This window comes from Arachis hypogaea, chromosome 8 (assembly GCF_003086295.3).
Source record: "Arachis hypogaea cultivar Tifrunner chromosome 8, arahy.Tifrunner.gnm2.J5K5, whole genome shotgun sequence".
Lineage (NCBI taxonomy): Eukaryota > Viridiplantae > Streptophyta > Magnoliopsida > Fabales > Fabaceae > Arachis > Arachis hypogaea.
Window position 1 is genome coordinate 41,844,984 of NC_092043.1, and position 72,089 is coordinate 41,917,072.

At 33.5% G+C, this 72,089-nt stretch overlaps 6 protein-coding genes and 1 non-coding gene across 9 annotated transcripts; 6 read left to right on the forward strand and 1 right to left on the reverse strand.

Annotated features, from left to right (window-relative positions):
- The first annotated feature begins 914 nt into the window (after positions 1-914).
- LOC112707542 (F-box/WD-40 repeat-containing protein At3g52030) lies at positions 915-8,165 on the forward strand. Its single transcript, XM_025759304.3, has 9 exons — positions 915-1,283; positions 1,421-1,600; positions 2,977-3,031; positions 3,966-4,064; positions 4,578-4,681; positions 5,650-5,739; positions 5,919-6,058; positions 6,988-7,072; positions 7,616-8,165. Exons 1-9 carry the CDS (start codon positions 1,093-1,095, stop codon positions 7,965-7,967), a joined length of 1,296 nt encoding a protein of 431 aa, XP_025615089.1. The 5' UTR covers positions 915-1,092; the 3' UTR covers positions 7,968-8,165.
- A 6,872-nt stretch (positions 8,166-15,037) lies between these two features.
- Positions 15,038-17,723, forward strand: LOC112707543 (N-terminal acetyltransferase A complex catalytic subunit NAA10). The gene is made up of 2 exons (XM_025759305.2): positions 15,038-15,578; positions 17,132-17,723. Exons 1-2 carry the CDS (start codon positions 15,279-15,281, stop codon positions 17,453-17,455), a joined length of 624 nt encoding a protein of 207 aa, XP_025615090.1. The 5' UTR covers positions 15,038-15,278; the 3' UTR covers positions 17,456-17,723.
- A 1,529-nt stretch (positions 17,724-19,252) lies between these two features.
- Positions 19,253-19,368, forward strand: LOC112708529 (U5 spliceosomal RNA). Its single transcript, XR_003156383.1, has one exon. It is a non-coding gene; the product is annotated as a U5 spliceosomal RNA (small nuclear RNA).
- Positions 19,369-26,246: 6,878 nt separating this feature from the next.
- LOC112705380 (putative disease resistance RPP13-like protein 1) lies at positions 26,247-31,644 on the forward strand. 2 transcript variants are annotated; one of them, XM_072201322.1, is made up of 2 exons: positions 26,247-30,183; positions 30,328-31,644. In XM_072201322.1, exon 1 carries the CDS (start codon positions 26,390-26,392, stop codon positions 30,137-30,139), a length of 3,750 nt encoding a protein of 1,249 aa, XP_072057423.1. In that variant the 5' UTR covers positions 26,247-26,389; the 3' UTR covers positions 30,140-30,183; positions 30,328-31,644. The 2 variants fall into 2 exon arrangements, with proteins under 2 accessions (XP_072057423.1, XP_072057424.1); XM_072201323.1 differs by lacking the exon at positions 30,328-31,644 and having other exon boundaries at positions 26,300-26,722; positions 26,797-30,234.
- Positions 31,645-34,120: 2,476 nt separating this feature from the next.
- Positions 34,121-48,116, reverse strand: LOC112707544 (beta-glucosidase 42). Its single transcript, XM_025759306.3, has 13 exons — positions 47,803-48,116; positions 46,564-46,630; positions 46,415-46,473; positions 45,783-45,858; positions 43,081-43,155; positions 42,916-43,003; positions 39,472-39,697; positions 39,062-39,177; positions 38,212-38,426; positions 38,089-38,123; positions 37,874-37,973; positions 37,207-37,315; positions 34,121-34,704 (listed from the first exon to the last, which is right to left on the reverse strand). Exons 1-13 carry the CDS (start codon positions 47,929-47,931, stop codon positions 34,509-34,511), a joined length of 1,491 nt encoding a protein of 496 aa, XP_025615091.1. The 5' UTR covers positions 47,932-48,116; the 3' UTR covers positions 34,121-34,508.
- A 7,747-nt stretch (positions 48,117-55,863) lies between these two features.
- Positions 55,864-60,883, forward strand: LOC112707545 (protein PNS1). Of its 2 annotated transcripts, none has more exons than XM_025759307.2 (5): positions 55,864-56,046; positions 56,134-56,493; positions 56,579-57,496; positions 58,839-59,072; positions 60,513-60,883. In XM_025759307.2, the coding sequence occupies exons 1-5, from the start codon at positions 56,029-56,031 to the stop codon at positions 60,687-60,689; spliced, it is 1,707 nt and encodes a 568-aa protein (XP_025615092.1). In that variant the 5' UTR covers positions 55,864-56,028; the 3' UTR covers positions 60,690-60,883. The 2 variants fall into 2 exon arrangements, with proteins under 2 accessions (XP_025615092.1, XP_025615093.1); XM_025759308.2 differs by having other exon boundaries at positions 56,582-57,496.
- Positions 60,884-69,147: 8,264 nt separating this feature from the next.
- LOC112705381 (uncharacterized) lies at positions 69,148-69,675 on the forward strand. The gene has a single exon (XM_025756216.1). The coding sequence runs from the start codon at positions 69,148-69,150 to the stop codon at positions 69,673-69,675; it is 528 nt and encodes a 175-aa protein (XP_025612001.1).
- Positions 69,676-72,089: the final 2,414 nt, after the last annotated feature.

The window sequence follows — 72,089 nt, forward strand, 5'->3', positions numbered from 1 at the left end:
AACTTTCTTTTTACATTCTCTTATCTACCTTTCTTTTTTCTATTTCTCTCTATTCTTTCCACTCTATATATAATTTATAATTTATATTTTATATTAGTAATTTGACAAATCAAAATATGTCACCAATACTTTTCATTATAATTAAAATAATTTTTTTTAGCTTTTAAAATTAACAAACTTCCTTTCTCATTCTTCTTTTTTTTATCTTTTTCTCTCTTTTTTTTTTAAATTTTTTTCTACCTTTTTGTTCTACAAAAAACAAAATTAATAATATAATATAATTTAAATAAAAAATATTATTATATACATATTTTTTTATTTAGTTTTAAATTTTTATTACTTATCTTTTTAATCTATAATTTTTACTTCTTTTCCTTCAAATATTTATTACATATAATTTAAAAAAATACTAATGTTGTGATTAAACGTTAGAATCAAGATTTAATTGTTAAAAAAAAATAAATTTGAGATAATTTTATAACTATCAATATAAATTTTTTATGTTAATTTTAGTTATATTTTTATATAGAGAAAAAATATTATTTTTAAATAACAAGTATAAAAATTAATTATTTCTATTTGTACAACAGACTTAATATCTAATCAAATATAAAAGTATATACATTAATTCTTTCAAAAATATTAAAATTAATTATTAATAAAAAATTAAATTCTTTCATATAAAAATAATAACTAAAAATTTATTATTTATTTATTTTATCTATACAAATTCTAATCTTTTTAGTTGACGAGATTTTTTTTTTGTAAAAATAATTTAATATTATAAATTTTTTATATCATAATTTATAATATCAAAATGGATGTAATTTTAAAAGTTTTATACTCCTGTAATATTATTACCGATAAAAATATTAATTAGCAAATAAATACAACCACGTCATTTAAGCACATGTAGAACAAAATAGCCTTCGTCACCATAGTATTGGCCAAATGACCATCCACCGGGGGCCAGTAAGTACTATCCAAGTATCCAGTATCCACACAAACATTGTAAAAATAAGCTTAGCTGTCTTCAGCACTACAGTTTTTCCATCCAAGGACTTGCAAGTTGCATTTATGTGACAACCAGCAATGAGTAAACGGCAACAGTTTTCACCGCCGGCGGCCAATGACCCCGCTTCCACAGCCACCGCCGACGAAAGAAAGAAAAGCCGGAGAACTCAAACTACAGCACTGTCCCTTGACCACGACATCCTGTGTATGATCTTCGCTTTCCTCGACATGTTCGACCTCGTTCGATGCACTCTCGTTTGCAAAACATGGTTATTCTCTTCCTCCCTCTTCTAATCTTTTCCTAATTTTTAAGCCCTAGTATATTGAATTTGAACAATAACGGGCAGATTCGTCACGTGCCTCACTGAAATTTTGCGTGTGTTTTTGTCGATTGGTTTTTATGAAGGAATACCGTCATTGAATCTTTGTCGCTGCGAGAGTTTCATCGCAGGAAGCTGATGGGTTCTTCTGAATTCCCGAAAAAGCCCCTGAGGGTAATTTTTGCAGAAATGGCTATGGAACAGCATAGGTTGGCGCTTCAAGATGGTTCCTTTCATGTTGATCAGTGGAAGGTTCATTCAACCACGTAATTTCAACTTTTTGATAGCATGTACTTAATTTCTTGGTGATGTGCATATCTGCATATATGTCGTTTCTGTTGTTACTATTGAAGGTAAATGGCAAATAGATTTTTTGACCATTTTTAGTGGACACACACAAGCCTCTACAAAACTTAATTTTTCAAGGTTCCTACCAGTGAAACGTGAGACACATAGGACATAGTTGTCCTTTTTTTTCTTGTTTTTACATCTTAATCAGTTCAGTTGCATAGTTGTTCTGATTCTTGGTAGACTAATGATACAAACACTTCTCAATTCTCACATACTCCCCGGTGATATGATGCAAAACTTTTGTCTATACTTCTTGGCTCATAGTTGTTTATAAGAGTAATTTTTTTCATGAGGGTGGATTCTCTCAATTGGAAGATCCTCTTGACCATGTTAAGGGTAGAATTTTACCACTGATTTGATACTTTTTTGGATGCATTTTAGAACCCACCATATCACACTTGACATGGATAACTGGATTTTGCAATTGGGAGTATATATTTTCAAATTTTCATAGTCAATACTAGTGCAATGTAAAAGTTGTAGACTGTGAGTACAATTGTGAGAACATGACACTATGAAAGGTCTTATTATTTGGTATTGAGATAAATCATATTTGGAGGATGAGGAGTTGATGGCTATTTCCACACATTCCTGGCTTTCTTTTGTTGTGGTTATTTTAGCTGTATCTAACGGTGTTTATTTAATATTTTTCTCATCGTCATTGATAACAGCTTACTTATGACAAGCTTAGAGCTGATAAGTTTAAACCTGAGGGGCAATGTTAAAAAAGCCAATAACTATATATATTGATACTGTGGTGTATCTATACCTAAGCACTCAAGCGATCAAACTATGCTGACTTACATTCAGCCTTCACTTCTCATTCTTTTCCATTTTCCTACGAAGTCAAGACTTATCTTTAACAACTTTGACTAGTACATTATCCCTAATATGCCTCTTAGGATGTTTGTATACATGCTCGCCAAGCAAATGATCCTTATGAATTTCAGATTCTTGCTTACAAAGAAAAAAAAAAAAAAAAACTAATGTTGTACTCATATGGAAATACTATTCTAGCTTCTGGCATTTTTCCCATACTCCAATGACGATTACTACAGCCATTCATGTTTGTCATACCATAGTGGGTTATACAAAAAATCTTTTAGTGATGTCACTCCAATTCAAAGAGTATTGATGGATTCTCAATGTGAAATTCTGTATTACATGCCATGTCTTTTAGCTTTGTTTTGTCTTTTTTCCCCTCCCCTTTTGGTCTGTGTCTGTGTGATATACATACAATACATCATTGGTTGGATGGATATTGATGTTCCCTGCTTGGATTTTAAATCAGGGCTGCTCAGTGCCGAATGAAAATGGGCACAGTTGCTACTGGTGTGGGTGATAAGGTAAATAAATACACTATTTGCATATCTCATTATTTTTACTGTTTATTAAATTCTTAATGGATTATTAACTTTCATTTTTCTATTTATTTAACTTTGCTTATGGAAACAAAAATTCATATATTGGATGTACTAAATACAAAGTAGGTTTATGACTTGGAAATTGTGTTTTTTAAAGCATGAATAGTGGTACCTCCTTATACAGCTTCACCTCTATACCAGATAATATGTGAAGATCTTGTGTTGTCGAAGAGCTGGTAGGGAAAATGGAAATTAAGAGGAAGGTTTCTATATAATGCTCACCTCTATCCATATATATTTAGATGAAACTATGAAGATAATGTGAAAAAATTGAAATGATGCATGCAGGTATAACTAGAGCTACTAGTACTGGTACTTGTCCCTATAACTTTGTTATTCTTAGTAATGAAAAAAAAAAGGTGAATGGAGATTCAACATAGATTATAGTTCATTAAATAAGTTAGCAGTGGCTAAAAATTCCTGTCACTAGCTTTTGTTTTGCTACTTTCTAGATGAATCAAGCTGCTAGTGTATTATCTAATTTGGATCTTTAATGGGGTCATTACTAGATGAAGGAATGCGACATATTGACCATGGAACTCAATCCCTTGCCTCCCTATTGCTCTCCTAGTGTATACCCTTTTAATTATGATCCTGCTACAACAATATTTTGATATCCAGACAATGTTCTCTATTGTGTTCTTAGGAGATGTTACACACATGGTACTTTTCTTTCTTGTACTTGTTTATGTTACTTCCTCCAATTAAGGTTATTTTGCTATTTCATTTTAGTTGAGTTTTACTTGTAGCTGACCCCACCGAGTAGTAAACGGGTTATTGTTGTTGTGATTGTTATTTTTTGGTTTTTATTTTTTTTGTTTAGCTCTTATACTAACTATTCTTGTCATACTGTTAGGTTATTCGTCTTTGGTCAGTAAACAGCTATAGATGCATAGAAGAGTACTCAGTACCAGCTATGCTTCCTCTGGTTGACTTTGATTTTGACGAGAGCAAGGTGAAATGGCTTGATGAATATTATATGTATTTTACTGTTTGTCTTGGAAGACATGATTCCACCTGTTTAAAATATAATATAAGCTTTTGTTGGGAGTGGAAAATCTTAGTTACTCTCAAATTTTATCTCAAATGTTTAATTTGTTAATTCTTAATCCTTTTGCATTCCTTAAAGAAAGCAAGATTATTATCTATGTTATCTTTTATTTGATATGAAGACTTGATAGTTGCCAAAAGAATGTAGACTTAACGTCAGCCTTGTCATGGTAGTTGATCACAAGGTCATTATTTTATCATGTTCATGTATCTTTTGCTTCAAATTTTCTGTTGAATTTAATTATGATGTTAAACATCTCTGGGCCAGTTTCTATTTGCCATCATAAAAAAATGATCGCATCAGTTCGTGATTATAGTTTCTTGCTTGCTTGTGTCTGTATGCTCTCTGATTTTATGTGTTTTTATTTTTTTGTCATGCATGCTCTGTGATTTCTGAAACCTCTTTAATTATCTGTAGATTGTTGGTCTAATTGGTAGTCGTTTATGCATTTGGAGACGGAATGGGAAAAGAAGCATATTTTCTTCCCCTGAAGGTGCAGTTGTAAAAGGGTCATGCATGCGGTAAACTAAAATGAATGATCTGGCTATTAATTTTATTTTCTAAACTATTTCACAAGACAGTCAGGTTCTTCTATGCATAGGGTGAAGCAATGGCATGATATACAACTTGGTCATCTATTATTAATGGTGCTACATTGCAGCAACGATATCATGGAGTTTGAATGTTTCTGCATTTTTATTTATTTAAATTTTTGCATGGTTTGTTTTTTTATGTTGTAATTTTGTATGATCATGGGACTTGAACCAATGCTCAACGGCTAGAAATGACATGTTATGCAAATTTTGTTCTCTGTGTAGAGTGTAGACTATAGAAACTGCAGATTTCTGGTGCTTACACTTCCTTCTGTATTTAACACTATGCATGTACTTGCATCTCCATTTCTGACAAGTTACTGCAACTCAATCTTGCAGTAACCCACCATTATGTCAATTCTAGTGGCTCTTTCCTGGAAAACTATATTCTACTTGTTACAATGTTTTCTCAAAGAACACTGCAGTTTCTCAAACATAGGTGGGCTACTAAAAGTTATCAACCACATCTGGCTTTCTAATTCTCAGATGTCAACATACCCTTCCACTACGAACCCACACTATCTGCTACCTTCCATGCTGCCACATTCAGAAACCTACTTCCATCTCATCTTTCAAGAATTTGTGTCTAGGAGTGCATCCTCTAGCAATCCCTTTGTTTCTTTGTGACTTCTCTCCTTGAAAAGGTTTCTTCACCAGTGAATTTAGTCCCGCTTTTACCCTCCAACCAAACATAACCAAGAAATAAAAACGGAATATGTTTCTGAAACAGAAAAGAAAAATAAAATCATTAGTTAAAACCTAGTAAAGGGCAACAAAGATAGAGATAAACTTTTACATATAAATGATTTGCAGCTAGAGATCCTTGGCTGAATTTTCTAGAATAGCTGCTTACGCCAACTGTAAAAGTTTTTGTACAAATTGTTCTGTACTTGCAGCTATTTTGATCCAGAAGCTATGGTTGGATATGATGATGGGGCCATTCGTGTTTTTGACATGTACAGTAGGAGCTGTTCTCAAATAATAAGGTATTTTGTAAGAGAGAGTGTCCCCTGTGCCTCTTTTTATGTCCTAAAATAGTCAGCTGCATTGAAAAGAATACAAATTGCACATTACGTGAATAGGGGAAAATTATAGGTTGATTTATGTGTTGTTCAGTAACTTAATATGTCATCTAACATTCATCATTGCAACTCTCTCTCTGCAGGATGCATTCGGCACCTGTAACTTGTTTATGTGTGAGTGAAGATCAACTTATATTGAGTGGCTCCACTTCGGGGAGTATTACAATTTCAGATCCTTATTCTGTCCAGCAAGTGACAACACTTAGATCAAGTGATGGCAGAGGTAAGTTCATCCCTTTTAATTGGCTATTTTTGTCAGCATGATCTCTTTCAGTATACCCAACCATTTCTTAGCACAAACACCTTTTGTGGTACCTCTTGCTGATAATTCTCTTCTGCTACTTGCTCATTTGTTCATTGTCTCTATCCTGAAGGCTCAAGTTTCCTATTTTAACATTAATCAATTCTTGTATTTTTAATGATCTAATTAGGCTGCGTACATTACACCCTTTGGGTGCGGCTCTTTCCCAGACCCTGCATTAACGCAGGAATTCAACTTCAACTGATTCCTCATTTTAAACACAAAGTTTGTCTAAGTTTTGTCAAAAACATACAAGACTACGAAAAATATGAAAGAAGTCTGGAAAAATGTTAAGAGTATAAATTCATCTGAAAGAATATTATAATAAAAAGCTTAAATAAAGCCTACTAATATAAAGAGTTAATGACATAAAGTACTACATAGTTATGTAAAAGCATTGGGGTTGGTTCATATTCCTTAATCAAGTAAATTGTAACATATTTTGTTATTTCCTAAATGTAATAGTGCTTAAACTAAAGAAGGCGCTTCTCGGTTTAGCGCCTCCTAGTAAGTAGTCAACACAATAAATAAATAAATAAAAGGTGCCACCGTTTTGAACAGTTCCATCTGGCTATGTAGTTTGGAAAAGGGTTGGAAAAGGGTGATATTTTGGTAATAAGTTTTAGAAACAGTAGTATGTTGGGAAAACAATTAAGAAAGAATAATCCCTTCTGACTCTAATTGGGGTTTAAGAAAATGCTAGGGGAGTAAGGTAGAAGTACTATACACGCTATAAGAACGAACGATAGGATTTTAGTAGAATACTGTATTCTGTTTTGAACCAAATATTTCAAAGGCATTATTATTCTTTCTGTGCTGCAACTGAATCTAATTTATGGTTTTCCTGTCAGGTATAAGGACCTTGTGTTTAAATCCCTCCTCTCAGCTACTGTTTGCAGGATCAGCTGTTGGATATACTTATTGTTGGGACCTTAGGTAAGCAAACAATGCCGTAATACAGGCTAATTATTGTTCATTAATTAAGCAAGGACACTGGACACCTAATTATGTGAAGCTAGTATATGTACATAGAAATCCAAAACTAAATGGTGTTAATAAAGTTTGCTTGGACATTCCTCTTGCCTAGTTGTATCATTCTGAAAAATTTAGGACCTTTTAGGCTGTGTTTGGATTCTGTCATTTAGAAAGAAATACATACAGATAGAAATAGAGACACACACACACGCACATACATACATGCACATACACATGCACGCATGCGCGCGTACACACGTAGAAATTGTATCTCTATCCTCTCCACAAGTAAGCAAGTATCTGGCTGCACACAGTGTATTTTTATCTGAGATACTAAAATATCCACACATTGTTAAGGTTTGGGCCTTGTTATTTCATCTTAACATAATTTTACTTCATGCATATACCCTTTGTGATCTGTTTTTATAATTTAACCAGTAACCACAGACTATTTGCTGCATTTTATTTATCATGTCCTGAACCTCTTTTGTTCTCATCACGCAGGACAAGGAAACAGTTGTGGGGCAAACGAGTGAGTCCGAATGTAATATACTCTGTGCAACATATGCGTGGTGACAGATCAACACTAGCTGTTGGCGGAATAGACGGTATCTTAAGATTTGTGAATCAAAATGATGGTACCATTGTTTCAAGTTGTATCATGGAGGATAAATTGATATCAAGTCCTTCAGGATCCTTTCAGAGAAGGAAAGGAAGAAGGTTGCCAGATAACTACCTAAATATTGATATCATTCCTACGAGTGCTAGACCTTCTATCACATGCCTAGCTGTCGGAATGAAGAAAGTTGTTACCACACACAATTCTAGTGATATTAGATTGTGGAAATTTACCTGAAAAGCTGTATTTCATATTTTGCATAGTCAAAATTTTATGTTATTGGTTTGTGATTTAGGATGAGAAGTTTACCATCTCTTCACATGCAGTACACCATAAAATTAAGTTGGTTAGTATTAGAGTCGTTATAGTGTAAAAACGGAGAACTTTTAATAATAAGAAAAAAAAGTAGGTATAGAAAATGATTGTGTATGAAAATTATAATGTTCATAAAAGAAAAAAAAATCAATGCCGTTTGTATATGATTAAATTGTCTAATCCTTTGTCACAAAAAAAAAAATTGTCTAATCCTTTTCAGTAACTTATTAGATGATTTATACTAACCAGTAATTACCGTTGAGGTTTGCTCTAATTATTCTCAGTCCCGTATAACTGATCAATTTTTTTTTTCAAAGGTAGGTTATATTTCATTAATCAATGAAAAATAAAATACAAGAGTGTCCAAAATAAAACAGCAAAGTAAAAAAGTGGGAATCTCCCAAAAAGTATACTGATGGTATATATCCAATGATGTATAGTCAAAATGAGAATAAACTAAAAAAAAGAAAGGATAGAGTACTAAATTAGTTTATTAATTCTGTTTTGGTCCTTAAAATTTAAAGTGTACTATTTGAATTTAAAAAAGTTTCATTTAGTTTTAATGTAATTCCACCGTGAGGTCAAAGTTAAATAATTAACGAAATGTCCTACATGGCAGCAGTACAAGAATAAGGTCGACAATCTGGAGAATAAGTACAAGCTCCAGAAGTACAAAATCAACGTGGATGTATCAATATATTTATTTATTATTTTTCTTACAATTTAAATGAAATATTTTCTATAGAACTAAGAGAATGATAAATAAATGTATTAATACATCTACGGTTGATTTTGTGTCTTTGGAGCTTGTACTTATTATCTAGATTATCGACCTTATTTTTATTCTGCTGCTATGTAGGACATTTCGTTAATTATTTAAGTTTGACCTTAACGGTGGGACTACATTGAAGCTAAATGAAACTTTTTTGGATTCAAATAGGACACTTTAAATCCTAAAGACTAAAACAGGATTACGCCCAAATGTAGGGGACCAATTTAGTACTTTACCTAAAAAGAAAATAATAAGGTGAATTGTGTGAAATTAAGAATTGTCCTCATGGGAACGGCGAGCTAAAATGGGGGTTTTCTGGATTTCAGGAGGTAACTTGACGGAGTTTGCAAGAATGGAAGATGACATTGAAGTACAGCCTTTAAACACTAACTGGTTGCGTGTTTTTCAGCAGTGCCAGCAAATGATGGTAAGCAATTAGGAGTTTCGGTCAGCATTCTTCAATAAGCTAAGCATCTTCGTTGCTGCAATTCACCATGTCTAGAAATCATCAAAACTCTGCGAGGGAAGACAGTCTCTAAGAGAACTTTGAGACCATACTTTTTTACTTGTACAACAGTAGAGCAAACAGTGAATGATCGTTTCTGTTGCTTCCTGACAACAGGGGCATATTGGCTATATAGATGGGCAGCAGCGGTGGATCTGAGCAAGGATCAGAAGGCAGCCATGTAGAGCTTTCTAAATAAATATCTTAATTTTGTGAGGCAAGTTCAGCTTCCATAGTTCAATCCATGGCTTCTTCTGTTGCATATGATTAGGGCAAAGTTCAAGAGGTGAATGGTGAAATAAGTAGCCAATTTTGTAACCTGAAGCAGTATCATAATATTTGGAATCATTCAAACCCCATCGCAATTTGTCATGACTCCCATGAATTTTAACTGCAAGAATACTGTTAGAATCGTCTTAGGAAAATAATTTCTGAATGAGGCTCTGATTCCAATTCCTGTTTTCGGTAATTAAATTTGCCATTCGTGGAACAAGATTGGAAATAACTTGTCTGTTTGGCATTGCCGAGATCATTAGAGGATACAGAGGAAGTAGCATGGATCCTCAAAGGTTCAGATGTTCTCTCCACTACTCACCGCCCAGTTAAGGCCTTTTTCAACTATCTTTCGGCCTTTCAATATGCTCATCCATCCCCAAGGAGGTACGATTCTGCAATTATAGCATTACCATTTCTAAATTACTTTCCTCTTAGGATTTTGGATAATAGAAAAGTTGGCTGCGTTACCAATCGCCAATAATGTTTGCCTAAGAATATCAAATTCTGAATTCTAAGGTCTTTAAATCTAAGACCTCCTTCTCTTCTTAAGCGAGTCATAGTGTCCCAGTTAATCCAAGCCATCCGTCTTTCAAATCCTTTTTGCTCCCACCAGAACTGAGATTATAGAGCGTGGATTTCCGAAATTAAACCATTAGGTAATTTAAAACAAGACAATGTATAAATAGGAATAGCTTCCCTTACAGCCTTAAGCAATACTTGTCTACCCCCCGAAGATAAGAGACTGCATTTCCATCCTTGGATTCTCTTTCGCACCTTCTCTTTGATCATACTGAACGAAGCCTTTCTAAATCTAGAGATCGTAGAAGGCAAGCCCATATATTTGTCTTGAGCCTCAATGTGATTGATATTTAGAGAGTTAGCCAATTGTGTACGAGTAGTAGAAGGAGTGTTGTGACAAAAAAATATAGCAGATTTATTAAGATTCACCCTCTAACCACTGATGCTTTCATAAGTAAATAAATGTAGAATATTTGAACATGTCTCAGGGTTAGTCGTACAGAATAAGATGGACTCATCAGCAAAAAGGAGGTGATTGACCTTGGGGCATTGCCTGTGAACCTGAATACATTGAATTAGTGTGCTTTGTTCTGCCTTGTGTAGCAAGAAGGATAGACCTTCTGTACAGAAAAGAAAAAGGTAGGGAGATAGAAGGTCTCCTTGTCGGATACCTCTATTTGGTTTAAAGAAACCATAGGGTTGCCTTCCATAATGACAGAATAAGAAGCAGTTGTCACTAATTCCGAAATCTACATAATCCACCGGGAGTCAAAACCAAACTTCTCCAAAATAAACAAAAAAGGTGTCTCTATCATATGCCTTACTCATGTCTAATTTTAGGGAATGGATCCTCTCAATTTTTTTTAACAATTGAGGAAGTAAAGTGTGATCTATTACCATTAATTTTATAAGTGGGACCAAGAAAAAATATAAGAGAGAGAGAGAGTAATGAAGGGTTAGAGATCACATTTTACTCCCTCAATTTTTTTTAACAATTGAGAGAATCCATTCCCCTAATTTTAGTGCCATTTCAGTTGTGAGCACTCGTTTTTTTTTTTTTCAAGTAATGCATGCACTCATGGATAATTAAGATATTGTCAGAAATTAATCTGCCTTTAATAAAAGCGCTCTACGTAGGCTAATTAGTTTGTTCATCATACCCTGAAGTCTATGTATAATGATTTTAGAGATAATCTTATAAAAGACCGAGGATAGGCTTATTGGTCTAACCTGAGTTATATCTTTAGCATATGGAATCTTGGAGATAAGACAAATCTAAGTGTGATTAAAACCTTTCAAAATTCTGCCTCCTAAGAAGAAGCTCCTAACTGCTTTTAAAATATGCTTTTGCCACGGAAGATGTCTTTCAAAATTCTGCCTCCTAAGAAGAAACTCCTAACATTCAAGGTCCTCATGACAAGAGGAGGAGATGTCTTTTTTAAAATATGCTTTTGCCACGGAAGCAATTCCAGCATTAGAAGTCGCCACTCCACCATTACCGTTATTTAGTTTCCAAATTCAGTTCCTCCTGGTACGATTTTTGAATTTCTGATGGAAGAAAGTCGTGTCATATCACCATATTTGAGCCATTTGATTCTAGATTTTTCCTTCTAATAAAATTTCTCATTTTGCAGTGCTTTCTTAAGTTTTTCTTTCAATTCTAAAATGGTTTCACCTCTATGGATTTCTGGTAAACGAAGTGACTCTAATTCGGATTGTAATGAATCAATCTCCAACCTCGAACTAGATCTATTTTCTTGCTTCCACTTGACAATCTTATGCCGATATCGCATTATTTTTTGAGCAAGAATATACATGGCTGATCTTTCAATCTGTTCATGTCAAACCTCTCTAACAATCTGTCTTATTTCCTCATTGGAACACCATCTTTCTTAAAATTTGAACCATCATTTAGACCTCTCAATTCTCGGGTTAGAGTCCAAGAGAATAGGGGAATGATCTAACCCTGATTCTGAGAGTCTAAGAATCGATGCACTAGGATAAAGTTGCTGCCAGTCAACTCCTACTAGGAACCGATTCAATTTCTCCTGTATTAACTCATCACCACTTCTTCTATTTGACCAAGTGAATAGTCATGGAACTGTTGAATGATTGATGTTAATTCAGTAAGCTGCAACATTCTATGTTTGTCATTTGAACTTAGGTAAATACCTAAAACATCGCAGGGATCACTAGAACCAGTTGCTAAAACTGATACTATAATGAAGAATCTAGCATGCTGTAAAATCTGGACAGTGTAGCCATATTTCCATGCCATTACCAAACCCTCAGATAAGCCATCCGGATCCACAATAAATCATTCTTTGAAACCACAGGATCTTAGTTTCACTTCAACTTGTCGAGATTGATTTTTTGTTTCGCAGATAAAACCAATCTCAGGAGAGTAGGATTTACAAATTCCTTTAAGATTGTAGATTGTCAAGAGTCTCCCCAAATCCCGATAATTCCATGAAAGTAGCTTCATATTTCTCTAGGTGCCACTTGAAGGCTAGCATCCTTTACCGTCATATCGTCAGATACAATATCATTGAGACAAATTTTTTTAGAGATATGATTGAGATCTTTACCTCTACTCCTCCATTTGAAACCTATCATTGACTTTTTGGCAAGTTGTTTTGGGCTTGGTTTTTTACTCTCTTTTCTAGACTTAGTCATGGCACTATTATTTTGTTGGACACTATTCAGGGGATAGGATAACTCCAACAAAGCATTAGAAGAAGAATTAGTAACAGTAGTGTTATCATCGTCACCTGATTCATCCTCCTTTTCAGTTCTAGAACCCGAATTGACAGCATTGTTATCTTTGTTATGGTTTTTCTGGTAGTCTTGTATACTTAATTTCGACATCCATGGGAGGATCGTGGTGGAACATGTAATGGAGCTTTCCGCCGAGGTGGGAGGTAGTGGTCGTGGTGGTTCTGTACACTCAACCTATGTACATGACGACTGACCTCTCGTACCACCGCTCATTCATGTCGCCATTCCATTGGAGGAGGCGGAGGAGGGCGGGAAAGAGTCAGACGAAGATTACGTGGCGGATAGTGCGAACAGTGATTCTTCCGAAGGCGGCGATGAGGATGAGTTTGTGCCGAGACGCCTGCCCAGACTGTGGCGCGCCATGTTCTGCCTCCACCTCACCCAATTTCGGCGCTACACACGGTGCCATGTCACTATCACAGTCTGGATCTGAACGCCATGCTTGAAAGGATTCCTTTTTCTGACACCGGTGAAGAGGATTACAACTTAGACGGTGGGAGTGGAGTTTCGGGTTAGTCACAGGTTCAAATGTTGAGAAGTAGTGCTGCAAGATGTGAAGAACTACAGTGTTCGCAGGAGTGCTGAGTATCGGGTGATCGAATCGGATCGGTTAAAGTACCATGTGCAGTGTCGTCCAGGCTAGCACAATCGAGCCCCAAGAAAACGCCCTACACTCCCCGAAGTCTCGGAGAAGAGGGAGCCAACGCAAGTGCACTAGGTTGTTGGACTTGTCTGTCATCAGATATCCTTCGATCAGTAACATAATATAGCACCTGACGTACTGTCGGAGGGCCTCTGGGTCGTCCGTGTGGGGGGGGGGAGGGATCTTGCGGACACAATCCTGCATCCACACAAGCTTGAGCGTGAATGAATCCTTCCTCTGCGCAGCCTGCTGTGGTGCCATCGGAGGCCTGGCACCAAGCAGCTGCTCCACCAACGCCCACGTCTAAGTATGGTACACCTACCGAAGTCACGGAGGCATCCCCCAACGGGGTTCCCATGTGCACGTAAGCCTAGGTAGTACGCCACATCCTGCAGGGTGATGGTGACCTTACCCCACGGAAAATGAAACGTGTGTGCTTTCGGACGCCATTACTCCACGAGTGCCGAAATCAGGGAATTGTTAAAAGTGAAATCCTTGAGGGGCACCGTGTCGCCGAATCCAGCCTCAACCATATACGGGACGATGGCGTCGGGTGGAGGAAGGGTATGGCTCACTCGCCAGGGTAGTAGAAACCGAGGCCTTTAAAGAATATACAAAAAATTCATCCTTATAAAGAAATAATCTTACATTTTTGGTTTATTTATTTCTTATACTTTTTTTTTTAGTTTTGCAATTAGAACAATTTAATATAATATACAAAACATTAAAGTAAAATAAATATTTCTTTGTTACTTACATCTATTTCTACTTAAGAACATATTTCTATGTGTCTAACTTACACATGTTTCTAAATTACATAGTGCATACTAAACAAACTTTGCACAAGCAAATAAAATTATAAATTCCTCCTAAAGACCTACTACTAAACCTGCCAACTACGTTCTAGTTATTCAGGACTACCCTAACCATGGCCACATACTTAGATTGAAAAAATAGAACAACACTAACCTCAAAGTCCGCTGCCCTGGTGTAATGCGACATGTCGTTCAACTTGTTGATATTTCCGTCGTTCCCTACCTAGCGCGTTATCGCAATATCAGTCGAAAATAGGATGAGAAAAAGGTTAAAAGAGAGGATAAAGTGGTTGACAAGGTCAAACTGGGGCCAGAATGACGTTGTGAATGACATATACTTATAAGCATCGATGGACCTTATCTCGTTTACAGTGTAAACAACGTTTGTAAACGAAATATACACATGGCAGTCTGACGTGTCTTATCTCATTTACATGAAAAGTCATATTGTTTACACTGCAAATGAAATATGAGAGAGAAATTTAAATCAATAAATAATTTTTAAATTATTTATTTTGACAATTATTACATTTATTTTATTTATTAAAATAAAAAATCCAAAAGACTTCCTATTCAATTTTTTAGCTAAAATTATTAATTTTTTATCTATTAATTTAGATAATTCAAAATTTTTTTTTCTCTTAGTTCTTCTAATTCACTTGATGACTCGCCTTTTATCATAAGCGATGATTTTAAAATGTGACTAAACTAATATGTCGGTAGAAGAAAATGAAGTACTTAACTAAAAGAATATTTTAAAGACGAATATAATTCAAATGTGAAATTGGAAGAAATAATTCCACCATTTATTCATTGTAAATTAGGTCAATAAGGCAGGTTCGGCCCCAAGTAGAGCTCTCACTCTCACAAGTTCTACTGTTGTCGGAAGTTGAATCCCAAGTCCCTAACCCTTGCTTGAGGCTCGATGGTATGCATAAGGAAGGCAACGGTGGATGACCTGCTGGCTATGCAGGCATGCAACCTCTTCTGCCTGCCAGAGAACTACCAGATGAAATACTACCTCTATCACATCCTCTCCTGGCCCCAGCTTCTCTACGTCGCCGAGGACTACAACGGCCGCATCGTCGGCTACGTCCTCGCCAAGATGGAAGAGGAGACTTCCGAGTGCCACGGCCACATCACCTCTCTCGCCGTCCTCCGCACCCACCGCAAGCTTGGTCTTGCCACCAAGCTCATGACGGCTGCTCAGAACGCCATGGAACAGGCGAGTTTCTTATTATCAATTGCTTATGATTTTGTCCCCTTCGATTTCGTTCTCCTTTGCGATTTTGTGGTGATTCCATTGCAAAATCACAGGAAAGAAATTCTCTGTACTTTTGTAGGATTGATCTCACTTTGAATTGATTGCTGCTATTAGGTCTTTATTTTGTTGAGTCCGTCTTTTGTCGAGTGTCTTTTGTTGAGTCGTTATTTTGTGTTATTATTTATCTTCTAACAAGCTCTACTTTACTTTGTTGAGAGAAAAGTTATATATCATATATGTTCGGAGAATTGATAAAATTTCACTTATTATGGTATAATTGAGTTTAACTCATAATCAATTATAAATTTTAGTTAACGGGAAAATGTACATAATTGATTTTGATCCACCATAATTGATTACGGGTGCATCAAACTGGGGGAATAATCTAAACATGCTCTAATTAATGTTGGAGACACTTTGGTATGTTGTTTCTGCTCTGAAATTGCTGGAATTGAGTTACTCATGGTCACCTTGATTTCATTCTTCTTGGGGTTTTGTGCTGATTCCTTTGCAAAATTCTAAAATAAAGCGATTTGTAATTAACTAATGTGGAAAACAAAAATGAGTGACACTTTGGTATATGATTAATCACTTTGCTACTGAATATTGTAGTTTCTGACTTTCTTTCTGAAGTTGCTGGAATTGAGTTATGCCATGGTTTCTGTAAGAGAAGCATTTTATATTTCTATTACTATCTGTGTCCTCATTTTAATTGCAAATTGTTACTTTGATTTCATTATATGTGGGGTTTGTTGTTTTTCCTTTGCAAAATCATAAAAGAAGTTTTGTAATTATTCATTGTTGAATTTGGTATCTAATTAGCGATTTTGCTACTCAAATTGTTGTTTCCATTAAAAGATTTTCGGAGGTTGAAGATTTGAATTACAGGTTTCTTATAGGAGTTAGTTCTTGCAATTGAATGGTTGCGTACAAAAAGAAAAATGTTTTTAAGGGTTTAATCTTGATGTTATTGGCAATCTCACGAGTGGAGTTATTTTCTTTCTCAGCTTGTCTGTCAATCTGTTTGGTTTTCGGTGAGCAAGTTCTGGGTTTCATTTGCAATTCAAAAAATGCTTGCCAGGGCTTGGTTTCTCTGTAGTTACAAGTTTGGTTATTATGAAATTAGAGATATTGTAAGGGTATATATCTAACCAATAAGGGTTAGGTGTGGTGGTAAGCAAGTTGGTCTTTAGGGTGATGACCAAAGGTCGAACTATGAAAAACGCCTTCATAGTTACAACAACACATAGTTGATTGTTTCATACCGTCTTCATGAATACTGTCAAAGAAAAAAAATATTTGCTTTGTAAATGTTGGTTTAGTAAATGTTTTTCCAATTTTCTCTCTCCCTTTCTTTATGACTTCAGTTAGCAAGCCATTTAAGTTCAAACATTTTTATTAGATGCTAATTTTTGTAATCACTAGTCAGTGTAGTTATCATAAAGTTGTATATATGTGCTTTATAGAAGGGGCTTAGTATATGAATTGCGAATTGTGGGTACTAAATGTGACAGGTGTTTGGTGCTGAGTATGTCTCCCTACATGTCAGAAAGAGCAATCGTGCTGCATTTAATTTGTATACAGAGACATTAGGTTACAAGATTCATGATGTGGAAGCGAAGTATTATGCAGATGGGGAGGATGCTTATGACATGAGGAAGCAGCTCAAGGGGAAGCAGACACATCAGCATCAGCATCATCATAGTGGGGGTCATCATCACCACCACCACCACCACCACCACCATCACCATCACCATCATCATGAGCATGGTGGTGGCTGTTGTTCTAGTGAAGCAAAGGCAGAGAAGACAGAGAACAGAAATGCAAAGGCCACCTGATTGTGAGAGCAATTTTCCTTCATTTTGTTTCTTTGGATTTTGTTGTTGTTATGGAAGAAACTGGGTCAGTGGCCAGTTTTGAATGGTCCAAATGGGTTGTCATTGTCTTCTGTACTTGTAGATTTATTGGTGTTTGTTGACGATTTTGTCTTAGTATGAACTTTTACTACTTTTACTTTATGATGCTTGAATAGACATGCTGCATTTCAACTTATCTGCAGATTTATCACTTGGAAATAATTTGGAAACTATTGATGGTTCTGAAGAAGTTATGTCCATTGTTGATATGCCTCTCTCTCTCTCTCTCTCTCTCTCTCTCTCTCTCTCTCTCTCTCTCTCTCTCATAGTCCACTCTTGTGAACGAAGTTAGTAAATGAAGATGATTAATAGTTATGTAACTCAGAAAGGATAGCTTGGTGTTTGTGGAGAGTTCCTTTTTGTTACGGTTGAAAAATATGACCATTTCCCAACTTATAATTTTAGTAGTAGGTTGCTTGTTGATCAATAACTTCTCTACGGAGATTGCCAATATTTGCTCTACACTGGATTTTGACCTGGCTAAAACATCCATGGATGTCATGGGCTGTGGATGGTAGAAAGGGAAAGCGAGTGTGTGGTTTAATTTAACCACCTAAAGTATTTCAAAGCAGATACTTTTCTGCGTTAATATTTCTCTTGCCTTTTGTTTTTGGTTATGAATATCTTAACTTGTGTCCTCTCGACAATTGGATGCTTGCTCAATCATCATTTTCACATTTTTTTCCTTTTTTTCTATTTGATATTAGACACCCATTTTTATCCTTTTCTTCATTTGTCGGATGCAACTAGGTGTCTAGTTGAGTAGGAGAGGATTTGACATTCAGCTATAGGTGTAAGAGAGGTTAATTATAGGTCCTTTGATTGAGTCTTTGTTTGCTTTTTGTTTTATTTATTTAATTTTTAATAAGTTTCACGTCTATTAACAATTACTTTTAAAAAAATAATTAAATATTAGTATTTTTGTATGACCAAAATTTTTTCAATTGCTCACTTATGTATAACTAGATCTTTTACCGATTTTTTTTTTATATGTTTAAACTATCTAAGGCGAGACTTTACTAATTTTTTTAACAATAAACGTTATTCTAGTCTCCCATATTTTCTTTCATTATTCGCTATACATATATGGTTACTCATCTGTCAAAAGTCAAAACATCCTCATTTTGGTCATATAAGTCTATGTTTATGTTATTTTTGACGTCTAATACTCCGTTCTACACAACATAACTGATTTAATAGTACTATGATAAAATTTATCTTTAAATTTTAAAAATAATTTTGTCATAGACAAAATTTGAACCACTAGCTATTTTGACAAACGTGCAGCTAGTAAGAATAAGGAATTAAATTTGAATATCAAAATTGCAAAATTTACACAGTATCTTCCAAAATTTTTAATAAGATGTGAGAAATAAAGAAAAAGGAAGTGCATCATATTGACCTCGTTCATAATGGATTGTCTTTCAAATACTAATTGTTGAATATTTTGTCAACTCTTTTATTGGGTTGTCGCGGCAGGCACAATTTTTCATTGAAAGCTTTTTTAACTGAATTTTGAAAATCACATTATACCTTTCTAAGAACATGGAATTATGAGGCTGATAAATGAATTGTAGTAAGGCAACAGTTTTGACACTTTGCAGCAAAACCCAATGTATGTGCTTGTCTTTTAGCAGGTTCCACATCGATGAAGTCACTTATGCTTCTCACATGAGAGTCATTAGAAATAGCAGCGTGGACAACAACACCAAACCACGCAGCCACGCATTATGTACAAAGCGAACTATTCTTTCGCCTTTTACTAAAGAATACCGTGTACGCCAATTTTTGAAGGGTTTTCTCCTATTTTAGGAGTTGCCCACAACAATAGTTATAAATTTTGGTAATTTTATTAATAAATTTTAAATATTTTGTAATATTTAGGATATAAATTTTGTTAATTTTATTAATAAAGTAGTTTCTAATGCTTTTATAATTTTGAAAATGGAACAAGAATCTCTTGATAGAGTAGTATTATTTTACTAATATTGTTTTACACTTTTACTAGAATGAGATCATGTTTGGTAAATTAATTATAGTATATAAAAAATATTATAAGAAATATTAAAAAGGGCAAATATTTAAGCTTTAAATTTATCAAAATTTAACTTTTACATATTGCATACTTAAATACAATTTTTTACTAAATTATATAGATATTGCATACTTAAATACAATTTTTTACTAAATTATATAAATCGTTAGGGGTCTTACAGATTCTAAATGTACATAAACCGTTACATTTTTTTAACGGTTTATGTTGATATGCAAAATGGCTAGGAACCGCGACAAGGGTTTTGTGATTTCTGTGTATATGTGAAATGTGCATAAACTATGACGTGATTTCTGTGTATATGTGAAATGTGCATAAGCTATGACAGGAGTCCAACGGTTTATTAGTATAAATACGTGAGAGGAGAGTCGTGGAATATTCAATTGGAGCCATTTTCATCTTTTTAGAGAGAGAAAGAGATGTTCTAGAGAGAGGAAGATAGGAAAGTGTGGTGAGGAAGACAAAGTTCTTCACGTTTAGCGAATTCGGCTATTCTAATTTTGCTGGGGCCGGGACCATAGCGGATGAACGCAGTCTTTACCCGCTCAACGACGTTGCGCACGTTGTCGGCAGCATCAACAAAGAAGTAAGTTTATTTTTTTTTAGTTATTGAATTTCATATAACATAAAATGTAGTTTTCGGGTGCACTAGTTAGAACACATAATTTAGGATTGGCCAGTTTAGGATTTCAAAATTAAAACGTAAAATTTAAACGTATGATCAAATGTTTAAGTAGAATGATGATCCTCTTGTATTTAAGATATAGGGTTCAAATTTCAAGGCATGTAGGCTTGTTGTTTTAGTATCGTATTTAAAAATTAAGATTTAAAATTTTAGCCTTTAAATATGTAAGTTTAAATTCTAATATTATAGTTTTAGTTGTTTAGAGTTTAAAATTTAAAGATTAAATTTTGTAAATAGAACCTAATGGTTGTATTTTACATTCTTAAATTTTAAAATTAGGGTTAAGTACTTTTTTCGTCCTTAAGGTTTGAGGCTAAAATCAAAATCGTTTTCAACCTTTTTTTTGTTATTAAAATCATCCTCAACATTACAAAACGTTATAAAATCATTCTTTTGTCCATAAACAACATTTTTTGAACAATTTTACCCTTAAACAAAAATAATAAAAAAATCTCCATACCCTCATCATTAACTTCACATCATCATCATTGCTTCGCATCTCCTCCCTCTCCCTTTCGTCACCACCATCACCACTGCTACCATAACCATGACCACTGCCATCATAACCAACACACCTTCTTTATCGCTATTACCCGTTCATCATTCTAAATTATTATCACCCGCTCATTACTCCCGACACTTTTCTTTCAGTAACAACAACAGTCCCAAAATAAATCAACAGCAACATCCACAAAATAAATCAACAAAAAATTCAGATTAAATAATAATTTAATAATCATCAATAACAATTTCAGATCCAAAATCAGCAACAACAGAAATAAAAAAAATTAAAAAAAAGAGATGATTTTTATGTTCTTAAAAAATTAAAAAAAATAAAAAGAATGGAAGAACGAAGATAGAAACAGAGAACTCAAAAGAGGGGTGGTGTTGCTGCCATCCATTGCTGTCGCAGTTGAGAAAAATAGGAGGAACGACGTGTGGAAAGCTACTGCTACTAGTGCTGTCGCAGCTGTGGTTGAAGAAAGAAACGACGGTGATGGAGAACGACGTGATGGCGGCAGCCAGAGCTGAAACCACTGGAGTAAGAAATCCAAATCGGTGGCCAAAGCTGAAACGACGCCGTTGAGGTCGATGCCGACATGGTTGTCATTTGGTGGGTGGCTGAGGAAGGTGAGGCCAACGCCAATGGAGGAAGGGTTGAGATTAGTGATGGAGAGGAAGAATAAGGTGGAGAAGGAGGTAAGGACGGAGATAGTAGGACAGCAGAAGGGGAGATAAGAAGAATTGGGGTTGGGATTGGGGTTTGGGAGTTTCGAAGATAAGGGTATAAGGAAGGGGATGGAGAGAGAAGAAAGGGAAAAGATACGAGAGTGGGGGTGCAGGTTGGGGGGTATGAGGAAGGGGATGGGGAGAGAAGAAAGGGAAAAGATACGGGAGTGGGGTGTAGGTGGGGGGGGGAGGTGTTTTATTTTTTAATATTATTTTTATTATTTATGAAGGTTGTGGTAGGCTTAGAGAATGAGGGGTTGAATCTATGCCTTCCTTTTAAGTTGTAGTTATGACCCTTTAAACAAACTTTTAGTTCTGATTCTGTTTGTACTCAGCAGCAAAAATTTATGAGACAATTTATTTTGTCTCATGAATATCAGAAAATAAAACACAGTAGAGAAGAGAAAAGTTAACACCAGCATATATCCTGGTTTAGTTGCCTTGTGCTATGCAACCTACGTCCAGTCTCCTCCACAACAATGGAAGAATTTTTACTATAGTTAAAAGTATTACATACACCAATTCTACAGGATTGACCCAATTCTTTCACACTCAAGTTCTAACCTAACTTGACATTGGCTATGCTAATACCTAACTATTCACTCTTAGTGCTAACCCAACTAAGAAAGGGATACCTTACAGGTACAAGATACAAGACATAGACATACCTAAAGAAATCTGAAAATAATTCTAGGCTTTTCTCTCAAGTGTATCACTCATCCTTTTTCAACTCATGACTTTTACTTGAGCTCTCTCACTATGCCTTTACTCAAAAGAGATTACAAAAAGATAAACATAGAAAAGTACATTACAATCTGTAAAACATGAAGGAGATTGACTTCATCAACAGCCTCTTTGCTATATGCAAAACCAGATTTGCAAACCTCAAATTCAGTTCTTCAATATTGGCCGAATGCTTCTTTGAAAGAAAGCATTATCCAAGTAGAAGAACTTTTTTACAGAATACAACTCACTAAACTCTGGTTTTCTCTCCTTGGTTCTGAATGAAGAAAAATATTCTTTTATCTCCTTGCATGTTGCTTGGTTGCTCTTCCTAGGTCAACTTCTTGAATCTTGAGCTTCACCAACCCAACCGTTCACTTATTCCTATTAATCATCAAAATAGGGACTTTGCTTTTGACTTCTCTATCTTGACCGAAAGTCACATTATCAGCAGAGAGTGATTTCTTCAATGGTAAACCCAGATCTTGACCATTGAAACACAACTTGGTCTCCAAGACATATTCTCAGTCGTTGATGTACAGCAGTAAAGAATAGAAATTCTCTTTTCCATATCACGCAAAATGGAGTGGCAGAGTGTTGAAGAAGAAGAGAAGAAAGTGTGATGCATGAATAAGGAAATGGTTTACCTTTAATCTTTTCTTAAGCTTGATTTGGTTTGAACTTGCTGATTTGACATCTGCCTTTCAAGCTTAATCTCTCTCTTTCTTGCTTCTTTGGTGATTAGCTTAGGGAAGAAGCTCTCTCTCTCTTTCTCACTTTTCTGAGTTTCTGACCAACACACAGAATTGAACGTTGCTTGTGATGTGAGATCAAATTGGAGGAATTTTTTGGTAACGGGCTTGTATCGGATTTGTTTCATGCAACCCGTTTGTCTCATCTGACTTCTTTTCTTTGTTTTTCTTTGGGCTTCTATTTTTTTGTTATCAGCCCACCATCCTTGCTATTTTATTTTCATTCTATTTGGGCTATTAAATTGAATTTTGGCCTGCAACATTTAATAAATAATTAGTAATATGCAATTATCAATAATCAACACTAATTATTTATTTTGCCCAAAAATAATATTTGTCATCACTAATTAATTTAGTTAATTTCTTAACTCAATAATTTATATTAATTATTAAGGGTAACTTGATTTTATAACATTTTGTAACATTGAGGATGATTTTAATAACAAAAAAAGGTTAGAGACGATTTTGATTTTGGCCTCAGACCTTAGGGACGAAAAAAGTATTTAACCCTTAAAATTATAAGTTTTGTAGTTTAGTTTTTTAAATTTAAGATTTAGTTTTTAAAATTATAAGTTTAGTATTTGATTATTTTAAATTAAAGAGTTGAGTCTTATATTTAAGTTTTATTATTTTAAATTTATTATCGTAGGACTTATGGATTTAAAAGTTGGACATTTATCACTTGTTGTGTGATACATTTAGAAGCGTTTCAAACTGATATGTAGAAGTTTAGTAATTTTGTTTTGCCAACATAGTAAAATTAGTTTGAAAAATATGTAATTCTGAAGTATATCTAAAATGTTAGTTAAGATTGGATAGATAGGATACTTGTAATGTTTGTTTCTATTTATAATCTATGGGTTAAACTTGTTAATGATGAAACTTTATTTGGTTTGGTTATTTCTCTCACATACTATAGTCAAGTAGGTGTATTTATAATGTCTGAAGGCAACAGAACATGTCTCTACATGACAGGATCATACCCTATTTGTACCACCTGGCAAGGCTCAGCACAAGGTGGTTCTAGTTGGATGAGCCCCTAGTCAGTGCATTCATTGAGAGGTGGCGTCTTGAGATGCACACTTTTTATATGCCATTCCGGGAGTACACCATCACGCTGCAGGATGTTGCATAGCAGCTGAAGTTGCCCGTGAATGGTACGGTTGTACTCGGATGCCTTACAGATTTCGAAAAGCTGATGGATGATGACAGACCTGCTTAGGAGTGGTTTCAGGAACTATTTGGCGAGATTCCCTCGCCGAATAAGGTAAAGTAGTTTACAGTTCACTTCACCTGATTCCATGACAGATTCAGGGTGCTGCCAGAGGATGCTACTAAGGACGCTGTACGCATATATGCACGGGTTTACATTATGATGCTGCTATCTATTCAGTTATTGGGTGACAAGAGTGAAAATCGGGTTCATATATGGTGGTTGCCCTTTGTGGCAAGGCTTGACGAGATGGGCAGTTATAGTTAGGGTTCGGCATCGTTGGCATGGCTATATCGATGCATGTGTTGGGTTGCCAACGGAAATGTGACGAACTTGGCAGTCCCCTTCCAGCTACTACAGTCTTGGATTTTCTGGCGATTCTCTAGTCTCAGGCCGCGGAGATTCAACGACTTTTCTTTTCCGTTGGCTTCCAGTTATCGATATATGGACACTTAGACTTTCAGTTTTAGTTTTGCGGTTCTAGTTATTAACTAAGTTTTTCCTAGTTTATATATTCATATAACGTTGTCTTCGTTCAGGTGAGCCACATATTTACCGACATCCGACCACAAGGAGGAAAAAGTTATCCAGTGTCGCCTTGCATTAGACCGCTTAGGTGATCGAGATGTAAGTTGTTTGTGTTTTTTTTTCAAGTTTCGCTTTTTGTTTGCCTACATGTTTAGTATTTAATGTATTAATGGAGCATTCTGTAAACATTTGCAGATTGTTTGGGAGCCGTATGTTGTGCTCGACGTGCTTGCCGTTGTTCATCCAAAGATTCTAGTCGAGGAGCACACTCGGTTATGGCGCGCATGTACTAGCATGATTTACTTCGCTGTCATTGAGTGGCACTAGGTGGATAGGGTGTTGTCACAGTTCGGTGGCGTTCAGCACGTGCCTGAACCGGCCTCGAACATAGACTAGCTTCATGGCAAGGATGTTATAATCACTATTATTATAAATTCTGTTCAAAATGTGAAACAGGTATCATCATTTATATGAAACTATACAACAAACATACGAAGACTATAACAACTAACGAATGTCCAATTTTAGCATCAATAAGTATGAGGTTCTAAAATTTAAAGTTTAAGATTTACATCTTAAATTTCAACTACGGATTAATAAACCTTATATTATTTACTTAAAGTTTAAATCTTAAATTTCAAATTGTAAACTTCAAACCTTCAAAAATTTAAGTTTAAAATTTCAAAAACTAACAACAAGCCATAAATCCTATCCGATCTTAATTTTTTAATACCTAATTTCAAATTCTCTACCTTTATTTTAAAATTTTAAAATTTTAATTTTAATTTTTACACTCTAAACTAAACTAAGGTTATGTTTCCTAATTAATGTACCCTGAAAACTACATAAATATCCAAACGAAAGAAAAAAATTTACCTTTTCATTGATGTCACCGACAACGTGAGCAACGCCGTTGAGTCGGTACAAGTGCCCTTTATCCATTATGACTTCACTTGAAGAGATTGCTCCGAGAAACTCAAACTAAACTCAACTTTTTCTCTCTACCTTCTCACTATTTTCTCTCTCTATCTCACTTTCAAAATCTTCAAATGAATAATCCGCTACAACCTCAAGCGAATTTTATTGTTACACCAACTTTGAAGAAACCGCTACAGGGTGCCACGGTTTCTTCAGAACCAATTAACCCATAAACCACAATTTTTATGCACTTGCACCATTTCAATGTAAATCGCGATAGGGTATCGTAGTTTACATATAGTTGAGAAAGTTGCATTTGTGTCTGATGCTTTGAAAAATTATAATCTGGTAACGTTTTTTTTCCAAAAGTTTTAAATAAGTAAATTGCCTTGCAATTAACCTGTATACTAAAATTAACTATTAAAATTAATTATTAGTATAAAATATACGTTGGAATATAAAATACACATTAAAAATGAGTTACACAACATATTATATACATATTACATATAGTAGTTTTGATAAATAATTTTAATCAAGTGTAAATTAAGAATTTTGTATTTTATGAAAAAAAAATTTCGTTAATTAATTATTTGCCTTGCAATGGATTGACAACATTATCGGGGTATCTACTCTATCTATGGTAGAGACTCAGCTGTTAAACGTTGACTTTGTATGCTACTGAAGCTGAACTGCAGAGGATCTCTCCTCAATTGCAAGATCTCTCTCTCCCTCTCTCAGTTTTAGAAAGAATATGGCTGAAGCTTTAGTAGCAGGATCATTTCTATCTGCTTCCGTGCAGACTTTATTGGAGACAATAACCTCAGTGCAGTTCCAAGACTTCTTCAGGAAGACATGGAATCTGAATGAATCAATATTGGATGAGTTGGAAACTACGTTGTTGACTCTTCAGGCAGTCCTCAATGATGCAGAACAGAAGCAGATTACTAACCCTTCAGTCAAAGAATGGCTTCAGAGGCTAAAAGATGCAGTGCATGAAGCAGAGGACTTGTTAGATGAAGTCAACACTGTGGCATTAAGGCACAATTTGGAGGATCAGCATCCACATCAATCTGTTGCCGGCAAGGTAAGGAGATTTCTTTGTTCTGGTTTTCGGTTTCACATGGATATGAACTCAAACTTAGAGGCCTTGTGCCGAAGGCTTCGACTATTTGCTGCACAGAAAAATGGTCTTGGCTTGCAACTTGTTAGCATGAGGGTGTTGGTTAGAGCACCAACAAGTTCTGTGGCAAATGAGTTGGGTGTAGTTGGTAGAGATGGTGATAAGGAAAAATTGATGAGTTTTCTGTTAACAAATGATGCAAACGGCAACAATAACAGAACAGGGGTGATTACAATTTTTGGCATGGCTGGTGTTGGCAAAACCACCCTTGCACAGCTTTTGTACAATGATCCTAGAGTTGAAGAGAATTTTGATCTGAAAGCATGGACATCTGTTTCTCAAGTATTTGATGCTACTGTGGTAACAAAAGCCCTTCTGGAGTCCCTGGCTTGTAGGCATTTTGAAGGCGATAATCTAGATTTCCTCCAAATTGAATTGAGGCAAATGGTTAAGGGGAAAAAGTTCTTGTTTGTGTTGGATGATCTTTGGAACAATAAATATGTGGAGTGGGATCACTTGCGAGCGCCTTTTAGTGAGGGAAAACAAGGGAGTAGGATCATCATCACAACTCGCCAAAGAGATGTTGCTAAAATGACACACACATTCCCAATTTACCATTTAGAACCATTGTCCCATGAAGATTGTTGGTCACTGCTGTCCAAGCATTCATTCGAAAACACTGATCCTAGAAGACAACCCAGGTTGGAAGTGATTGGCAGAAAGATTGCAGACAAGTGTGGTGGCTTACCTATAGCTGCAAAGACATTAGGAGGCATTTTGAGGTCCAAAGTGGATGAGAATGAATGGACCAATATTTTAAATAGTAACATTTGGGAGCTACTAAACGATGATATCCTACCTGCTCTTTGGTTAAGCTATATCTATCTCCCTGCCTGTTTAAAAAGGTGTTTTGCTTATTGTTCAATTTTCCTAAAAGGGTATCCTTTGAATAAGAAACACGTAGTACTACTTTGGATGGCAGAGGGTTTGCTCCAACAAGGCCAGGAGAAATCAATGGAAGAAATGGGTAATCAATATTTTGATGAGCTATTGTCAAGATCAATAATCCAACAAGAGGGAGAGTGTTATGTAATGCATGACCTAATCAATGACTTGGCCACAGTTGTGTCAGGAAAGAGTTGTAACAGGTTTGAGGGCTCTGAAATAACAGAAAGCGTCCGGCACTTTTCCTATTCCAGAGGTAAGTATGACTCTTCGACCAAGTTTGAAAGTTGTTATAGAGCAAAATGCTTGCGGACATTCCTCCCAATGCCGTTGACTGATGATCCAACTTTATGGTGGTACTGGAAGCATTACCTGACCAAAAGGATCACACATGATTTCCTGCTCAGACAAAGGCGCCTGCGAGTGCTATCGTTGGCGAACTATGATAACATCAATGAATTGCCTAATTCAATAGGTAATTTGTTACACTTGAGGTTCTTGGACCTCTCTTTTACCCCAATCAAAAGGCTGTCTAGTGCAATATTTAAGCTTTATAATCTTCAAACATTGAGATTGTTATACTGTCAGAACCTCAGTGAATTGCCTGCAGACATAGGAAACTTGGTTAAGTTGCGTCATCTCGATATCACTGGCACCAAGTTGAAGATGTCAAGACAGATAACAACCTTACAACACCTCCAAACCCTGAGTACTTTTGTTGTTGACAAACAATGTGATGGACTAAAGCTTAAAGATATGCGATGCTTCCCGAAACTGCAGGGAAAACTATCAATCATGGAACTGTGCAATGTGGATCAAACAATAGATGCACTTGAAGCAAACTTGAAGAACAAAGAGTTCATCGAGGAGTTGGTGTTAGATTGGAGCAAGCAAGCTGATCAAGGTTTAGGAACTGAAACTGAGGTCCTTGAGCATCTGCAGCCATCAAGAAACATAAAGAAGTTCATCATAGAATCCTACAATGGAACCAAATTCCCAAGTTGGTTTGCAAATTCTTCATTTTCGAATATTGTGTTCTTGTCTATTAGTGGCTGCAACTATTGCTTATTTCTCCCACCACTTGGACAACTGCCTTCTCTCAAGGAACTTTATGTTACAAGGATGAAAACGATAAAGATTATTGGTCCTGAGTTTTATGGTACTTCTAGTTCTTCCTCTCCTTTTCAACCATTTCCATCCCTTGAGATCTTATCATTTGAGGAAATGCTAGACTGGGAGGAATGGCATGTGTTCAGTATAGAAGGCTTAGAGTTCCCTTTTCCATCTCTTAAGCATCTACGTTTGTACAATTGTCCTAAGCTGAAGGGTCATTTACCGCGCCATCTTCCTTCTAGTTTGACTGATGTTAACATATCATACTGTGATCAATTGGAAGCATCTACTCTACATTGGATTGCATCAACTAAAAGCTTGACTATCATTGATGGGGGTCAACATCTTTTGCCAATCCTTGAGACAGATTCGCAGTGCTCGCTGTCCTACATGAAGATCGAAAGGAGTGATAGGCTGACATCTCTTCCCAGAATGGTTCTTAGCAGCCATTGTCTCAGTGACTTGTATCTTACCAAAGTTCCATCTTTTACCTCTTTCCCAACCGAAAGCATGCCGTCTTTGCGAACACTAATGCTATCAGAATGCAAGAATTTGGAATTCCTACCTGATGAAGCCTGTAGGAATTACAGTTCACTTGAGAATTTGATGATTTGGGATAGTTGTCACTCTCTCAGTTGCTTTCCATTTGGATCTCTCCCTGTACTCAAATATCTTCATATTTGGGGCTGCCCCAATCTCATATCAATTTCTTTGTCAAGTGTTGACAGTTATGCACAAAATTTGTCAAATCTTCAAATATTGAGAATAAGCAACTGTCCTAATCTGGAATCATTTCCTCAAGGTGGATTGTCCACTCCCAACCTAATGGAATTCAAGGTCATTAATTGTGGAAAGCTAAACTCACTACCGGAACGGATGAACATTCTCTATGCTCTTCAAGATTTAGATATCTCTAATGTTCCACAACTTGTGTCATTTCCTCAAGGTGGTTTGCCGCCGAAGCTACGATCCGTGTTCATAGGCTTTTGCAAAAGTCTATCACCTGTGGCTATAGCTGAGTATGGTTTCCAGTGGCTCAGTTCTCTTTTGAAGCTTGGAATTGGAGGTGATGATCTTGTTCAATCATTCCTGGAAGAAAATTCAAATGCATTTCAGCATCTCACCATTCTTCAAGAGCTTCACATCCTAAGGTGTTCAAAGATTGAGTCCTTGCCTGAAGACAGGTTACCTTCCTCTCTTTTATTATTGAGGATTCAGGATTGTCCTCTTCTAGAAGCAAGGTACAATAATAGGAGAAAAACACATTTCTCTAAGATTTCTCACATACCTACCATAAGAATAAATGAAGATGTTATAATATAAGATGTCAAATGGAAAGGAAGAAAAGATTACTGAAAAGTAGAAAGGTAAGGGCTTCAATTCACTTCAATAATATGACAAGTGTTCATTATTCTTTATCTGTTAATGCCTCTGTTACTTTGTTCCATGTTCAAAGAGACTAAGTATTAGAATTGTATGTTCTTGTTGTTTGGAAAATCGCTTACTCACAGAATCAGGCAATGGTCTCGTATAAAGGAGTTTCAACTAAGTTGCATCTAATGGTACAACAATTTTAGATCAATGGGTACCGGATTGAAGGACACGATTCGGTAAGCCGGCCTCTTTTGAGCACCAAAATGTCAAAAAGTTTATTTGACTTATTGGTGCGCATTTTCAATAGGAAGCCATTAAATATAGTTTGATATATAATTGATTATTTAATACTTTTTGGCTTTTTGCAGTTTTTGTGTGAGTGGGTTACTTTAAAAATATTTTTTTTATGGTTATTGTTGTTATATCAGAAATATACTATATCAAAAAATTAAGAATATGTAAGATTAAATTAATTAGAGTTAAACATTTTCTATTATATTAAGTGCCACCTTCAACTCCTTCAACAGCAAAGCCAAATCGTCTATTCCTTAATGCTTCCTTAACACTCTCCAACATCTCATTCGCGGCAAGAACTATTCTCACAAACCTTTAACAGCCTCACTCATCTCCTAATCTCTGCCACGCACCTCGGCATCAACCATCTAGTCGGAGATGAGCTTGAGGACTCCGGCGTGGTTGTCGGAGAAAAGCTAGGACCGGAAAACGACGCTATTGGCGAGTATACACGCGCCACTGCAGTAGGAGTTCTTGCCAGATGTGGAGGAGGGAGCGTGTCGGAGAAGACGGTGCCAAAACCGCCATGGGAGGGCGCCAGAGAAGACGGTGTCGAAGCCGCCATGGCCAAATGGAGAGGAGAAGTAGTTGGTGGCGAGACAAAAAAGTGAGTAGGAGAGGTGGTGGAGAGGTTTGTTGTCGTCGCTGGCAGTGAAGATAATAGAAGAGGTGGTGTGCTTACGACGGCGGAGGAAGAGAACGAGGAAGAAGAGAGAAGTGGCGGTGACAATGATAAGAGGGAGAAGAATACTGTGGTAGTGGTGGTGAGGGAGGGAGATTTGGTATTAGTTTTTGGAAGTTAAACATGAAAAGTAAGGGTGGAAGAAGTCGAAAGACATGGATGACCGACGAGGAGGTTGTAAGTTAATGATGGAAGGGACACCGTGATTAAAGTGAATAAAATAAAAAGATTAAAGATAAAAAATATATGAAAACATCCCCCTCTTAAAAAACGAATCTGAGAAGCAAATGGAACGGTCCACGGTGAAGACTCTGGGGTGGCCACCGATGTAATGGAGCTCGACGTCGGTAGCACATGAGAGGATCTTGCCGCTGTAGTTGCAGAGGAGCTTAATCGTACGGCCGGGACTCGTTTCCATAGCTTGCTACTCAGTTAGTTGGGAAACAGAAGAAGCTTAGAAGATTCTAAAAACAGAAAACTGAAGGAAAGGTTTGAGTTGTTGTTAGCGGTGGAGATAATAGAAGGGACAGCTTGCTATGGCGGAGGAAGGAGAGGAAGAGAACCAGGAGGATGAGGGAGCAGCGGTAATAATAATTAATGGTCCAACTAATTTTAACAATTAAACTAAATATATTCATTTAAAAAATTAGTAAATAATTCCTCTATTTTTTAAGTAATAGCAAAAAAGACTCCACTAAAATGAATATTTTTATTTTGGCCTTTCCTGCCTGATCGGTGCGCCAAACAGATTTTTGGCGTTTCGGTGCACTATGATAAGCTGTATACCGAATTCGTTGCCCAGATTGAAATTAAATATGACAAAAGTTTATTTATGAACCAGTTTTTGATTTGGTTAATTTGTGTAAATTTTTTTTCCTTGGCTTAATTAAGTGATTTGCTCATTATATAGTATATAAATTTAAAAGTTCTATATTATTTAGAGATTAATCAAATAATATATAAATTACGACTAATATTACGTGTATATTAAAACCAGTCACAAAAAAATCAGTTATTAAAATCAGCTATTAGTATAAAATACTTGAAATATAAATACACATTAAAAATAAATTAAACCACACATATTTTTATATAAATAAATTGGTAGCTAATTTTAGTGTATAAATAGTATTTTTGTATAAATTAATATTAAATTTAAAAATTTGTTTGTATAAAATATTTATTTGACGATTAATTATAATTATATTTAGAATTTTGTGAAGTTAGAAATTTTCTCAAATGTTAATTTACGTGTGTTTTCTATGTAATATAATCAAATTCTAAGCAAATATGAATATCTCTCATCAACAAATCACACTAATAGAGAAACAAACTATTTATTTATTTATTTATCTAGAGAAGAGTGTGCTATGGTGTAATTTTGAGGGTTTTTTAAGTTGAGGAAGACTGATTGAGAATGAAAACACACAAATAATAGAAAAAATGTTATCGAACATATTTAAGTAGAGTAAATAGTATATATTTTTGAATATTTGTAACTGAAAATCGTTATTATTACAGTTTTTGTTACCTAGATTATTTTTTTTATTTGTATTTTTTTTATATAGTAGGAGTACATAAGGAGTACATAGTATATAAGGGGTTATAACTCAAATGAGTACATAAGGAGTACATAGTATATAAGGGGTTATAAACCCCTTATATACTATGTACTCCTACTATATAAAAAAAATACAAATAAAAAAAAATAATCTAGGTAACAGTTTTAAGATATATGTTAATTACATTTAGCAATTATTTTTTAGTTTAATTGAGTAATAATATGTATTAAATTTAATTGGTTATAGGGATTAAAGTTTTGTTGGGTCTATTTAGTGTCATACCAAAATTAATTTAAATTTTATAACTGTTAATGATAAATGACATATCATTTTTATGTACAACTTTAATTATTTTTTATCCATTTTTTATACCGTAAAATTGTGAAATTGTCATCTATATAAAATTATTGACATGGTACACCTACAAGAAGCAATATGGCATAGCTCATCTATTTATTTACTTTCAGCATATAAAAGTTTATATAAAACCTATTATAAAATAAGCTTATGTTTTGTGATTATGCCACGTTATTAATTTTGCATAGATGATAATTTTACAATTTTATAATATAACAAATAAATAAATTTTTATATAATGCTATATTTTAATCTTCCTAATCAATTAAATTTAATACCTATCATTGCTCAATTATATTAAAAAATAATAGTTAAATGCAATTAATGTCTACATTAAGACTATAATAATAATTTTCAATCAAATATTTTAAGTATATATTAATTGGTCTACTTAAAAAAATATTTTTAACGACTCTCTCTTGCTATTATTATTCTATTTCATAATCTTTCAAATGAATTGTCTAATAAGCAGTAAGCACATTCAGCTTTAAGTATACATTCTAATATACCATGACTAATAAATTTATTTATAATTTTATGCTATATTTTTTATATTTTTAATCTTAACTAATCTTTCCTAACTCTTTAATTATTTTTCTAGAATTGATATGTTAAAATATATCAACAAAATTATATTATATAAAGATATAAAAAAATGCACAAATCAAAAAAGAAAAATGCCAAGTTCACAAGATTTTGTTATTGTATATTTTCCTTTTATTTGAATAATTATATTGAATTATGTATAAATTGCAAATATTTTTTACAAACAAATTTTCAAATTTAATATCATTAATTTATATATTATCTAATTAATTCTCAAATAATATAACACCTTTAAATGTATACTATATAGTATAATTAATTTAGCTCTCCATATAATATGCAAGTCTTAGTCTAATTCTATAATAAGTTAGTGTCAATTTTTATATGATATAAATAGATACTAAACTCAGGAAATGAGACTTCATTTTCGATCATGTGTGAATTCTTTTATTTGATAAAATTTTTTGTATGCACTATTCCTCCGCGAAGTTTTTCAATAAGCTTAGATGTATTTCTTCTTTGTTCCAACACGGTTGACAAAATAACTTTAAATTGCGACAAGAATTACACTCTGGAAATTTGAAACCAGCCATTAACTTCTACAATTAGACCAAGATACAAACCAAAAGCGGAAATAGACTTCTCCCACAGTAAAGGAAGCCGCGAAAACATGAAGGGTAGAAAAATGCAAACAACTATACTTCAAACCAGGATAAGTATTTAACGAACAGTTTTTCTGTTTTAGGCAACTCCGGTACACAAATAATTTGATGCATCCAGAACTTAGTAGAGAAATGTTACTGTAAAGCTTCCACATAAGGATAAGATGGAAGCTTTCTTTTCTTATAATTATTCATTCGTTCATGATGGAAATCAACTACTCTTCCTTTCCCTTTTTGTCGTTGTCAGCTTTCAGAAACCGTGAAAACCAATATGCAGAAGACTTTGGATGCCTAGTGAGGCCATTCTTATAATCGACATAGACCAATCCAAAGCGTTTGGTATACCCTTGAGCCCATTCAAAGTTGTCTAGCAATGACCATGCAAAGTATCCTCTAACATCTACTCCATCCCTGTGCATTCAAATGATGATAGGCAGTAAAATAATGTCAGTTTAACTAGTCATTCTTCAAGTGATTCTTCCTTAGTTCATAAGGGGATAAGTATGCATTTTGCTGCCAAAGTTTACAGTTAATTTCAATTTTACACTATTTTTTTCAAAAAAGAAAATATTCTAGTTTTAATTTCTAAATGTTTCAATTTTATTCTTTGGCAATCAATAGTTGGTCAAAATTTTATTTCTAGTTATATATTTTTCCCCTATTTTCCTCATAATCCAAAACCTCGTTCCCTCTGCTTTTTCTCTCCTGCTCTGCTGCCTACCATAACCACCTAGGGGTGGCAAACAGGGGAAGCCTTCCCCACCAAAAGCCTGCCATCTGGTGGGCTGGCCTACCCCGCTCCGCCTAGTGAAATGGTCCTGAATTCCTCCCTTGCAAAGTTTCTTTTTTTTTATATATAAACTATTAAATATTAATCAATATATATAATTTCACAATCATTTCAATAAATTTATAATTTATAAAAACATAAAAAAATTATAATTTTTAAATCCACAAATATTAAAGTCTTTATAATTATAAATATTAATAAACATAATCATAAACTAAATTTTTTGAAACAAAATAATAAAACCAATATTGTCCAAAGCAAAACAAACATTGTCTAAAACATATAATTAGACATCTTTAAGTTTATAATCAATCAAACATAAAACATAATCCTATAACTTAGAACATCTTCAATTATTATCTTCATCCTCTTGTAAATTAATACCATCACAAAAATTTGTAAAAAAAGGGCCTTAACACAAAAAATGCCTAGGCCCGCAGAGGAAGTCCGCCCCGTCCCGCCAAAGCCCACAGATTAGGCGGTGTGAGTTAGGCGGGATTTTAAGTTTGGTTATTTTAAATTTGCAGCCCAGCCCGCCTTTTTTGGCGGGTTACGCGGGCTGATACGGTGGGTTTCGGCCCGTTTGCCACAAACCCTCCTTTATCCTCTGTCTTGCCAACAGGTGACAATGCCCCAAAGGACTTGACGACACTGCAGAGGGAGGTGCTCAAGAGGTTCAGATCAGTCACAAGGAGGAGGAAGAGGAAGCTCAAATGGAAGATTGATGAGTTCAACAAGGCCATGACACAAGGCAGAGGACCATTAGGGAGGGGACATGTTGAGGCCACTGTGAGGGTTTACCTATCCCCTTTCACAATATCACTATGGTTATAATGGTAATTGAGAGAGAGAGGGTTGCATGTCTTTGATCATTTGCTTCCATAGAAAGGGGATGAGTAGGGTGGTGCTGAGGTTCAAGGGTGTGGACAGGGTGGAACCTAGGCAAGGACCAAAGTGTCCACCATGACTTTGTGTGAGATAAGGTTTATTGCCCTAGTCACATTAACCTGCCAATTGTCACTAATCATGGGATCAAAGTGTCTATCAGCCTCAATCACATTGTTACAGGATTGATTTGCTGGTTTACTCTAGAATTAGAGCAAACACTATACGAGACAATTGGGTATCTAAAGTTGCAAACATGCTTCATTTTAATATCTCAAATATCAAAATCAATTATTTAGTCCTAAAGTTACATTTCATAGGTCATATCTTTGTCCAATCAATCGTCAACTGTCATTGTTGTGCTAATGTGTTATGTTAAGTGACTCGACAACATGCCATGTGGCATGGTTTATCATCATCTATTCATACCACATGGCAAAACAGTAATGGCTGACTAATTGTTCATCTACAGAACATAAGTACAAGGAATAAATTTTGATATTTCGGTCACTAAAATGAAGCACATTTACAATTTCAGGAATTGAATTGATGCGTTATCCAAAACTTTACAGATACCAGAAACAACTATTTCTAGAATTTGATGTTTCACACGAATAAGGAATAATGATACCAACTAGGGGCTAAAGGCATAAATATGCAAAACTAATGTCAAATCATACATGCTATCATATCCCTAGAGAAAAGTTAGGAAGAACAAAATCAGAAATCAAAGGAAATGACATTCCAAGATCAAGTAAAATAAGAACATATGCTATCAACCATCATATATATTAAAGAGATTTGTTAGGAACCCACATTATTAGAGTGCAGTATGAAGGGAAACTAACAAGATAGAGTGACGGTTGGGAAAGAATGCATATTTGTAAACCTACTATGGAGTTAGCAAGAGGAGTGACCACATTCATTAAGTGGGAAACAAAAAGTATGCCTAGATGTCAAGTTTCTCAACACTTAGCAAGGCTACTAGTACATTTCTCTCTGTTTCATTAACACACGCAAGAAGAGATCTTTGCCATGCAAGTATTCATCAATTCCTAGATAAATGGTAGCATCAAACTACCAGATAGCTTGGTAATTGATGAAAAGAACAGGATTAACTCATACAGATGGTATATGCACATAAAAAAATAGTGAGTAAACTTGCTTTATAGCGTCAGCAACTGCGGCAATGTACTCATACAGATGGTATATGCACATAGAAAGGTGGTCATACTTACTTTATAGCCGCAGCAACTGCGGCAATGTATTCTTTGAAATAGCGAACTCTTAGTTTGTCATCTAGCATCTCATGCAGTGGCAATTTATCATCATCTTCATCATCCATACCTGCCATGGAAATCCAGCTTAAGAAATGAAGAACCATTATATATATACACATACAAATACATCTATTGCAGCTTAAATGCGGAAAACAGTGAAAAGTATTGCAGCTGAAGGTGGAAACTGGCCTATATACACAATAGACCACTACCTTCAGTGATGTTGTATAAAGCTAATTCAAACTAGCGGACTATCAAGTATCAACTATCCAATTACCTTTGATTAATTTTTCATTCATTCCTAAAAGTGAAACTAGAATTATATTTGGTTATATTTTGAGTACAGCATTTTCCATAGCCTTTGAGCTAAACTTGTTAAACTAGAACCCATAATCCCATATGATTAAACTCATGATAATCTAAACTGTCAATATCCTATGGCCGTTAATGCTTTTCCGGCATTGTAAGTGCCATTATACAGCCAAATAATCCACAAAGGGATATATGGCGTATACAACTTAACGCCTTTCGCGTAATTTTTCCCCTCATTTTTATCTTGAGTGTTGTTTCTTCTATTCGTTTTGTAGCCAATTTTATGAAGGAAAAAAAAAAAGAAGTTGCATACCATTCTCCGTTATATAAATTGGTGTAGCATATTTTTGTGATACATAATTGAGAACCTTGCGAAGACCCCAAGGAACAACATAAAGCCACTCTGATGCTGCCTGTGTATACACACAACATAAAACTCCATCCGGTTATGTGTATAAATATTCATGAAGCACACACAGAAATGTGCAACCATACACACAAATCAACACACACACAGATGATACACACCTTCTCACCAATGACCTTGCCACCTTCCCATTCCACTGTTGACAACAAACAGAGCTCAATCAGCTAGGATCGTTAATTATGATAGATAAAAATGATACAAGGTTCTGAACTTCTAATTACTACCGATTCTCTCCATCTCCTGTGCCCCGTAGTAACGACTTTCTTCATTGGAGTCTGTTGCATAAGTGATAAACCTTGTTGTATAGTGATTTAAACCAATAAAGTCCATAGAATTCAGAAGCAACTTCTTGTCTTCTTCTGAGAATTTCGGAAGCTGGTCTCCAAGTCGTTCACGCATAGCTTTAGGATACTCACCATAATATAGTGGATCCAGGTACCTGGGTTGAAAATATATATTAGCATGATTATGCAGCACACATCAAGATCATAACTTAGACGTGCAGAACCTATACAAACCTCCAACTCTAATTTGCCTAAGTTAGTTCATTTATAAATTTTATTTCACTTTCAAGTTCCCATAAAAGTCATTTCTAAAGATCAAATGACACTAATGTCAATTTAAGCAAAGTTACACCGCTCATAACTTTTTATACATGTATATTTTTATCGATCAAATCAATGAATCATAATAACATATAATGAAGATCATCTATACCAAGTTTCACTGAAATCAGATATCAATCAATATGAAATTGAAAAATCCTTTGTTTATGTATAGTTGAACAAATATGTTAATTTTCAACTATATAACAAGTACAGATAATGATTTTTGGATTGACATAAAATTTTGTAGAGATTATCTATCATATAAGCTTCTAATCCGATGGTTGGTTTTTTAAAAAATTACACAAACAAAAAGTTATTCAACAGTATAACATTTACTAAATTGACTTTGGTGTCATTTACTTAGAGAATTAAAGAACCATATCTTTGTGTAGATTGTGAGTCTAAAGAAAGAATCTTTTAAGCTCCTATCCAAATAATAATATGGAATGGACGCAAGGGGAGTCACCAGCCAATCTGAAAATCCAGGCGCCTTGCAGCAGCAGATTTGTCTTCAATCTTATCAGAATTAGCCTCTGCCCATTCACAGTCTACAACCAGGCCAATTTGTCCACCTTGTATATCCTAGAAAGACAACTGACCACCTTTAGTAAATTGTTAAATAAAATTCAGAGATGATTAAAAAATAAGAACGATTAAAATTTAAAAATGATATTTTGCAATACGGATTAATTAATGCCTCTCCACCAGAAACCAAGTTTAAGGAAATAGCAAATCTAATGATAATATTGAAAACTTGCTTTTCTTTTTTCTACTAGGGGAGGGGTGGGGGGAGCATATGCTTAGACCATATGAACAAAACGAAAGCAACCCAATTTAAAGATTAAAATTTGGCATAAAAGTAACTATGCTTTACACCTTGTACTTGCTTCGGTATATGGAGACTGCTGCCGCATGAGCCAAGATTTGATGATGTGCTGCCAAATATGGCTCAACTAGTGAATTCTCACTTCTCCCAGGTGCAAAGATTCCCATATCATACCCATTCACCGAAGTTTGAAGGGGCTCATTAATAGTAATCCAGTTCTTCACTCTATCACCAAAATTTGCAAAGCAAGTATCTGCATAGAGTGCAAAATATTCTCTGGCATATGCCAGAAAGGGAAACATAAGATTTAAAAATATAGAATATTGATAAAGAAATCTCAAGAGGATGTTTAAAATATTTCTCAATAAGGGTACCAAGGACTAATTTGTGAAACTGGTACTAAGGCCAAATAAAGAGATTTAAAAAGGTGAGCCAACACGAAAAATTGGCAGCTGGTGCTTCCTAAAGAAGCTGGTGTCAATAGATGACGATGACGACAATAACATCAAAGTCTTTTCCCACTAGGTGGAATGGGTTAACGATGTTTATTGCGTTTTACCATGTATCATTCATATATGCAGTGAGATCTTTCAAACATAGTTTTCTCTTGACCACCTTATTCATTATCCTTTTGGATCTTCCTCTACCTCTCACTACCTGTCTATATTCTATCTAAGCCACCCTTTTAACCAAATGCTTTGTCAGTCTTCTCCCCACATGTCCAAACCACCTAAGACGCGACTCCACCATATTTTCAACAATAAATGCTACTCCAATTTACTCTCTAGTATCATCTTTCCTTATTTTGTTCATACATATATGACCACTCATTCATATAAACATCCTCATCTTGACCACACTAAACTTGTGCTCATACTCACCCTTTACCACCCATCACTCCATTCCATATGACACAGCGGGTCTAATGGCAATGTGATAAGATTTACCTTTACGTTCTCCGAAACCTGTGTTTTTTGTCTCAATCTCTGTTCTATTACCTTGTTCCATAACTTTATGGTATGACTCGTGAGCTTGATTCCTTTATAGTTTTTACAATTTTGCATGTCCCCTTATTCTTAAAGATAGGGACCAAGATGTTCTTTCTCATTGGTTTAGCATCTTCTTAGACCTTAAAATCTCAAAGGAGTACCCTACGTTGTGTGGTCAAGCACTCTCTAGGGACAATTTTTCTCTCCTTTAAAAGAAATCGATTTGAGAGCTTGTTGCCTCACTAAGATGTTCATCTTGCTTCTTAAAGCAAATGTTTGCTATAAGAAAATTGAAAGTTGAACAGAAGTCTAAGATAGTTTATCCTCTAGGTTATTAACCCCAAATCATCATAACTATCCACTTCCTTTCCGACATGTTTGTTTAATTTAAATCTCTGCCCAAGAAAATCTTATATCCTAATGGTATGCCCTAGATTAAACTTTCTAGATCCTCCCAAAATTGTCTTATAATGTTCTTCCATACCTACTTGGGGTGCATAGACGCCAATCACATAAAAGGCCTCTCTTTCCATCCCAAGTTTTATTGAGATGAATCTATCACCCACCCTTTTAACATTTATCACATCCTTCACCTTATTTGTATACCAAAGCTTAAATCAGGAAGTATCCAACTAATTTGCCTTCACCCTCACCCAATTCGTTTCTTATAGAGACATAATGTAAGGCAGCATTTTGTATGCGTTTTCATTTTTTGTTTTTATTTTCAGTGTTTTCTGTTTTCAAAATTGTGAAGGAAAAAAAAAACTGGAACTAAAAACAAAAAAATAAGATTTTATTGTTTTCATCTTTCCAACTTTCTCTTCACAAACTCACGAAAATAGAAAACACTGAAAATGAAAATTAAAACTGACAACACAAACCAAACACTTTGTGCCTTATGATGGTATCTACCAACTCCATAGATTTTCCTGTAAGTAAGTGTGCTATATTCCATATCCCAAACCGCAACTTGTTGCATCTTTAACCTTATCTCATTTACCTTTACCTTTGTGATCTAGCTTATTTACTCTTGTTTGTTCATGAAAACGTGGGCACTACACCTGAGCACCAGTGCAATAGCCCCTGCTTATTTGACATTATACTCGAGTCATACAATGCGTTACTTCTAGCAACAACCTAACTTTAGCGCAATATTGTATTTGGTTCATGTCATAAAGATTCGACAAAGTTTTTGTTGGCTGTCGTGAGCCTAACACGTCCCTCCTCCTTTATCCGAACTTGGGACCAACCATGTAACATAGACAGCATTTTTATCACTAGCCAAGGCCACCAAATAAAGCTACAAAAAATCTCGAGACATAATTGAAGCAAGCATTTAGAAAAATAGATAACAACAATACCACTACCAAAGCCTTATCCCACTAGGTAGAGCTAACAACATTGATCAAACAACACCATTGCTCCCTATACGTATCATGTCTATAGTGAGATCATTCACACAGAGACCTTGTTTGATCACTTTGTGCACAATCTCTTTAGGTCTTTCTCTACCTCTAACCACTGGTTTATCTTCTATCTAATCCACCCTTCTCTTTGGATGTTTTACCAGCTTTCTCCAGATATGTCCAAACCACCTTAGATGAGATTATACCATTTTTTCAATCGTCATTCCTTATTTTATCTATCTGCATATGACCATTTATCCATCTAAGCGTCCTCATTTCAGTCACCTAAACTTATGTTCATATTCACCTTTTGTTGCCCAACATTTTGTCCCATACAACATAACTAGTTTAATGACACTGATAAAATTTACTCTTAAATTTCAAAGGTACATTTTCACACATATAAAACCCGAAACACTACATTTATAAACACATGATATATAAAATTTTAAAATGGAGGATAAATAGAATCTGTTTAGACAATGACATCTAGTTTAACATCTCCTCAGAGTATTTTCTTTTGCATCAGCCCAGGAGCCTAAATTTGATGGCTATTTGGCAATAGTAATTTTAATGTTTCTATACAGCAAGAACACTGTCTGCAAAAAAGGACTTCAGGTATACCACAAAGTATTTCTATACCATCTAGTTTAATATTTGATAATTTAACAAAATATTTAAAATATCATACTTTCTCGATGGAAATTCTAGAAACATGCAGAACAAATAAGGGTCTGCAGCATCCATTTAACTAAGACTTCGTGTGGTTGTTCTTGCATATATTAGTATCATGGACAAACTAAATTTCCAGTTCTTGCACAAATAAGATCAGATATGTTTCATAAACATAATTCTCTCACAATATGCTCATTATGGGCATCTGACATCCATTGTTTATGTTCTTACTTCTCAAATAGCCACCAAACAAATATGATTACCATAATTAACCTCTTCAGCTCAACATTTTTAATTCAATAGCTTACGGTACTACCTCAACCTTTATTACTCTCAAGCATGTCCAATAAGTGCTTCCTCAGGCTATTGGGAAAGAAACAAAATGTAAAAATGAGAAAACAAATCAACATCGTATAATACTTACATTATTTTTTTATTTAACCATCCTCCCATTGACTCATCAAGATGCAGTGGAAGATCCCAATGGTACAAAGTTACAAATGGCTTAATACCTGTTGGAAAGAGTAACTTAATATAATATTATTGAGGTAAGACTCAAAAAGCTAAGGTTGCTCTATATACGCCATACCTTTTTCAAGAAGAGCATTAATAACGTTGTTATAAAAAGTTATCCCTTCATCATTGACTTTGGTTCCTAAGCCATCTACAGCCAAAAAGTAAAATGTGATCATTTAATTAAATCATACGATGTATATGCAATATAAACATGGATTTCAACTTATGTAAACCAATTCCCATAGTCATCCATATGACACTCAGATTGCAACTTATGACACTCAATATGGGTGATATATTACCTTGATACTCTTCATTAATCATAAACATAAAAAATACAAAAAATAAAATAAAATATGCATTCTTAGTGGCTTTACCTATAGCTAGTGTCTTAATAGGCATGAAACATGACTATCAATCCAACTTTTTTATTTATTGTGTGTAATAATAACAAATGTGAAATTAGTTAAGATGATAGGTATGTTATACTCTAAAAAATAAACTTTGGGATTCAAGTTTTAGGATAACAAAATATATATTTTATGAATTATATATGATGAAGGGTATTTTCTGAAAAGAAAGTTCTGTACCAAACTTCTTACATATTACCATTATAGTAGAAGTAGAAGTAGATTATATTTGAAGTAATAAGGCATGTAAATCCCTAAAGAATTTTAGGATAGACTTGTAGGTATCTAAGAGAAAAACTGAAAAAGTACCAAATATGTCCTCGAAAAAACTTTAAGATAGACTTATAATTCTATGAGGGTAAAAAAAAAAATAAAAAAAAAACCAAGTCCATGAAGAATTGCAGTGTTTTACTTATAAGTCCATGACAAAATGAAATGGAAGATTGATAGAAGGACGAAATGCATCCAACATTGCAATTCTATCATAACTTAGTTCTTTTTTCCCCTCAAGGAACTATAAGTCCATCACTTAAATTTCCTCAAAGACTTACTTGGTACCTTTTTCTTTAGCGACTTATAAGTCTATCACAAAATTATCAGGGATTTAATTGTCCTATTACTCTTGAATTTAAATGCAAAAACAACATCAACAAAACCTTGTCTTTTGGCTACATGGATCAAATGGAACCATTACACTTTGTCATGAATCATGTCAAAACTTGGCCAATTTAAGCTGAGGTCTCTTCTTATCAACACATTCAAAGTCTTCTTAGGTCTTTGCCCCAAATTATTAGGGTATCACCCATCTGATCTACCCTCCTGACTAGGTGGTCTCTAGTCTTCTCCCAACATGTCCGTCCAAACTACTTAGGCAAAAATTTTACCATTAAAAGCTTAAAATAAATACTACTCCAACTTTTTCTCTAATAACCTCATTTCTTATTATGTCCATTTGAGTATAGCAATTCATTCACCGAAACATCCTTTTCTTGACCACCCTTTGTCACCCAATAACTAGTCTAATGTCAGTGGAATAAAATTTATCCTTAAGCTTTTAGGGAACATTTTTATCACATATGAAGCCCAAATTACTCTTTCACTTTGATCAAACCGCTTGAATCTTATGGTTTACAACCCAGTTAGATACTTATATCTCGACTTGTGGTGATGTTTATTCCAACATTCACTTCTTCGATTGGGTTCTCTCATTGCTCGTTGAACTTAAACTCAATATCCTCGTCTTATTTTGATTTATGTATAAGTCCACATACCTCCAAACCTCATTTCCACAAATCTAACTTCTCATTTAAATATTTCCTCAATTCACCATAGGAACTACATTATTGGGTAAGAAAAAGAAGGTATGATACGGGGTTCTTAGATATACTCCATAAGCATCTCTAAGACTATTGTGAGAAATGACCCTTAATGTAATTCTGCAACAATATAAAATTCCTCTGTTAAACCATTTGACTCCTTACAGTCCTTAATTTGTACAATTATAGACTACCTTTGGTCCCTTACACTTTTCTTCTCCGAGAACTTCCATAAGACCTTACTGCCTATCATATATGGCTTTTCCGAGTCAATGAACTTTGAAGACCATATTTAAATCCCTCTTTTTGCTCTAGTACCTCTCAAGTAGTCTTCTTAACAAGTATAGAGCTCTATAGTAGATCTATCCACATAAAACCAAATTGATTTACCAAAACCCAATTCTCTTGCTCAAGCTCTGTTCTATCACCTTCTCCGAAAATTTCATAGCATGCCTCATGAGCTTAATATCACTAGTATTCTGATAGGCCCATGGATGTAATGATAGAACGGGAATTATGTGCAAGCAAAACTAAAAGCTGATGTAGCAATGGGAGAAAAGAGAGGCTGTGGGTTCATTAGAAGAGAGATGTGTGATTTTATTAGGGAAAAATATAAAAAGGTAAAGAATGAGCACCTTGTGGAATAACTCAAGAAGGCTTTGAGCTCTTTAAGCATGGAGGTCACAGACTATTAGGAATTGTTCAGTATCACTAAAAAGAGGAGAGAAAAGTGAATGAAGATTAACGTCAGAAAATATTCTACCACTCTCATTTATTTTCCTTCAAATTCAAAATGGTTTCACTCTCAGTTTATGGCATGCACTATATTGGACCACCTATAAACGTGTTATTTTCAAACTTCATGCTTTAGATGTTAAATCCTAAGCATTAGGGTGTGTGTTCCTAAATCAACCAGCCATATGATTTAGGCAGCCTTTAAAACATTTTGGTAATCCTCCCCCCATGTCACCTATCATTTGTAGTAAATGAAATGGAAAATTATTTATTTAAAGATTATTTGCAAGGAAAACTTAAGTAAAAAGACATACCAGGGAAAATACGAGACCAGGAAATTGAAAATCTATAAGCACCAAATCCCAACTTCGCTATAAGATCAATATCTTCCTATTATCATAATTACATTCAAAATGTTAGAAAATCTGTAAGAAAATTAGGAGGAGGACAACTAACAACAAATCACAAACAAAATTACAGATTTTTTTATAACCCATGTTCCATTATGACTCAATCTGACATCCCACAAGGAAGTACTTAAATTCAAGAGGAAACTGCTTCAATAAACATTATTGTTGTGGAAAGAAAAGCAGAAGCATACAAATGAAGAGAAATCAGTTAACTATGATTTTGGTCCCTAAAAATGTCACAAGTTCCCATGTAATCCCTTTTTAATTTATTTATTTTACAAAAATTAATTTACTCTTCAGTAAGTAAAGTTCAGGATTTTTTTTTTTCAAAAATGAATACAAATTGATTTTGGATCCTCTAAAATTTGGACTTTCACTTGAGAGGATAAAGTATGATCTTTCACCCTTAAATGTTTTCTCTCTCATATTTTCTCTTGGTCTCACCTATAAAATAAATAGTGAGAGATCACACTTTACCTTCTCAAGTGAAATCCAAAATTTAGAAGATCCAAATCTATACAAATTATATCACTGACCATATACCGATGGTAATGATCAACTGCTACATCACCATTGCTCTTGTCAAGAATTTTTCCTGGCAAAACAACAAAGACAAACCCCGAATAAAGCATCAAGTAGCACCATTTAAGAAAACTTATAATTAAAGATTTTCCATTTTCCCTACCTTCAGTGTGTGAAAAGGCATCCCATATACTAGGCCCTCTACCACCCTCATTGCAAGCACCTTCAATCTAAAAACAAGTAATAAATGTATAACTGAGAGATAAATAGATTATGTCATCTTTCTTTAAATACAACACTATTTATATGATTATACGTATCATAACAATTTGCCAAAACACTCTGGTCCAGGCTGTTCATATCATATAATTAAATAAATAATGGGATATTTGAACGAATTCCTGGTCCAATATTTCTTGATTAAAAGTTAACAGTGTTTTCTCTTTTTTAATGGTTTACCAGTTCAGCCTTGTAGGTTTTTAGTACAAAAAGAAGGAAGAACTCATAAAGATCCACAGTTTAGAGAAGAACATGAACATTTCAAATGTCAAGAGAGATACAATATCAGACAATGAGCATAGTTAGTTCAAGCAAAATTGAAATCAACACGCATTATTTTTTATCAATATATAGAGTTAAGTAACTACGTTCTAGAGATTAAATTAATATCACAAATCAGTAACTAAATTGATTCATATAAATCTTTTTGAGGGAAACAAAGTCTACAAAATTTGTAAGTGGATCTCTAATTCTCTACAGTTCCAAAACAATATATGACCCTAAATCATAAAATCGGTGTACATATTTGCCGATCTTTAGACAGAGAACCACACTTTCTTTTGTTCTAGAAAGACCTAGGCCTCGTCTTACGTCGGTTAATAAGGCCTCAAAGGGAGGGGGGGGGGGGAACTGAAATAAAGAGTAATTCAGATTGGAAATAAAACTTCATACTCCCTTCATGAATGCGTTAATAAGTATATATAACGTCACAATTTTCTTCTCAAACAAGGGGTATATTTGCAAAATAATAATGAAAAGTGAGGGTCTAAAGTAAGAAATGGAGGCTATGGAGCATTCAAGGAGATGTTCTTCTCACAATTATGAGCAAACGGAGCATTTAAGTGCTAATTTCACATCCTTGTAGATCGATTAATTTTTCTTGAATAAAAAAACAAAGTAAACAAACAAACAAACAACAATAATAATAACTTGACAACTAGTACAAGACTCCGATCATTCGCAGTAAAAAAAAATCAGAAAAGTTCCCAGATCAATATAGATTTGAAGGAAAATCAAAGTGAGGAAACAGTAAAAGAAACAAGGGCAAGAAACTAAGGCAAGAAAAACATGTACATTATGGAAACAAAAACGTGATCAGGTTAGTTAGCGTGGTGCATTGAACCTGATAGGCGGAAGTAGCAACACCGAAAACAAAGTCAGAAGGGAAGTCGCTGCGGGAGACTTGGCGTCCTTTGACGGCGCCGTTCCCATTTCCTCCGTTTTCTCTCAGGAACTCCTCCTCTTTAGCCATCTCAGTTGTAGTGTTTTCCGGTGAAAGCACGTTTTTTGCCACAGCAAAAGTTGCTGACTCGAATCTTGCAACGCTATTATTAGTTTGGTGAAAATATTCGTTGGCTTTGCACCAACATGTATTTATAGGTGAAGTTCTTTCCGGAAGTTGAGATTTGAAATCAACTATCAAGATAAAAATAACTGTAGATGAGTTTTTCCTTTATATTTATATTTATATTTATATAATAAAATAATATATATAATATATATTGGTGTACAAATAGACGGGACGGGAATATGGATTCAGGATTCTACAATTTTAAATTGGTGGCATTTTAACCTCAGCTTTATTTATTATTTATAGACACACAAAAAAAAAAAATTGTTAATATTTTCTTTACAGCATTAATTTCCCAATTTTTTTTCTTTTCTTCAATAATGAGAGAATTTTTTTTCTCAACCAGCTCTCTTTCTAACTTCTGCTACTGCTATGCTTGAGCTGGTATAATCTATGTTTGATTTTTTTTAAATAAATCAAAATAATTTATTATTTCTAAAAAAATCTTTATCCGATAAAATTTAATTTTTTGCTAAGACACAAATGGCCTAAGTCTTAAGCGAAGATGAGTGTTATATTTAAAATGTGTCAGCGGATACAATAATTTAAAAATATATTCGTACTTTTTAAAATGTGGTTGTATAAAAATATAATTTTTTATTTTTTCTTGTACATTATATTTACCTTTTATTCTTCTTTTTATATTATATTTAAATATTTTAATGTAATTTAAATAATAATAATATATTAATAACTTTTATAATATTAAATAAATTAAATTTTAATATAAAATAATTTATTTATTCTTATCTTTTAAAATTTCAATCAATATATATTTCTATCATACTATATTTTATAAAAGTTAAAGATTGATCACTTTTTAAAACTTTTATAAACTAATTTCTCTAACATTGTAAAAGAAACTAACACTAGTCAATGTTGTTATGCTGAGATTTCGAGTAAATGATTAATTCTGTCTCTAAGAAAAATTTGTTTTTTAAATTGGTCTTTAAAAAATTTTTTTAATTAATTTTGTCTTTCAAACATTTTAAGTTAGTCACATTAATCTTTTTATCATTTTCGTTATCGATTGCATCAAATTTTGTCAATGTAACACATTAAGTGACCACCACAAAAAAATATTAAATATCATCAGATTTACTATCGAATTTAGCAAGGAAATTTATCGGCGATTTAGCAGTCGATTTTTCGACGATTACGAGTGAAAATTCGTCCCTCGAATAAGTTACTGTCAGATTTAAAATTCCGTACCTAAATCCGACGGTAAATAGAGACACAAAAATTAATTTTATTAACGCCAAATTTAGCGTCGGATTTTCCGTCGAAATTTTCCGACAGTAACAAGATTTTAGTGAAATGCAGCGTTTAGGCAACACTGACCACCTTACCGTCGGATTTTTCTGCTAGTAAATTTGACGATAAATTTGGGGTAAAATTCAAATGCGAAACCCTTTCCCCTCACTTCTGCAAACTCTCTCCTACATCCCTTGCTCCACTGCGCTGTAACCAACACCTTCAGTCTTTCTGCGACCTAATCGAACCACCACCGCATCGCCATCCTCTGCCATCTCCGTTGCCGTTTGAGACACCACCCTTCCTCCCTTTCTTCTCCCTCTTCTTTTCTCCTTTTATTATTCTTCTCCCTCAAACCGAAGCCATCGCTCCTTCTCTGCCTCTCTTCATCTCTCTGTTCTGACCTTTTTTTCCGGCCACCCAGTGGCACTGCAGTCCCGTCTTTTCCTTCTCTTTTCACCTTCTCCTTCTTCTTCACCCTCTCTCTCTCTCTCTCTCTCTCTCTCTCTCTCTCTCTCTCTCTCTCTCTCTCTCTCTCTCTCTCTCTCTCTCTCTCTCTCTCTCTCTCTAACACAGCACCAAAATTGTTCTGTTTCTTTATTTCCAGAGGTCTCGACACTTTGACAACCACCCTTCGCCACCTCTAGTTCCGGCAACATCATAGTGCCCCAACACTCCCTCCTCTCTTCTCTGTTTCATCTATATTTGTTTAGCACTCCAGGTTTTGATCAAACTATTTTTTTTCAAATTCTGTTTTGGTTAGTATTAGTTATTGGGTTGATTATAGTTGAGTAAGATTTAATTTTCTGGTTTTTGTATATTTAGGTTGTTAAAATAGGTTCAATTTATGTTAATAGGTTTGAACTACTGAAAGTGTTTGAAAATTCCTGATTGTTAATGGATATTGCTGCTGATTTTGTTTGTATATGCTGATTTGTGTGAATTGATGAAAAAATAATGCTTGTTTTTACTATCTCTTGTTTTTTATGCCTTTGCACACCAAGTGTTCGATGATGTGTCTTTATGACTATTTTGGATTTTAAATTGCATGTTATAGCTACCATGTGATTTAGAATGTTTGAGTTTGATTGGCATAATTCATTAAGTATAAGTTGTGATGGTGGACTGCTTGAGATGCTAATATTTGTGATGATTGAGTTTTTGGTATGTATGTAGTGATATAATGTCATATTAGTTTGTTTGTGAAATGTTGATAGATAGTGTTTTAGACGCCTTCTAATTATAGATGAAACTTTACCGAAATTTTTGAAAAATCTAAATATAATAAAAGTTCATAGATAAGTTCACATTTGATTTAAACTAATAAAAATAAGAAGTCTAATCAGAATCAAATCTGAATTTAATTTTGATATACTCCATAATGTAGCTCTTCTTACTTGGCTTCTTGCATCTTAAATGATTTTTGAATCTGAACTAATTCCAACTAACTTTGTTAATTTGGATGCTCTTTGCAGACATGATGATAGGCAGAGGTATCACAAATCGGCCTTGTGGTTGTGAGATTTGGATCCTCTAAAGTTTGAATTTTACTTTAGAGAGTAAAGTGTGATCTTCTATCTTTGAATATTTTCTCTTTCATATTTATTCTTGGTCCCACCTATAAAATCAATGGTGAGAGATCACACTTTACTCTCTAAAGTGAAATTCAAACTTTAGAGGATCCAAATCCTTGTGGTAAAGGGAGGGTTTCTACTAGTATTCCTAGGACTTTTCAGTCATCGCCCTCTACTCCAACTACCCTTGTAACGTAACAAGCAATGGGTGCACAGGATCAGTCGTTCATCATGATCGCTAATCCCAACTACGGAGTTTCTTCTGCTATGCCACCTCGCCACTAGGAAGTCGTCCGGCTGCTTCACCAGAGTGGACTCGTCCACCATATCCATCTGCTCAACAGCCCGCTACTTCGACGATGACGTCATCTCTAGCGGCAGACACCGCAGTGCCAGAAGTGGGCGGTAAAAACTCAATATATTCAAATCTCAGCTAGTTTATATTTTCTATTTTGTTTAATTATTATTTAATTTCAATTAACTAGTGCTAAATATTTCTTTTTGTAAGAGAAATTTATATGGGACAAGACTTACGATGCCATGATCAGGAAGATCTTCGGCCATTGGATGGCTAGGCGGCTTCAGCGGATGATGTAGGATGTACATGAGAGGTGCAACCATTTCATTATTTGGCTCCACACAAACATTAAGAAGACATTGTACGTCCATTGGGAGACTGATGAGGGGTTCAGGTATTGCCGTCTCACAAGCATAGCTAACAGGGCATCGGCCAGCTCGTTGAAGTATACGGGCAGGTCAGCAACTTTCATGAAGATAAAAGCCAGACTAGTATGTAACTTGTTTTGTTTTATTATTAAGTTCGTTTTGTCTTTGACATTTAATGTCATTATTACTTGATTTGATATATTGTTTCAATACGTGTAGTTTAAGTCATTTGGATCGTGATGCGACGATGGTGGAGACCTTCAAATATATTCACACCTTGAAGGACAACAAGGAGAGATTTATTGATTAACGGTCTGCGGATCATTATGTGAGTAAACATCATGTGATATAAAGTTTTCAATTAACTATCATCCTAATCATAATATATATTACATAGGAGTCCTACACGCAGAGACTGGAAGCCGCAACCCAGCAATCCCAGCATACTGGAGAGGACAGCAACAAGTCTGCTAATTCAGTCGTCAATCCTTATATGGTTTGGCGTGACACAGCATTTGAGCCGTACAAGAATCGTGTCTACGGATTGGGATCATTCTTCACCAACAACCTCTGCATCTCCATATTGAGGGCTTCATCCGCATCTATCACCATCCCTGTTGAAGTTGAGGACAGCATTGATTTGAGGTTCAGCAGCTGCATCAATCTAAAGAGAGGTATAATGAGATCCTCCCACGCGTGTTAAACACAAATTCTCTCAGACTAGAGCTTAGGCAGGAGCTAGAGCGGATTCAGCGGATGTAGCAACAAATGACGATGTACCACAAGAAGATATGTGTTGGTGGCAGCAATAATGGTAGTGATAGTAGCGCTATTGGAGGGGCACCATCATTACTGCCTAGTTCGCTGCCTTAGTAGGACTAGAAGGATGACGACGATGATGACTTTTAGGATCCGTAGTGATTAGGGTTTTGTTTTAGACTATTTGATTGTATTTTATTTATTTGACTTTTTATTCTGTTTTTACACTTGATATTTAATAAAATCATTATTTCGTTTCTATTATTTAGAATTTGACTACTAATAGTGTAAAAAAAATTAAAAGAATTAAAAAAATTAAATTTAAATACTAATTGTGTTATAAAAACAAAAAAATGAATTATACCATCGAATTTATCGAAAAAAATTCGACAATGATTAGGCGCGAAACAAAATAGTGTGGCGCCAAATTCTGCCAATAACCAAATGGTTTTTGGTCAAAGAATTAGCCGCAGAATTCACCGGTAATTACCGTCTAATTGAGAAATCCGCCAGTAATTGGTTACTGGCGAGAGTTATATGGTCGGATTGTTTCCAATAGTAATATGTTTACCAACAGATTATTTTCGTTATTCCGCCAGTAAATCTAACAATATTTAGTGTTTTTCTTGTAGTGGACACCACACTAACTACAACATACATCTGACTGTCAGTCCTAATTGACTGCTAATATGATAAGTTTATGAAATTAGATCAAATCAATCCCAAATTGAGAGGGACCTTGAGGCATTGAAATCCCTTAATTTGGGGTTAATTTAATCTAATTTCATAAACTTATCATATTAGCAACCAATTAAGATTATTAGGTGTGTATTGCGATATCACTTAATGTGTCATATTAACAAATTCTGATGCCATCAACAACGAAAGTGACAGAATGGCTAATGTGAACAACTTAAAATATTTGAAGGACGAAGTTAATTAAAAAAAATCATTTGATGATCAATTTAAAAAACAAATAATCTCTCAAAAATAAACTTGACCATTTACTCTTAAAGTTTGACCATTTACTTCTAGAATTTCTATTATAGTCAAATTAGCCCTTAAAAGATGGCTTATTTTTTAAATTCGTCTTTGAAATATTTTATCAATCAAATTAGTCCTTCAAACATTGAAAAAGAGGGGATAATGAATAAAATGAAAATAAAAAAAAGGACAAAATTAAAAAATTTTGTATATTATAAATTATGTCTTAATGTCTCAATCTAAAGGAGAGATATGAAATATATATATTTTATGTGCTTTCATATTTTGTTATTTTTGTAGAAACAATTTAGGGAGCTGCTGATTCTTGATGGCAATGCAGAAAAAAATTAGTAATGTTCATTAGTTGTTTTTTTTTTTTTCTGTTTTGGGTCGAACTTGTACTTAACCATCTAAAAAAATGGACATTGAAAAAAGCTGTAGTAGATTTTGGAATAAAGCATACTTGTAAGATATTATTACTTGTATTAGGTGTAACGATTAACATTTAATCTCAAGTTTAAATCGATAAAATTTTTGTAAGGGACCTCTTTTGGTGGTCATAGACCGAAACCGAAAGATTCTTTTAAGAATGAGTTTGGGTTCAAATTTTGTTTACTCATTAAACACCAATGTATTTGTGCCACTAAATAGAAATAATAATACACGCAAGATCTTAGTTCAGTGGTCATCTATCATCTTCTATACCTTACAATAAGTGTACTCGTATTTAAAACTTGACTGGTACTAAATGGTGGATAGAATTCTTAATATTGTGCGTGTGAATATAGTGTGAGTGAGTTTATAATATTTAAGATTGAAAATTGTCTAATTTATTCGATAAAAAAATATATAAAAGGAGAGTCTTAAAAGCCAACATTACATAGTCAATATTTTACAGAGGGGCAAATTTTGTTAGTAACAAAATATCTGGTTATAATAAAAATTAAATTTGCCTGTAAATTTATTTGTAATAAGTAATTTTTTAATTATGAGTATATGCTAATGGTTAATAACACATGTAGAAAGTAAAAAAAAAAATTATTATAAATATTCGGTGGAGACAGATGACATTTTTATTTATAAAAGATATATTTTTTATTTATAATGTGTATTTAATTAAACGAGTGTGATAAAATTAGCCAAAAAATAATTAAACTTCACGCATTACGTGAAATTCATCAAAAGTTAGACAAATTTCTCCTTAAAAAAATATAAATTTTGAAAATTAAAGATTGATTTTTTTAAATTAAATTTTCTTTTATTTTAGTTTAGAAAAAAATATGCCATGTTTGCCTTGACAGTGCAATTAACTTCATCCTCATCTCAATTTTGATCAATAATTTCATAGTTTTCTTCAAATTTCGTGTGTTTGGATAAGGTTCTTCAACCTTTGAAAGAAAAATGTTTGAACTCAACTTATCTTGATGATAGATACTTTGTGATGAGTTTGATAATAGACTAAAAATTTTTTTTACATGTTGGTTTAAAAAGCTCAAAATAAAAAAAATTATAGGACTAACATTTGTAAAAGAAAAATAAATAATTTTATAGTATTAAATATAATTTATTTTACACTATTAAAAATATTAATAATAATTAATTAATAATTATAAATTATAAAATTTATTGTTCTTAACACTCCTCATAACAAATAACAAAATTGTTTTATATCTTTAAAATAAAAAATTTTAAAATTCTTCGACATCTTTAGTATTTTCATTTTACTCGCCATATTTTAGAAACTCACTAAACAGTAAACACTATTTCCTTGCAAATCACAAATTTGTTTTTCATATAATTTTTTTTATTCTAAGTTTCATATCATCATATATCAATGTGCCAATTACCTAAAAATAAAATTCTTGTGTGAGAACTGAGAAGTGAGAAGGACGCTCGTAGAGGTGACAACGGAGTGAATTTTTGTTCTACTCGATTCCATCTTGTTATACAATAACTCACATAAAATTTGTTTCGCTTTTATTAATGGGTAGTAAAACGTTAAATGTTAAACCGTCCTATTTTTATAATTATTAAAATTCAATAAATAAAATAAAATTTTAAAATTTATATAACTATAATCACATACATAACATAAATTAAAATAAAAATTTAAATATAATATAATATTATTAATTATTTATTAATTATTTTATATATATTATACATATTATATATTAAAATTATATACATAACACGACAGATAAAGACGAGTATTACCTAAATTCGACTTTATCCTATTCCTCTCAAAATCTATCCCACTAAAAATCTATTTCAGTATAAAACGGAGAATTACCCACGCCGAACGAATAAAAACAGAATGGATACCATGGATTCGGGTGTTATTGCTATAGCACGCCCTTAATGACCTAAAGTCTCTTTATTCTATCCACCTAACAAAACCACACAAGGAGCCCCATTCCCACGTGCTGTGTTTTTCACTTTTTTCTGACACGTGAACAAGTTGCTGTCTGCCCTGTGGCCTGTCCCGCAGCCACAGGCGCGTTCCTCCACTCTCTGTTGCATCGCGTTGGTTCCACAAAACCCCTCGTGGGTCCTACGTGGCATTATTACTGCACTTTATGGCGAGGCACGGTGTAAATAAACAAAAATTTGATAATCCAAGTCCAAAATGAAAACAACAATGAAAGCCAGTAACGTCATCTACCAAATTCCACAACACCAACATCATCAACAATAATATTCCAAAGCACCAACACCGTCACGCATCACCACCATTGGAACTAGCCTCAAGTTTCCTCAAATGGGTGCTGCTGAACCAGTAATGAAATTTCCATTTTCTTTTTTAAACAGCTTGCTATTTATATATGCAAAGTTCGTTCGTTCTAATTTTTTGGGTATGTGGTAGGTGGTTGAGAGAAGGAATGAAACTGGGAATGAAGTTGAAGTGAGAGAAAGGGATGCAAAGATAATTGAGGATTTGGAGAAAGGTGAAGTGGGTTTTGAAGAGAGAGTGATTCACCATGAAAATGAAGGTAATAATCAGCAGCGTGACAATAACAATCATGAAGAAGAATTTCAGCTCCAAATGTTCCACAGGTTGAACCCAACAAACCCTTTAAGGATAGTGATTAACAGTAACACCAGAGTTGCAGCTCCTTCTCCTCCTTCTCATCAATCTCAACGCTCTCACCCTCCTCCTCCTCCTCCTCCTTCTCGTTCTATTCCAACACCATCTCCCATTCCTATCCCACAACAACAACATCAAGTACGTAACTTGCATTTTTGGAACATGTTTTACCTTTTTAAGCTTTAATTATTTGATTCTGTTTATTTGTTGTTTCCTTTTTCAGCAGCATCAACCGGTGACTTTGAATTCCAAAAAATATACCAACAGAATATCCTTGTTTCTCTTTGTTATGCATATGTTCTTGGCAATTGTTCTTGTCTGTTTTCTTGTGTTCAAGGGGGTCCAAGGTCTCATCCAAGCATCAGATTCTTCCATGAAAAGAAAAGAAAAAAATGTTTTAAAGTATTTGCTTCCTCAAGTGGAAGCTGCATCTTTCATGAGCATCATTCTTGCATTTGTTTGGCAAGAAGCAATCAGGAAATGGCCCACTTTTATGGTCCATTTCATATTATGGTGCACTTTTGTTATGTCGCTCGCCGCAGGGATTCTATTAATTTGCTTCCAGATGCCTCCTTCTGATGCTGTTGGTGTGTGTTTCATTGCATTCGCAATCGGGAACGGCTTGTATGCTTGTTGGGTTAGTCATAGGATCAAGTTTTGCTGCAAAGTCTTGAGTCTTTCACTTCAGCCTGTGGCTAAATTTCGCGACTTGAACAAGACTACATATCAGATGCTTGTGGCCGGGTTCTTGTGGATATCCTTGTGGATTCTGGCAGTGATTGGGTCATTGAATTTCTATTTCCCACCTTTGATTATCATTGCCTTGGTGTTGAGCTTGGCTTGGACCACAGAGGTTATGAGGAATGTGGTTAACATCACAGTTAGCAGGGTTATTGCATTGTATTACTTGAGGGGAATGCAGTCTAGTATCCAATTCTGCTTCCTCAGAGCGATGACTCGGAATCTTGGAAGTGCTTGTTTGGGGTCTCTGTTTGTTCCTGCAATTGAAGCACTGAGAATTGTTGCCAGGGCTCTGAATTTGCTTGAGGGGGAAGATGAGTTCATGTTCTGTTGTGCTCATTGTTGCCTCAATGTCATGGAGTCGATTTTTAGAAATGGCAATGGCTGGGCATATGTACAGGTAATTTTGCAAATTAAATTAGTAATGGTGAAAACTACATGCACTTGTGAAGTTAATAGTTGAAAATAGTTAGATGATAATTTAATCAAACATGTCAAAAATCATATAACGGTTTTCAATTATCATTTTCATAAAGACAACTGCATGAAAGTCTTCATCATTAGTAATAGCTAGTAGCTACTCATAATCTGCATATTATTATGTTACATACTGAATCTATGTCATTTGGTGTTTATGAATTGTTAGTCTTTGATTAGGAAAAAAGTACTGAAATTATGCACAAATACTATGTCTCTGCCAATTTTATATATGGAAGAACCAAAATATTCAGAAGCCTTAAGGGAAATTATCCACGAAAGTTCATGTCGCGAACAAAATTACTCAACTTTTGGGTAGGTTGTCAAAAGAATCAATGCTTTTGGGTATGCTGGAAGGGTCTTTGTTCTTCCATGATAATTGTCATAGAAAATAATCCTTTATTGGTAAGTTTGGAACTAAATTACTCCTTTGACTAGTGTTAAAATTGAAGCCTGATATTCAGGATTTGGCTGGTTCCAGATAAGAATGGAATCTGTATTTCTTAATGTTAAAATTGAATTTTTCATTCTACCTAAGTAGCCAACATTTATCTGGTTTCAGAGTTCAGAGGACAGGAATTTGCATTAAATATTTTTTTTCTTGAAATAAAAGTTTTTACTTTTATTTATTTCACAAAAAATTATTGATCTTTTGGTACTCTTTAGATTCTTGTTTGTATATGGTCCCTACTGGGTTTCAAATAGTGTTGTAATAACTTTCCCTTGTTCTGAAGGTATTACCTAGCAGTCACTATCTCATAGTTGGTGCTGTGAAAGTGATCCTCTTCCCTCAATTTTATTCAACTTAATAAATCATTAAGCTTGAATGCATGATAAAAAATTCATGATTTAGGAAGTTATTTAGGCAAATTCTAGTATGAGAACATTTTGGTGGCTATCATGGTTTATATACAAGTGTTATTAAAATTAAAGTCACATTTTTTTATATTTTGGTAACACTTTTTTCTTTAGTAATATTTTTAAAACGTTGTTAAATAATAAAAAAAAACATAATTTTAATTTTAACAGCATTTTCTAAGATACTGTAGCCACCATAGCATAAACATCCCAGAATGAGCCTATTATTTATCCTTTGTTCTTAATTAAATGCCACCTACACTTTTTTGGTGCATCAAAAAGTGAATATATCTAGATATAAATATCTCCAAATAACCAAAAAGCCAAGGTGACAATTAATAAATAATGGAAAGCATACCTGAATTACTTTTGGATCTTATCTGGATTTTAATAATTCATGTTAACAGATAGCAGCATATGGAAAAGGTTTTGTAATGGCATCTCAAGATACTTGGGCCCTTTTTGAGAAGGAAGATATGGTGCCGATTGTTGACTCAGATATAACAAGCTCAATTTGTTTTCTTACTGGAGTTTGCAGCGGTTCTATATGTGTCATTGTGGTGGCTGCTTGGACCTATCATGTGCACCGAAGTTTCACAGCCACTTTGTCACTCCTCACATTCTTCATTGGATACCTTTTGGTTGGTACCCTTTGTTTGACCTACCTTTTCTTTTCATTACTTTTTGTTTGGTTCAAAATGATTAAATTAAGGAATCTAATTGAACTGCTAAGTAATAAATTAAGTTTTGATAACTAATAGTAGAAAAAAATGCGTAAAATATATATTTTGTCTCTAAGATTTGGTAAAAAATTTTAAAATATCTTTAAGTTTTATGTTGTTTTAATTTTGTCTTAAAAGTTTTCGATTTGCATCAAATATACTATTGACAGCTAAATTTTCAAAAAATTTAAGACCAATCTAATAATTCTTATTTTCTCTATGGTGTAAAGCTTTTCTTCCTCCATCACATATGGTAAAGTTTCAAGGTCGAACGTGTGAAAAGAAAATTTTATTTTCAGTATATTATTATTAAGAAAAAAGTAACAAATAAATCCCTGAAAATTTACACTTCGGATATATTAATTCCTAAAAAAATATCAATAAAGTCTTCCAAAATAACAGAGGTGGACACACTACCTTCAAATTAGACCCTATGATTAGAATAGAAGGTTTTAATTTGAAGTAACTTATCCATGTTTGTTGTCCTGAAAGACTTTTTAATACTTTTTTTAGGGAATAATCTATCTAAAATGTAAATCCTCAAGGATTTATTTGTCATTTTTATTCTATTATTAATTAAAAAATGCTACGTACATAAAAAATCAATAATCAAATCAACCACTATGAATTTATACGTCAATACATATAGTGTTTAATTTAGGGTAAAACACTTAATTAAACCAAAAACAACCTATATTACACATTCCCAAAACGAATAATGTTACATGTATATCTCCATTCATATTTCTATATGATTCGAATTGATTGAATTCGATTTATATATTCTGATACTAAATTGAATCAATATGATTCAAATTAGTAAGGTTTCCAAATTTCATTCCTAAGTAAATCAAATCTATTAACAGTGATTTACATGAAATCTTACTAATTTGAATCCTATTGATTCGATTTAGTATCAGAATATATAAATCGAATTCAATTAATTCGATTTATATAGAAATATGAATGGAGACATACATGTAATATTATTCGTTTTGAAACTTTTGTGTAATATATTATATTTTTACTGTGTATTTTGTATTCTAATATATATTTTATACAAATTGATTTGTTATTTGATATTTTTTATATTCTTAGCAACCAATACATATCCGCTTGTCATAATAGATACTCCTTTTCCTCGGGTTGGAGATAGAAAAATCGGTTCTATTCCAAGAGAGTTATATTCTTTATATCCCTGTGGCATCTCACATGGTCCAATAAGATTATCTCCAATTAAAATATAATATATAGTGTACCAAAACCAATTAAATAAAAAAAGAACATCATTGTCAAATTCATAATTTATTGGCATGTGAGGAACCACTAACATTATATATGAACTTGGTGACAATGCAGACTAGGATAGCCATGGCAGTGCCTCATGCCTGTGTGAGTTGTTATTATGTGTGCTATGCAGAGAATCCAGAGAACAGGCTATTTGATAAAACAATAAAGGATCGTCAAGCCTTGTTAAAAACAGGCCGTGATGCGGTTGTGCCTACTCCAAGGATTAGGAGGAATACAAGGAGTTAACTTGCGTTGTGTTAATTTTAACATTCTCTTCTTGCACTGTGCATATTTCAAACTTCATAGAGTAGAGAGTACAGTCTTCAAGATGTTCCATAGCTTTTGGTTGTACAAAAAATGTGGGATGTGGAAGTTAGGTCAATGAATTATAATAATAATAATACCACGATGGCATGACGAGGTGGTTTCGCTGGGAATAATCAATTATAAATTGAAGGAATGTGGACCAAATGGGATTAATCAGCACGAGAACTAAAAGGTAAAAAAAAAAAAATGACTTGTGGGCAGTAATTGACTCGAGTATTTTTTTTTTTTTCAAAAATATTATACGGAAGAAGAAACTTTCACTCATAAAAACAATTAACCGGCATTTATAAATAACAAAAAGAAAAATTAGTTCTACAATTTAAAAGGAATATAAATATTTATTATGTTGAGCTAAAGAGACATAATATTCGATTACAGATAATTTTAATAAGTACAAATATAGACAAATTTAAATCTTTTGTGTATAAATCTACATAGATATATTGCAATTGAAGAAATTATTTTTTCTTTCCCATATGAACATTTTAGTGATTCGTAAATATTTCCATGAATAAAAAACTTTGCTCTAAATATTTTGGTATGGTTATTAATGAAAAGGGTGTTCGACTAACCGTGGGGAGCTTTTGACACGAGAAGGAATTAAATGAGATAACATAAGATGAAAAAACACCACATTCAACTCAAAACCTTAAGGTAATAAATTAATGTGTCTCTCATTTTATAAATTCCTCACTCTTCCTTGCTTTCTTTGATGTGGGACTAACTTTATACACTTCTCACACTTTACAACACTAACAATCTCCCCTTCAAGTGTAAATCTCTACATCAAACATCAACTTCCCTCTAACTCCTCCACCACATGTATAAAAGGAGTGTCACAAATTACAATATTGAGTTAGTTACAAATTTGGGATACGTGGCAATTGTTCAGGATGAGCGGAGACCAAGGCGCAGTGTCAGAAAGAAGGCTATTAATAGGAGGTTGCAAGGATATGCTCTTTAGGCGTGTGTGGCAAATTCTCTCCTCCTGTATCTGATGACAACTTCTCTGAACCTTCTATTCTTCTCCTTGCTACTCCTGTTTCTAATTATTAAATCTCTTCCTCCCTTTCCAGGTCCCTTGATAGATGCTCGCTATAGCTGAGATGCAGCTAAAATTTTATTCCTTAATTTCTTTATGACTTCATTTGTTGTTATCACATCATTTAGTACTTAGTCAATTTACTATTCCATTGAAATTGTTGTTACTTCTTCATACATAATTGAATAAATATTTCTTTATCAGTGAAATTTTCTACTACAACACCTTTCCATTGGTGCTTTCATTGACCATGTTCGTCGCGGACAACACGAGGATGAAAGGCATGGAGGCGGATATTAAGAAACTTTACCAGATGATTGAATCGGCATCGGAGGAACATAGAACAGAGAGAGCCAGATCCTCTGAGGCTATAAATCTCAATTTTGATGCGCTTCAATCTTTTCTTACGCAACTGCTCCACAATCCGCACTGCTCCAGCTCTCCTTCTCGTGAGTTTTCACATGGTGCAAGCTCAGCCGGGATCCGCCATTTCGTGTGGGATTGTAATCCTGAAGGGTGAACGTCGATCTGCCGAAATTTTATGGGAGTGATGGCTTGGGTTGGATTTTTTTCATGGATCAATATTTTGATGTCTTCGGGTTCCTAATGAAGAACTGGTGAGTTTAGCAGCACTTCAAATGTCGGGATCAGCCATTCCATGGTTTCAATTATCACAGCGAGCAGCACAGTTTCTTTTCTGGACTTAACTCAAGAGGGCGATTGAGCTCGAGTTCGGACCTTCATTGTTCGAATCTCCCAGGGAATTGTTCTTCAAGTTTCAACAACATGGAACGGTGAGTGAGTATTATTTCAAATTTGTTGCTTTAGCTAATCGCACTCAGATTGAACTGCCTGATACCCTTAGGGAATGTTTTATAAGCGGATTAAGATAGGATATTTAAAGGGAAGTGAAAGCTCAGTGTCCTCCGAATTTGATGAGTGCTGTGACTTTGGCGAGTTTTATAATAATTTCTCGCATTGCTCTATGAAAAACGAGTTGTTCTTTGTTTTGCATAATAACAAAACCTTGGAGAAATGGGATCTTTTAATCCCTTAGATGTTGTGAACTATTAGGAACTTCCTCAACCTCCTAGTAATTCTACATCAACAACTTCACTGAAGTTGGGGTGTCAAATTTGGATTAGCACCCTCCTCTAAATTAACAGTCTCTATATCCACTACTTCTACCCCATGCAACTCAACTACTTCATCAAGCTCACTGCTTTTTTTCTTAACACTGGATAATGGATTTGTTTTGTAATATTTCGGTATTTTTTATAACTGGATCCAAATAAGGATGTAAGAAAAATTTTCTTTCTTAATCTCCATTTCCTCTTTCTACCTCTTCATATTAAGAATGAAATTCTTGAAAAATCAAAAATCTTCTTTTTTGATTCGGATTAGGTCTTGTTTCTTATGAAAAAAGAATTAAAAATTATCCCCATGATTTGTAGCACGAAAGCCATTAGGTTGTCACCATATAGCAGTCATCGCAGGTTCAATGGTTCCAATGTTAAACATTTTATCTGATAGCAACCTTTCCACTAAACTTCTATCAGATTTCTCCAAACCTCCGTTAATATCTGTATCATTAAAGAAGATTATTCTCTTGGATTCTAGCCTCTAACTCTCTTTCTCACTCACTGTGCCTCCTATCCTATCCTCCATTGTCACCAGAATTGATTATAGAGGCAAGGCCTTTACGATCAACGTAAGAAATTTGGATTCGACATGAAAGAAAATTCAGGAGAATTCAAAATCCTAATAAAATACTTAAATAGTAGTGGACACACTCAAAATTTATATTCTATTAAAAGTATTAAAATCTAAAAATCAAATTTGTAATAAACCTTAACATTAAGATTTATATAGTCTTCTCGTCTTTATTTAGAGATCTCAAATTTGAGTTTGACTCCTAACTTAAAAAAAAAAAATTGTAAATGAGATGAGACTACTATTGACAAAAATAAAAAAAGAACTCTATAAATTGGATCCCACTATCGCATTTTGTATTCCTAAAATAGTTTTAATTTTGTTATTTTACTTTGAGGGAAGATGAAGTTTATAGGCTCAAGAAAATTAAAAAATATAAAAAGTGTTAATATTGCTTATCACTCTCCATCGAATTCTTAATACTGATTTTAGTTTAATTGTTGACAATTTTATTTCTTAAATTTTTTGTTTTAGATGGTATGGTATTAAATAAAATTTAACTTTTTTTTTGTATTTTAATCAAAGTTTAGAAGTGAGACGAATTAAGTCGGATCGAACTTAAATTCGGCTCATAATAATTAAATTTGGTTCACGACTTGATTTATTGACTATCAAATTTAGTTGTAAAGTTTAACTTTAATTCATCAAAAATTCACAAGCTAGCTTAATTTTGATTTGACTTAATTTACCTCAAATCCAATCCAAAAATATAAAAAATTTTATACAAACGATTAATTATGTATTACTTTTGATTTGAACTAGGATATCTATTATGTTGGAAGTCCAATAACCAATATTTTTGGATACTACTACAAAATAAACATTTTCTCAAACAGATAAGTTTCATTTTCATCCTTTAAAGATAATCCAACTCGAAAAAGATGGTTAGAAGACCTTGATTCTTATTTATTTATACCAACTTATGTTAATATTTATGTATTATTATATTACTAAAAATAAAATATAACTAATTTTTAAATTTATCATTTAAAAAATTATTTTAAGTGAATGAATATATAATTTTTTTAATATTACTGCATCAAAATTAAATTAAACTCTTTAATTAAGTATAAAATGATTTTGTACACAGATGCATGTTGTATTGTTGTGGGTTATTTATTCAACGCTGTATAAGTTGTATACTTCCTGCCAATGAGTTATACAATCATCATATATGGAAATCCAACTTGCCTGAAGATGCAGAGCACTCGTTGGAAATTTACAGAAGTCCATACTCTGTAACTGGTTGAAAAACGTATCCATTCGCTGTACTAAACAGAATAAACAATAATATCTGATATGTATCAAATAATAATAAAAAATTAATTATTTTGTTAGTTTGTATAATTTTATTAAATTTTTAATTAAATTTTTATATTTTTAATTAAATTTTTATATTATTTTAAATTTTATAATTAAATTATTTTTATATAAAAAATATTAAAATTAATAAAATATTTTTTTAAAAATACATGCAATAAAAAAATTAGTTAGATTTTTAAATACAAATACTTTTAATTTATAAAAAAATATTTACTTAATTCTAATAATTTTTATATTAAAAAAGATTTAGTTATAAAATTAAAAATAATATAAAAATTTAATTAAAAAATATATAAAAATTTAATATAATTATAAAAATTAATAAAATAATTAAATTTAATAAAAAACAATAAAACAACTGGTATATAAAAATTAGTTAATTAGAATTCACTGTTCTTTATGCGAAGCTTACTAATAAAAGGCTTATTAATAAAGGGCTTACTAACCATGCAATGCAGTCAGCTGTACTTGTAGTTTAGTGACAGAGAACATAAGCATTGGTCTCGGCCTCTTTCTCTATATTTTTGAAAGTAGGTCCCAGGGCTCTATTTTTTACTTATCGTTATAAAACGCAAGTTTTGGGGTACTCTTTCACCGGAAATAATGCTTGTATTGAGATAATGACGGATCTAGTTGTTACTTGTCAGGACTCCATGGAGATTTGTGGTGAGGTACTCTTGTCAGTTGTCATTCCTTAATTAATTTAGCTGCGGGCAACGTCCCACAATTAGCAAAATCTGGTTGCCAAAGTTATATAGCTTCTTGTTTATAATAATAGTATGTATGGATAGAGTATGAGTGAACGGTCAAATTAATTTTTAAAAAATGAGTTATTTTTTAAATTTATTTTTAAAAAAATTTATCAATTAAATTAATTTTTAAAAAATTATAAATTAATTATTTTTTTTGTCATTCAATTAATAATTTTTGTCAATAATTAATAATATAAAACGTTAACTGACAGCATATATAATACCTGACATATCTAATTGAATATTGAATAAATGTATTATAAAATTTTATCAATTTAGTCTATTTTTTTAATTATATAAACTATAATTCTAATATAACCTAATGACACTAAATTGATAAATTTTCATAAATATACTTGTTTAGTGTTTAATTCGATATGTTAGGTATCACGTATAATGTGAGTTAACATTCTATATCATGAAAATTTCTAATTGAGTAACTAAAGGAAAAAAATGATTAATTTATAGTGGTGTTTTTTTTTTTGTGTGTTTTTGACAAGAATAATATTGACATTTGTAATTTATTGTTTTGTCTAGTGTATAGTTACTAAACAAAATAAAAATTGTGTCTTATTATGTCTATGTCTTCAATGTTTATGTTCTTGTGTCTCTGTCTCAACTCATATATAAACCAAACACAACATTATGTTGGAAACTTTTGGATTCTCACCTATTATTATTTATTTCTCTTTTTCAGATCTCAGCAGACTTCTATGATAATCAAGTCGATCTAACGGATTTTTACTCTTTCGGAGTGATTAGTTTAATCTTAATGGTCTCTTTTCATTACCTATGTAATCAGGCACCACCATGTATATTTGTAGTCTGAAAGACGAAAATTTTATACATTCATGATCTGTTTAAAAAATTGTTTAGAGTCTTGTATATGTACTGTTATGTACTAAATAATTTGTATTAATTAGATTCGAAATTATTGTTTGAAATCCTTTTATTCATCTACTAGTGCCAAATCTATTTTATTCTAGTATAATATATATGTATACCAAATATTAGAAATAAGAGACTAAGAAAGTAATTTGAAGAGTGTATTATTCAGTGTGATGAAAAGTACAATATATAAGGGATATTTATAGGTGCTAAATGAATCAAAGTAATAAAGGCATAGAATCCTATAATTAATATACAGATATGTTATATAAATATAAACGATACTAATTGATCTAAATTGATTCTAATGATTGTCTAACACCAAAAATGGCTCACAAGCTCCTACTTACATATCGTTAATATCATTGATATATTAAATTGGGTCGTGTTAGTATATAGATCAATGTTTATATAGATATACAGATTTTTTTTCACTTTATTTTGCATGTTGACACGTGTTGGTCCTATGCTGCAGTATGCAGCTGGCTGAAAGAAGGTGACGGGAGCTCATAAAAAGTGCAATGGAGCCGGTTTGGTGGGGGTGAAATAACGTCCCGCGTTCCGTTGATTGCAGTATGCAATAGTATATAATTTTATGCGAATATATATAGTGATAATTAAATCAATTAATTAAAATTTTAATCTACATCTAGAGCTTGAAAACACATAAATTACTGTTTTTATTTTTGAGTGGTAGTTAAATGTATAATTTTATAGGCACAAAATTATTGATTAAATATTTATTGTAAAAAGAATATTTTTTTGGATAATTTGGCTTAATTTTTTTTAATGATCATTTATGTTTGTATTTTTTAATGGTTGACTTGTTCTTTTAGTATAAATCAATCAGGGGTCATCTAGTGTATAGATGTGCCTGTACAAATTTTTGTCCTTTTGTGGCTGAAAAAGCGTGACATTAAAAGTGTTGCTTAAAGAGAAAGTGTTACTCTTAATCGTTAACTTGGCTCTGATACCAATTTTTAAAATGTAATTTCTTTTTCAAAATTATTAACTCTTCATATTTTGCTTCGAATAAGTTTATAATTTGTATAGATTTAGTTGGTGGTACTTTATAATTTGTAGTTTCATAATCAAAAGTATTGAGCATTTCTACTGTTACTAATTCTGATTTTATTTTTATAGTTTTTCAGTCTTGTTTTAGTTTATAATATTGATTATTGTATATAAAATCTTTTATCTGTTTGTCTTTTTCTTTAATATAATTTTTTAAATCCTCCAAAACTTCTTTTATTTCTACACTTTCTGTTGTTTCTAAATATCTTTTTAATTTTCAACTTCATTCTCCATTTTTTCTTTCAACAGCTTTAATTCTTTTAAGTCATAATATGGTGTTCCAGGCATTTATAAATTTTTTAAGTTTATCTCCAACTTGTTTATATTTGTTCTTATTTCTATCCTTTTTATTATAAGGTCATTAATTTCGAACTGAAGATTATTTAATTTCCTTTTATACTCCTTTATTTTACTTTTTAATTTTTTCGCCCTTTTTCTTTTTATTTTGTTTTCCGGTCTTTCAATCTTTGTATACTTCATTATTTATCTTAGAATTTCTGCAAATTCTATCATCGATTCATCACTATTTTCTAGAGATTCTATTAATTTTTCTAACTCTTCAACTTCTTCTTTCAATTTGTCATAGATTATTTTTAGAGCTTCAAATGCTCTTTGATTTATTTCAGAAAACTGTAAATAATTCAACCGATTTTCTCTTTCAAAGAGCTCTTGTTTCTTGTCTTGATAGGTTACATATATTTTCTCTTTATTTATTGTCATAACTTAGTGTTTAGGGTTTCATTTAATTTTTCGACCTTTTTTGTTAATTCTTTTATTTCAGAATTTTCTTCTTTAATCTTTAACTTAGATAAACTTAAAGGGCTATTAATTTTGGATTTTCTTATTTGAAAATTCGATGAAACTAATTTTCCTGATGGTTCTTTTAGTAAAAGAACTGGGTTTTCAATAGCTTTATATTTTGGTATTTCTGTTTTTACAATTTTCTGAAATAATTCATCGACATAAATTCTTTCTCTGTTTTTAAATATTATACTATGATGGCTATTTGTTAAAGCATAATTTATTGCATATGTAATTGAAAATGGTTCATCGTCTTGTTCCATTAGATTCTTTCTGTGAAATTTATAAGCCAAACTTATAGATCTTCCAAGATTTTTAGTTGATAAAGGTATAGCATATCCAAGATGGGCATTGAATTTAACATTTACGTTTGCCAAGTTTCCATGAACAATTCCAATTATTTGATCAATTGGGTCATCAGTAATTCTTTTGTCACAGATTGCTAAGCTTATTGGTGAATTAATTCCTTTCATATATGCAGATTTGATTAAAACTTGTATAGTACTAATATGAATCCATCCAATTTTAGATCTTTTTTGTTGATCCTTAATTTTTTCAATCTGTTTACTCAATTCTTTATCATTTATCAAGACTATTTCAAGTTCTCCATTAGCAGATTTTATCTTTATAGGGGTGTAGTTGGTTGATTCGTGTAGCGCTTCGTGCACGAAAGGGCACTTGGGAGGTTAGGAGGTACAACGGGCCACACACATGCCTCGCAACTTCTATTTCAAGTGATCACCGTCAGTTGGATTACCACGTTATCTGTGCGAGGATTCTTGCTATGGTTAGGGCAGATGCTGCGGTTACGGTAAAAGTACTTCAACAAGCGACAGAAGTCGATTACGGTTTCAGGCCTTGTTACAGGAAGGTTTGGATGGCTAAGCAGAAGGCAGTGGCACAAATATATGGAGATTGGGAAGAGTCTTACGCGGAGTTGCCACGTTGGATGCTAGGGGTCCAGGCGACAATGCCGGGAACAATCACGGTGCTGAAGACGTCTCCTGTTCGGATTGGTGGTGGGGTTGATGAGTCGACGGTGTACTTTCACCGGCTTTTCTGGACATTTCCACCCTGTATCGAGGCATTCCAGCATTGCAAGCCCCTCGTCAGTATTGATGGTACCCACTTGTATGGGAAGTATGGAGGGACGCTGCTGTTGGCGATAGCTCAGGACGGGAACTCGAACATCCTCCCAATAGCATTTGTCCTTGTGGAGGGCGAAAATGCAGAGTCGTGGTCATTCTTCTTGTCCACACACATAAACCGTGGGAGGTTACAGGGTTTTATTTTTATTGCGCTGTCCACATAAACCACGATGGGTTACCGGGTTTTATGTGTAATCCATGTTCTTCATAAACCGTGGTGACATACCACGGTTTATGCATGCCACGCCTCTTTCGTAAACCGCTGGGACCTCCCACAATTTACACTCAATAATGTTTCCCCCTAAACCACTGGGACCTGCCACGGTTTATGCACATTTCGAAAACCGTGGTGGGTTACCACGGATTACATAGAATAGAGTTTTTGCATATGCATGCAACAACAATCTGTTTTGCACACTTAAATAAAGGATTCTGCCATTTTATTTAAATAAGTAAATTGCCCTAAAAAAACTCTAATTTAATGTGGTATTAGCCTGGGTGTATTATTGCATGCACTGACCTGATCCTACACTTAATGTGATTGACATCTTGATTATTATTGGCCACAGGTTAAACAAAGATGAAAGCTAAATGTACGCTCCTAATAAAAAGGCCATAAATGTCTTTTACCATCTCGTTGTCGATAGAAATTATTTTATGGTAAAGAAATTAAAGACAAAGTGCATTAACTACCGCATGGTGGGTGCAATGGCAGCAGAAGAGTAGTCTAAATTGGAGAATAGAATATGGTGTTTTATTAGCCAATAAATATATGTAAGTAGCCAATTATTTAATCGGTAATATTAGAAAAAAAAAATTTAATTATGCTTTCATATTTAATGAATTGGGTCAGTTTTTAAAAGCATGAGATATGCTTTCATTTTTTCTTTAGTGTTAGTGGTGGAACAAATTCTTTCACCTCTACTTGACCACAATGTTAAATTATGTGGCAAGATTAGTCATTTTGCTTGAAATTGTTATCCCAGGTTTGATAATTTTTTTTCCTTGCTCAAACTCAAAGTTCTAGCCCCTGTACATATTCTCGACAATCAAGAGCGAATCCTTCCCTTCAATCGTCTTCTCGTCCTCCACCCCTACCATCTTCATCATTCAACAATCTACAAACATGCTATGTTGTTCCCTCGTCCGTTTGTAATGCTGTGTGACATGCTTCCGAGCGCACATATTGTCAACCAGAGTCAAATATAAAAATCTCTCATATTGGCCATTATTCTTTCTTAGATAATAAAGCATCAAATCACTATTTTAGTTTATGAAATTTAATTCATTCTCCTTAAATTACTAAAATTCTAATCAGTGTTGCCAAATTTAAACTAGATTTTTTTAAAGAAAAAATATAAGTAGACAATGAAAATATCAAACAATATGAATAATAGGTATATAGAATGTTCATTTCACTAGGTATACGATAATTATTTTAATATTAAAATTTAGATAATTAATTTAAAAATATAGTGTATTTTTATTTAATTAGTGATTATTTATATTGTTCAAAATGGTCATTGTTTACCTAACCTTTCTTTTTTTAATTCCATGCACATTCATGCTTTGTAAGATGCAGTCACTCTAAGGAAACGCTTTTACAAAGATTAAGATAAAATGAAATTTACCTGTTTTATGACGTTAGTTGCTGCTCTTTAGAACATTTCTCTTTCCATTAGTTCTACTGTAAATTCAGTTTTTTGTAGTCTTTTCAATTGTGGCATCATAAATTAGGACATACTGTCCAGCATGTACTCAATTCTTGTAACATCCACTTCTCTAATTTACTATTACTGAGTTGTCTTCATATGTGAGCAATGAAAGAAAATTTAGAATTATGAACTGACAGTAATAGAACTGTGAAAACTGCATTAAATATTGTGTTTCAATTGAACTGCTTATACATGTATTTATTGTGAGTAATTGCAACTAACTATGGCCACATCATTGAGATAGGACTGGCTATACTTTCCACTGCAATAATGTAATTGATTTATTAGGATGAGATCTTTTTTTACCTCAGCCAAGCTCATTAATAGTTATCCTCTCGTGTCTTGGACAATAAATCATCATATAAAATTTGAGGGGCCTTTGACGGTTCTTGCTATTCTCACCCAAAATCCAACCAGCAGCACAGGGGGTGTCTTTATTGAGTATGCTCCTAATAAAAGGCTATAAATGTCTTGCTCCATCTGCTTCATTCGGTAGAAGTGATTTTATTGTAAAGAAACTAAAGACAAAGTACACTCAGTATCCATAGTGTCAGCCCAAATTGGAACAGACACTATGATATTTTATAAAAATGTTATTTATATATTAAAATTAGTTATTAATACATTTACGTATACGTGATTTAATTTATTTTTAATATATATTTATATTTTATACTAGTAATTAATTTTAGTGACTGATTTTAATGTGTACACATAGTATAACTCGATTTTTATTAGCTTATAATATATATAGCCAATTTAGGACTTGTTTGGGTGAGTTTTTAAGAAAATATTTTTTTTCGAGTTATCTTTTTTTAAAAGATCTTATGAAAAAATAAAAGTAATTTCATGTTTGGGTATCT

Coding starts and splice junctions, on each gene's coding strand:
- LOC112705381 (XM_025756216.1), top strand. CDS start 69,148: ATGGTTAGGGCAGATGCTGCGGTTACGGTAAAAGTACTTCAACAAGCG.
- LOC112705380 (XM_072201322.1), top strand. CDS start 26,390: ATGGCTGAAGCTTTAGTAGCAGGATCATTTCTATCTGCTTCCGTGCAG.
- LOC112707544 (XM_025759306.3), bottom strand. CDS start 47,931: ATGGCTAAAGAGGAGGAGTTCCTGAGAGAAAACGGAGGAAATGGGAAC. Junction 45,859..46,414: donor ATCATTACCATCGGTATATG/GTCAGTGATATA, acceptor TTATGATAATAG/GAAGATATTGATCTTATAGC. Junction 39,178..39,471: donor TATACCGAAGCAAGTACAAG/GTGTAAAGCATA, acceptor TTGTCTTTCTAG/GATATACAAGGTGGACAAAT.
- LOC112707545 (XM_025759307.2), top strand. Junction 56,494..56,578: donor TCCCACAACAACAACATCAA/GTACGTAACTTG, acceptor TTCCTTTTTCAG/CAGCATCAACCGGTGACTTT. Junction 57,497..58,838: donor ATGGCTGGGCATATGTACAG/GTAATTTTGCAA, acceptor TCATGTTAACAG/ATAGCAGCATATGGAAAAGG.
- LOC112707543 (XM_025759305.2), top strand. CDS start 15,279: ATGGTATGCATAAGGAAGGCAACGGTGGATGACCTGCTGGCTATGCAG. Junction 15,579..17,131: donor CTCAGAACGCCATGGAACAG/GCGAGTTTCTTA, acceptor TAAATGTGACAG/GTGTTTGGTGCTGAGTATGT.
- LOC112707542 (XM_025759304.3), top strand. CDS start 1,093: ATGAGTAAACGGCAACAGTTTTCACCGCCGGCGGCCAATGACCCCGCT. Junction 5,740..5,918: donor AGCTGTTCTCAAATAATAAG/GTATTTTGTAAG, acceptor CTCTCTCTGCAG/GATGCATTCGGCACCTGTAA. Junction 6,059..6,987: donor TAGATCAAGTGATGGCAGAG/GTAAGTTCATCC, acceptor TTTTCCTGTCAG/GTATAAGGACCTTGTGTTTA.